At 44.5% G+C, this 72,089-nt stretch overlaps 2 protein-coding genes across 2 annotated transcripts; both read right to left on the bottom strand.

The window, feature by feature from the left end:
• Positions 1–21,451: 21,451 nt before the first annotated feature.
• On the bottom strand, positions 21,452–47,632 carry LOC139832730 (uncharacterized). Its single transcript, XM_071822553.1, has 2 exons — positions 47,247–47,632; positions 21,452–22,370 (listed from the first exon to the last, which is right to left on the bottom strand). Exons 1-2 carry the CDS (start codon positions 47,630–47,632, stop codon positions 21,452–21,454), a joined length of 1,305 nt encoding a protein of 434 aa, XP_071678654.1.
• A 2,378-nt stretch (positions 47,633–50,010) lies between these two features.
• LOC139832729 (F-box only protein 7-like) lies at positions 50,011–52,838 on the bottom strand. The gene is made up of 3 exons (XM_071822552.1): positions 51,843–52,838; positions 50,813–50,941; positions 50,011–50,103 (listed from the first exon to the last, which is right to left on the bottom strand). Exons 1-3 carry the CDS (start codon positions 52,836–52,838, stop codon positions 50,011–50,013), a joined length of 1,218 nt encoding a protein of 405 aa, XP_071678653.1.
• Positions 52,839–72,089: the final 19,251 nt, after the last annotated feature.

The following is a 72,089-nucleotide window of genomic DNA, read 5'->3' as shown; positions in this document are numbered from 1 at the left end:
GAAAGGTAAAAGGTACTCACACTCCGGATCTCAGCTACTAAGCTATTTTCCGCCGTTGTAAGTACTCGAAGCTATTTCCTTTAGATCCTGCAATTGCATCTTTTTGTTTCTTGTTTTACACTAGTTTGGCATAATGGAAAGCAACAATGAGCTTTTAAAATTATTTCCTGAGTTAAGACATGGATGGTTTGATGCGAAAATTAAAAAACCCATGGAACATATTAGTATGAACACTTTGAACACCATTGTTGCTAATGATATGGAAAAATCTAAGCTTGGGGAAGCTGGTTTTGATGAGCATGATCTTTTTAGTCCCCCAAGCATTGAGGAGGAAATTTACTTTGATGATACTTTGCCTCCTATTTATGATGATTATAATGATAGTAGTCTTTTGTTGCCGCCTATTATGGAGGATAAATTTGATTATGATTACAATATACCTCCTATATTTGATGATGAGAATAATAATGATAGCTACTTTGTTGAATTTTCTCCCACTACAAGTAATAAAATTGATGATGCTTATGTGGAGAGTAATAATTTTATGCATGAGACTCATGATAAGAATGCTTTATGTGATAGTTATATTGTTGAGTTTGCTCATGATGCTACTGAAAATCTTTATGAGAGAGGAAAATATGGTTGTAGAAATTTTTATGTTACTAAAACACCTCTCTATATGCTAAAAATCTTGAAGTTGAGCTTGTCTAGTTTTCCTATGCTTATTGCATTATGCCTACATAACTTGTTCATTTACAAGATTCCTTTTCATAGGAAGCATGTTAGGCTTAAATTTGTTTTGAATTTGCCTCTTGATGCTCTCTTTTGCTTCAAATACTATTTCTTGCGAGTGCATCATTAAAATTGCTGAGCCCATCTTAATGGCTATAAAGAAAGAACTTTTTGGGAGATAACCCATGTGTTTATTTTACTACAGTACTTTTGTTTTACATTTGTGTCTTGGAAGTTGTTACTACTGTAGCAACCTCTCCTTATCTTTATTTTATTGCATTGTTGTGCCAAGTAAAGTCTTTGATAGCAAGGTTGATACTAGATTTGGATTACTGCACAGAAACAGATTTCTTGCTGTCACGAATTTGGGCACGGTTCTCTGTAGGTAACTCAGAAAAATCTGCTAATTTATGTGAGTGATCCTCAGATATGTACGCAACTTTCATTCAATTTTAGCATTTTCATTTGAAGAAGTCTGGTGCCTCTTTAAAATTTGTCTTTATGGACTGTTTTGTTTTGACAGATTCTGCCTTTTATTTCGTATTGCCTCTTTTGCTATGTGGGATGGATTTCTTTGTTCCATTAACTTCCAGTAGCTTTATGCAATTTCCAGAAGTGTTAAGAATGATTGTGTCACCTCTGAACATGTGAATTTTTGATTATGCACTAACCCTCTAATGAGTTTGTTTTGAGTTTGGTGTGGAGGAAGTTTTCAAGGGTCAAGAGAGGAGGATGATACAATATGATCAAGAAGAGTGAAAGCTCTAAGCTTGGGGATGCCCCGGTGGTTCATCCCTGCATATTTCAAGAAGACTCAAGCGTCTAAGGTTGGGGATGCCCAAGGCATCCCCTTCTTCATCGACAAAATTATCAGGTCACTTCTCTTGAAACTATATTTTTATTCGGTCACATCTTATGTACTTTACTTGGAGCGTCTGTATGTTTTTATTTTTGTTTTTGTTTGAATAAATGCTTGTGCGGGAGAGAGACACGCTCCGCTGGTTCATATGAACACATGTGTTCTTAGCTTTTAATTTTCATGGCGAAGGTTGAAACTGCTTCGTTAATTGTTATATGTGTTGACGTCAGAAACCCACCGGCGGGCAGCGATGGGTCAACACCGTAGAGCCGGGAAGAGCCTAGAGCTGCGGCTGGCTGAGACCCCTCCGAGCGACGGCCCACAAAGCACTTCTGGTCACACGTCCGATGCTGGGTGCAAGGGCGTGCCACCTGACCTATACCTGGCCAGGAAGGTGATGGAGATGCCTCGCTTAGTTTCCTGCATGGCATACACGTAAACATTAAATACGAGCCTCGATCGGCTCTCAGGTTATCCTGTGAATCAGCTCAAGGAGCCGATCCACCCATGATTCGTACGGGGTGCACGAATATATGGTGGTCCTGCTTGATCAAGATAAAGCTAATGAGATCTACGACGATTTAGGGTTTTCACCGCATAATCGGATCATCCTACTCCAGGTTGGGCCTCGCGGCCACGCACGGTGCTCGTAAGCCGATCCTAAACAAGGCCTAAAAACCAACACGAAGTTGATCCCCGGAACATCCTGTTTAGGACTTGCGAACGCCACCCTACGTGCCGCTGGATCCTCCCCCCCTTTGTAAGGCCTAACTATTGCAGATATTAAACTAATCCTTGTAGAACAAGGAGCAATCGTAACGGATCAGATCTACTAAATAATGATCAAGCGGGGTGCCGCCCCCACACCTGAGATAGGTGTGAGGGCGGCTAGACATGCAAGGGTTGCACTACGTAAGCATGTTATACGAAGCACTATGCTAACCCTAACACATCTATGATAACTACGTTGCTCGCCATCAACAAGGCTTCGATGACGAGCAACGCATGAACAACGTGGAGCTTGTGCTGCCTAGATCGCAAGATGCGATCTAGGCAGCATGTCGCTTACCGGATAGAAACCCTCGAGACGAAGGAGTTGGCGATGCGCCGAGATTGGTTTGTTTGGTTGAACGTGAGTTGTTGTTTATTCCATAAACCCTAGATACATATTTATAGTCCAAGGGACTTTCTAATTCAGGTGTGCACCTAACCGTGCACGGGTAAAACTCTATTTTCTAATCTAAGATGCGATCTACTATAATTACAGATACAAGGGCAAACTAGCCCAAACTCAGCATAACAGGCCGATTCACGTAATTCTACCATGTATATTCTGCAAATCGATCTTGATCGCGGCCCACCTCGACTCGGTCAAATACTGGTGATAACACATGCCCCCCTGGTTTTGGAATTGGTAATTCCAAAATCACTCTGCTTTCTTTCGTCGGGTCATGTCGTGGCAGAACCGTCGCAGTATCCTTCATCATGATGCCTTGCCTTCTCAACTTCCCCGCGTGACTTGGCAGTTTTTTTTTCTTAGGCACCACTTCCTCGGAAACTGCTGTGGCATTGAATTTCCACTATATCCCCTTTTATTTAACCGCTACGAACAGTTCTCCCCTGCATCTCCTTCGCATTAGCACTCCAAAAGCCCTCCTGCGCCACCATGTCTTCTTCCTCCTCTGCCCCATCGGATCTTGCCAGCCAGTCCTCCACGTCCCGTGAGCCGACGCCGGAGTACAACCCGGCGGAGGTCCACGCGGCCAACACCCGCCGCGCCATTGCGGCCGGGGAGGAGTCTAGCCACGACTTCTCCATCTGGTCAGAGGACGACAAGTTCCTGACCGACGGGGAGAGCGACCTCCGCTTCCTCGCCGTTGGGGAAACGGAGGAGGAGAGCGACGACGACAGCTTCTCCTGCGACTTCACCTCTTCTGAGGAGGAGGAGGAGCAGGAAGAGGAGGAGGATGACACCTCCTCCGACAAGCCGCCGGCCAAGCGGTTCTGCCCCTGGCAGGGCAACCTCAGCGATTTCGACAGCGACGATGACGCTGACGAAGAAGATGAGGACAATGAGGGCCCGGTCGGTGGCCACTGGAGCGACGACGAACCCACCGGAAGCAGCGCCGACAGCGGCGATGACGGCGACGACGAGGGCAGTGATGGCCCATAGATAGGACCTCTAGAATAGGGCCAGTAGTAGTAGATGGGGCAATGTATCCCCTAGTATTTCCTTTTGAGAGCAATTAGCTCTTCATGTAAGAAATCTCGCCTACCAATGAAGAACTTTTCCCCAATTTGATTTTGCCGATTTCTTCTGAGTTTAATTGAGCCGATTCCCTCTTCTACTGACCTTGCCGATTCGTCCCCTTTGCCAATGCGTAATGAGCCGATAGCAACGCATCGGTCCTTCGAAATTCACCCTTCCCTTCTTCAACTGATGATTTTCTAAATCTGGTGGAAAATGCAGAATCTTCAGGAAAACCTTTGAACTTTTCCAACCAAACCCAATGATCCTCTTCAGTACTCATCATTTGTGAAGAAGGTTGCAATGAAGAATCAGCCAATGGTATCCCAATCGGCTCCCTAAACAGAGCAAAACAGAGTATCCACCAGGCCTGCTGCCCCCCGAGCCTTACTCGAGGCGAGAATGTCAGAGAGAATGCGCCAAAGCCGATCCCCTTTCTTCCTTAGACAGCCGATATACCCCTTCTGTCAACACGGCTGAACTAACATCAGCAAGAAGTTTCAAGAACCCGAATCGGTTCGAAGCAACTTCCATTCTTCAGAAGGCACCACAATTGGCCGGGATTTGGTGGAGATTCAGTAAACCTCGCATAATTCCACTAGAGTCGATGGCTGCGCATCGGCTGCTTCTCAATTCTAAAGTCGATGCCCTTGCATCGGCTATCCAATTTTTTTTTTATTGGCCGATTTTCTCCTATCGGCCCCCAATATTTCATTGCACACATGTCCTCCTGCATCTGTTCCCAAGTTCATCGTGTTTAGGTGCCCCCCGAGCCGAATCTGTCAGGGCATGGCAGATATCGGCTCTGTAATTCATATGTCGGCTCCGGTAGGAACAAGGACGGACACAAGCAGAACATGTGGTGAGGATAATTTTGGCCGATTGCTGGGATCGGCCTCCATGATGATTGAAGCATTGACTGAAGGTTCCGTAATGTCCCTTCAAAGATTTTTTGGGGCCGATCACAGGGATCAGCCTCGCCATGTTTGATCATTGCTTCGCTTCAGCTACATGGTCAGGCCAGTGGATAAAACCAGCTTAACCCTCCCCTTCGACACGTCGATGCGCTCGCAGTCATCCAAATTGATACCTGAGAGGGGTTCTTGGCCTGCTGCTTCCCATGCGTTCATGCCAGCCGTTGAAATTTCGGCTGAGTCATTGGCCTGGACGACCTCTACCTCATCTCCATCCCACTGTATTATGCATTGGTGCATCGTGGAGGGAATGCAGCAGTTTGCGTGGATCCAATCTCTTCCTAGCAGAACAGCATAAGTGCTCGTGCTATCGACGATGAAGAACGTTGTAGGGATAGTTTTCCTTCCTACGGTCAGATCCACGTTCAGAACTCCTTGTGCCTCAGACGCTTGGCCGTTGAAATCGCTCAATGTCACGTTGGTCTTGATTAGATCCGAGCTAGAGCGTCCCAGCCGACGTAGCATAGAGTACGGCATGATGTTGACTGCCGCTCCGGTGTCCACCAGCATCTTATTTACAGGCCTCCCATCGATATATCCTCGCAAGTACAGGGCCTTCAGATGTCTGTAGCTCTTTTCTCGTGGCTTCTCAAAGATAACCAGCCGTGGGCCGCAGTCAAGTTGGGCCACGGGTATCTCATCTAACCCTGGAGCACTGAACTCCGAAGGGAGGATGAACACCATGTTTGTACCAGCCGATGTTTCATCATCGGCTTTCCTTTGCTTGGGACGCCACTCCATTTTCCATGGACGACCCTCTTCATCCAGGGTTCGCTGAACTTTTGCAGCCAGATCAGGCCGTGCCTTCCTTAGCGTATGCAGGTATAACCTTTCAGCTTCCTCCAGGCCGCGCAATCGCTGAACCCTGCGCTTTTGTGAACGGCTGAGTCCGTCAGGGCACCACCTTGGACGGTGGTACCTGTCTTCTTCTTCTTCTTGTCCCTCGTCTTCGGAATCCTCGAGATCTGTCCACCGAAGGGACTCAGCATGTTTGCTCTGTGGCGGGAGAGGCCCTAAGCGCTTGAATACAGACACGTTGGCTGCCTCCTTCTTCTTCTGGTTGCATTCTGGGCAATTGCCGATTGTGGGCAATCGGCTCATTCCTGAATCCCAGCAGTGTCTGAAGAAGGGGCAGTCCCAGTGTCTCGCGTTGTCATCTTGCTCCCTTGATTGGTCCGTGGCACAGCGCTCGTGCTCCTCCTCATCGCGATCATGCCGACGATGTCTTCTGGCTTCTCTAGCCAGACGATCTCCTTCATCATCATAGCTGGACCGTCGGCGTTGGTCATACTGACTCACATATTTGTTGAGGAGGTGATCAGAGAGGGGTCGCTGATATCTTATGTTCTTCACCTCTCCCTCTGTGACGTAGCGTTTGCCATCATGACGGAGCCGATCGCGTGGAGCGGCCTCCTCTGTGTCCTTGCTACGAGAGCAGCTGCCCTCGTCTCCATCTTTGCCAGAGTGGTTCCCAGGTCCTACCATGTTGATGCTGAACGAGGATCCTGGCTGGCAACCTTCAGGGTAGGTGAACTCTACCATGTTAACGGCGGGGAAGGGCTGGGTGTCGACCTTCATGGCGTACTGGTTGAAAATTAGACGCCCCTTCTCTATCGCCGCTTGGATGTGCTGACGCCATACCCTGCAGTCGTTGGTGGCATGGGAGAGCGAGTTGTGCCATTTGCAGTATGGCTTTCCGTTCAGCTCTTGCACCGTGGGGAATTTGAGACCTTCAGGAATCGTCAACTGTTTCTCCTTGAGCAGGAGGTCGAAGATTTGTTCAGTCTTGGTCACGTCAAAATCAAATCCCCTGGGTGGGCCTGGTGGCTTTACCCATTTGCAGGGCACTGGGGTTCCTCCCCGAGTCCATTCAGCCACTGCTACCTCTTGGTCTCCCGCAGGAACTTCGTCTTCCTCTGCATCGACCAGGACTACTGCACGCTTGAACTTGTCTTGGTACAGGTCCGGGTGGCGCTGTTCATATGCCGATAGTTTCTGAACCATGTGCGCCAATGAGGGATAATCTGCTTGGGAGGCCATGTCCTTGAGCTGTGTTGCAAGGCCTGCTACTGCCAACTTGACTGCTTCTTTTTCAGTTATACGAACCGAATAACATCGGTTCCTAAGATTCCTGAAGCGCTAGATGTATTCTGTCACAGTTTCTCCGCGCTTCTGACGTAGTTGTGCCAGATCGACAATGCCAGACTCGGAAGCCTCACAGATAGTACTGCATATGGAACTGTTCTTCCAACTGCTTCCAAGTCTGGATGGAGTTTGATGGCAAAGAGGTATACCATCCAAAAGCCGATCCCGTGAGGGACTGTGAGAAGAGCCTCACGCGTAGCTGATCCGACACTGAAGCCGGTCCTAGTTGTGCCAAATATCGGCCGACGTGCTCGATGGAGCTGGAGCCATCTGATCCACTGAATTTGGAGAAATCAGGGAGCCGATACTTAGGTGGCAGCGGGATCATCTCGTACTCGTCGGGGTACGACTTGGAATAGCCGATTGCCCTCCTTTTCGGCACCATGCCGAACTGGTCTCTCAGTATAGTACCGATTCGATCCGATCATTGTCTTGGCTGTAGGAGTTGAACTCGAAGATTCGCCGGGGTGGCGTACTTAGCCAGCCATGTTTGCTTTTCCAGCTCTGAGCCAAGCTGCAGGAGCTGAGCTCGGAGGTTCGTCGGGGTGGCGTACTTAGCTAGCCACGTGCGCTTCTCAAGCTCTGTTGCGACGTTCCTCCTGTCTTCCCGAGAGGTCCCTGATGTTGTGGCCTGGTTTGTGAGTGCCCAGTTGCCACAATCCGGCACATACGTGCACGCGTATCCGTGAGGGACCTCCTTAGGTGCCTCGGTCAAGAACTGGTAGTCACTAGGGTCACCACCGATCTTGTAGACAATGAATGCCGGTGTAGCCGGCACTTAGTGCTGCCAACGCATATGGCAGCGGTGGACGGGACTGGAGTGGCAACTCTCCTTGATGTGTCCCGAGAGCTGGTCTGACGGCGAGTCTTGGTGCCTCATGATCTCCTGGATCACGCGAAGAGCGACACGCTCCAACGTGTTGACCAGGTTCTCGGAGTGGCGGTGTAGCGAATGAGCCACCAAGTAGTTGATCTCTGCCGCAGGCCCTAGTGCGTTCCTCCGACGGGGCAGAGGTCTATCCCATCGAGTGCACCTTCGGTGAGAATCCCTTCCATCGATGCCATGGGAACGGGTTCTGCGAAAGAGCCGATGAGGTCGGCTTCGAGGGTGGCCTTGATCTCGTCATATCTCTTCTTGAGTTCGTCGGGCAGCTCCTCGTAGGTGGCGGCGTGCCGTCCCGCCATCTCGGATGTAGATGGCGATGTGGTTGATGTAGACGATTGTCCCACCGGCGTGCCGAGAATGTGTTGACGTCGAAACCCACCGGCGGGCAGCGACGGGTCAACACCGTAGAGCCGGGAAGAGCCTAGAGCTGCGGCTGGTGAGACCCCTCCGAGCGACGGCCCGCAAAGCACTTCGGTCACACGTCCGATCTGGGTGCAAGGGCGTGCCACCTGACCTATACCTGGCCGGGAAGGTGATGGAGATGCCTCGCTTAGTTTCTGCATGGCATACACGTAAACATTAAATACGAGCCTCGATCGGCTCTCGGGTTATCTGTGAATCGGCTCAAGGAGCCGATCCACCCATGATTCGTACGGGGTGCACGAATATATGGTGGTCCTGCTTGATCAAGATAAAGCTAATGAGATCTACGACGATTTAGGGTTTTCACCGCATAATCGGATCATCCTACTCCAGGTTGGGCCTCGCGGCCACGCACGGTGCTCGTAAGCCGATCCTAAACAAGGCCTAAAAACCAACACGAAGTTGATCCCCGGAACATCCTGTTTAGGACTTGCGAACGCCACCCTACGTGCCGCTGGATCCTCCCCCCCTTTGTAAGGCCTAACTATTGCAGATATTAAACTAATCCTTGTAGAACAAGGAGCAATCGTAACGGATCAGATCTACTAAATAATGATCAAGCGGGGTGCCGCCCCCACACCAGAGATAGGTGTGAGGGCGGCTAGACATGCAAGGGTTGCACTACGTAAGCATGTTATACGAAGCACTATGCTAACCCTAACACATCTATGATAACTACGTTGCTCGCCATCAACAAGGCTTCAGTACGAGCAACGCATGAACAACGTGGAGCTTGTGCTGCCTAGATCGCAAGATGCGATCTAGGCAGCATGTCGCTTACCGGATAGAAACCCTCGAGACGAAGGAGTTGGCGATGCGCCGAGATTGGTTTGTTTGGTTGAACGTGAGTTGTTGTTTATTCCATAAACCCTAGATACATATTTATAGTCCAAGGGACTTTCTAATTCAGGTGTGCACCTAACCGTGCACGGGTAAAACTCTATTTTCTAATCTAAGATGCGATCTACTATAATTACAGATACAAGGGCAAACTAGCCCAAACTCAGCATAACAGGCCGATTCACGTAATTCTACCATGTATATTCTTCAAATCCATCTTGATCGCGGCCCACCTCTGACTCGGTCAAATACTGGTGATAACAATATGGTTGGAAACAGAAAATGCTACATGTAGTAATTGGTATGATGTCTTGAATAATGTGATACTTGGCAATTGTTGTGCTCATGTTTAAGCTCTTGCATCATATACTTTGCACCTATTAGTGAAGAAATACATAGAGCTTGCTAAAATTTGGTTTGCATGATTGGTCTCTCTAAGGTCTAGATATTTTCTAGTAAAGGTGTTTGAACAACAAGGAAGACAATGTATAGTCTTATAATGCTTGCAATATGTTCTTATTTGAGTTTTGCTGTACCGGTTCATACTTGTGTTTGCTTCAAACAACCTTGCTAGCCTAAGCCTTTTATTGAGAGGGATTACTTCTCGTGCATCCAAAATCCTTGAGCCAAAAACTATGCCATTTGTGTCCACCATACCTACCTACTACATGGTATTTCTCTGCCATTCCAAAGTAAATTTCTTGAGTGCTATCTTTAAACAATTCAAAAGTTATTACCTCTTATTTGTGTCAATGTTTTATAGCTCATGAGGAAGTATGTGGTGTTTATCTTTCAATCTTGTTGGGCAACTTTCACCAATGGACTAGTGGCTTCATCCGCTTATCCAATAATTTTGCAAAAATAGCTGGCAATGGGGTTCCCATCCCCAATTAATTAACTTTCATGATTTTACAAAAAAATAGACACTCCTCCATGGTATGTGATTGTTGGATGGAACCCGAGGATTCAGTTAGCCATGGCTGAGAAAGCAAAGGTTGGGAGGAGTGTCATCTAAATAAAACTAAAATAAAAAGGCACTCCTTCATGGTATGAGATTGTTGGCAGGCACCCGAGGATTCGGTTAGCCATGGTTTGTGAAAGTAAAGGTTGGAAGGAGTGCCACCCAAAAATAAAAATGTTTCATGGGAGCCACTCTTTGAAGGTTTGTCTGGCAAGGGAGTTAGAGTGCCCATTACCATTCGTTGACAACAACAAATACCTCTCAAAATTTTACTTTTATGCTCTCTTTATGTTTTCAAAATAAAAGCTCTAGCACAAATATAGCAATCAATGCTTCCCTCTGCGAAGGGCCATTCTTTTACTTTTATGTTGAGTCAGTTTACCTACTTCCTTCCACCTTAGAAGCAAACACTTGTGTTAACTGTGCATTGATTCTTACATGCTTACTTATTGCACTTGTTATATTACTTTGCATTGACAACTATCCATGAGATATACATGTTACAAGTTGAAAGCAACCGCTGAAACTTAATCTTCCTTTGTGTTGCTTCAATACCTTTACTTTGAATCTATTGCTTTATGAGTTAACTCTTATGCAAGACATATTTATGCTTGTCTTAAAAGTACTATTCATGAAAAGTCTTTGCTATATGATTCAATTGTTTACTCATTGCATTTATATTGCTTTGAATCGCTGCATTCATCTCATATGCTTTACAATAGTATGATTAAGATCATGTTGGTAGCATGTCACTTTAGAAATTATCTTTGTTATCGTTTACCTACTCGAGGACGAGTAGGAACTAAGCTTGGGGATGCTGATACATCTTCGACGTATCGATAATTTCTTATGTTCCATGCTTGTTTTATGACAATACCTACATGTTTTGTTCACACTTTATGATGATTTTATGCGTTTTCCGGAACTAACCTATTGACGAGATGCCGAAGTGCCAGTTCCTATTTTTGCTGTTTTTGGTTTCAGAAATCCTAGTAAGGAAATATTCTCGGAATTGGACGAAATCAACGCCCAGCATCTTAGAATTGCATGAAGCTTCCAGAACACCCGAGAGCCGCCAGAGGGGAGCCCTGGGGGCCCCACACACCAGGCTGGCGCGGCCAGGGGTGGGCCGCGCCCCCCTACTGTGTCATCGCCTCGTCGACCTTCCGACTCCGCCTCTTCGCCTATTTAAAGGCCCCTGACCTAAATCTTCGATAGGAAAAAGCCACGGTACGAGAAACCTTCCAGAGCCGCCGCCATCGCGAAGCCAAGATCTGGGGGACAGGATTCTCTGTTCCGGCACGCCGCTGGGACGGGGAAGTGCCCCCGGAAGGCTCCTCCATCGACACCACCGCCATCTTCATCACCGTTGCTGTCTCCCATGAGGAGGGAGTAGTTTTCCCTCGAGGCTAAGGGCTGTACCGGTAGCTATGTGGTTAATCTCTCTCCTATGTACTTCAATACAATGATCTCATGAGATGCCTTACATGATTGAGATTCATATGAGTTTTGTATCACTATTCATCTATGTTACTCTAGTGATGTTATTAAAGTACTCTATTCCTCCTCCACGGTGTAATGGTGACAGTGTGTGCATCGTGTAGTACTTGGCGTAGGTTATGATTGTGATCTCTTGTAGATTATGAAGTTAACTATTTCTATGATAGTATTGATGTGATCTATTCCTCCTTCATAGTGTGATGGTGACAGTGTGCATGCTATGTTAGTACTTGGTTTAGTTGTGTTGATCTATCGTGCACTCTAAGGTTATTTAAACATGAATATCGAATATTGTGGAGCTTGTTAACTCCAGCATTGAGGGTTCGTGTAATCCTACACAATTAGTGGTGTTCATCATCCAACAAGAGAGTGTAGAGTATAGCATTTATCTATTTATTCTGTTATGTGATCAATGTTGGGAGAGTCCACTAGTGAAAGTATGATCCCTAGGCCTTGTTCCCAAATACTGCTATCACTGTTTGTTTACTGTTTCACTGCATCTGTACTGCCTGCAATATTACCACCATCAACCACACGCCAGTTGTAGTATCAACTATTTTCTGGCGCCATTACTACTGCTCATATTTATTCATACCACCTGTATTTCACTATCTCTTCGCCGAACTAGTGCACCTATTAGGTGTGTTGGGGACACAAGAGACTTCTTGCTTTGTGATTGCAGGGTTGCATGAGAGGGATATCTTTGACCTCTTCCTCCCTGAGTTCGATAAACCTTGGGTGATCCACTTAAGGGAAAATTTGCTGCTATTCTACAAACCTCTGCTCTTGGAGGCCCAACACTGTCTACAGGAAAAGGAGTGTGCGTAGACATCACATTGCAAGGGTTATACTCATCTAGGACTAATCACCAATGCCGTCTAGTGATTCTAGCGGGCCGTACATTTCGCGTTAACCATAAGATCTATAATGGCTCTGGGAAAGTCAGCTGTATCTTTTCCCTCTGCATATCAACGGACTAGTGATAAGGGTTGCCTATATCGGTCTATCTATTTGGTAAAGGTGAGGACATTGGCCCAGAACGGTCTACCAATAGATACATGAGAGGGCAGACTTACGGTCTATGATGGATTGTACGGGTTGCCCGGGTTGGTCTATCTATGGTGTATAGGGCAGGGCATAAGAATTGTTCGGAAGGGTCTACCTTAATGGTATAGGTGAGAACAAATTCCTGGGCCGGTCTACCTATACATAAAGAACATGACAGACTTACAAAAGGGTGGGTATGCGGGGTCGCGGAGAAGGCAGTGATTGGCTTGGTTCTTATGCCTGGCCTCACACCAAGGAAGTGTGGACGGGAAAGTTAATGCCTGGTTGGCAACAAGGATAAGTTCTCTTATGGGAAAAGTAACACACCTCTGCAGAGTGTATCAAATTGTGGCTGTCACTCCTTGTTCCGGGAAGGGAATTACGAACGCAGCAGGAAAGGAACTCCGTTCTGGTCAACCTGTGAAGACTGTCGGACATAGTTTTCAGAATAAAATAAACCTTTTGAAGAAATGTTTACGAAAACTTGCATTCGCCTATCACTTTCTGGTCTGTGGCTGTAGCTAGTGCATGATACACCTATTTCCTATAATGAACTTGCTGAGTACGCTCGTACTCATTCCCCCCTTTTGAACCCCCTTTTTAGATCAAAGTCACCAAAGGAGAAACTACCGTGGAACTCGAAGACAAAGGAGTCAACTGCAACAAGATGGAGAACTCAACCAATAGAGTCAACTTCTGCATCAGCTAGAGTGGGAACCTAGTCTAGTAATAGAAGGGAACCTTTTCCCTAATCCTAGCACCTAAGTAGCTAGAGTTCTATAGTAAGGCAAGTAGCTCTAGAGCTAGAGTTAGAAATAAGTTAGACTACGAGTTGTTCTTTTGGAGATTTATTTGAAGTTTTACCTCACTGTAAAGTAGGAGGCTATGTTGATCTTCTGTAAATAGTTTGTGTATCCTTCTACAGACATGTCTTGGACTCGCATATGTTTCTATCGTACCACTGTGAGGGATGTAATATGAGTGGAACGGTGTTTCACTTAAGTTATGTCAACGATTTGCGTACTACACTATGCAGTGGTATGCTGGATCACCGCACTAGGCATCTCTCTAGCCATTTATACTCACTCCTCAAACTTACCAAGTTTCCACAATTATTTCACTCAATGTTAGGCATCCATAGACAAAAGTACATGATATCAACTAAATATAATTAAGAGAAATGTTGAAAGATTGCCATATGACAACACATATAAGCTAACTCACAACCAACATTCTTGTCAGGCACACAACTTCATAATCTTAATCACAATGGTTCAATTTTATTAAGTGCGAATAAAAGTAAAGCATGCATCAAGTTCGTGAGAGCTTTTTTAACCAACTATTCCCATAACAAATAATAACATAAGCATCTTAATTCGGAAGCATAGATAATACAATATAACATGATAAACATACTTGGATTATCATAAATCTAATAGGTAGATATGGTGGACTCACTGGAAAAAACTTTGGTTGAAGGTGTTGGAAAACAAGTTTTTTACTTGTTGGAATTTTCGGGCTAGCAAGAGGGAGAGAGTTGACCGTCTAAATGCATGCTTAAGTGTCCATAGAACTAATAAATCTAGGTTAAACAACTTAAAGTAACATTTAGCATCAAAACATGAATAAGAAATAGCTATTGATAAAACACTTGCAAATTGATATTCATTAAAAGGCACATGAATCATGCAGCTATATGTATCTTTTTGAATCAACTCAAACATCCTCTTCCCAATTTTTTTATAGCATTCAAATTAATTCAACCCAAACTTCCAGTAGCTCTTCCATAACATAAATGAAAAGTGGTGGTCTCAAAAAATAAAAACCAAACCGAAATAAAAAGAACAAAAAGACGCTCCAAGTTTATGCGATAAAGTGCATTGATCGAAAAACAGAAATTAGACGCGTGCAAACCGAGAGTGTGTTGGTCCAGTGGGGTTGTCTTCACATCCCCAATATTATGGTCTTCACCATCTTTGGATAGCTCTTGGTACATCTCCTTTAATTCCTATAAAAAAACTTCAAAACACTGTTTCTCCCATTTCTTTTCTGTGGGGTGACATTAGTCGGCACAAAACAATTGAATTACTTGTTGTATGAAATCCTTAAACAAAAGCAAGAAATATGTAGAGAAAGTGTATAATGTTGTATTCCTTCTTATAAACTCAGTTGGATCAAAAAGATTCAACTTAAAAGTTCAAGGAATGCATAAAACAAAATGGGACATACTCTGTCTAGAAAAACAACAGCAGAAAAAACGATATTTTGTACCCCACTTATATGTCCTAAAATCAAGAAACAATTCATGCATACAGAGGATGAAAATTTGCAACTACTATTCTAATTTCAGCTCATTCGGAATTACATGATAGGAACTAAAAATCATACCGTGCACAGATTCGTGCTGGAATAAAATCTCCGAATGCAAATAGCAACTTTTTCAAACCAAAATGGGTAAAACTTTGTACTTTATTAAAAAAAAATTAGAACTAAGATTAAAACTAAGTCTCTTGTTACAGCAAGAGGACACAGAAAAACAAAAAAAAAAACAACCGGGTTGCCTCCCGTAAAGCGCTTTCTTTATAGCCATGTAGCTAGGCTTACTTACTTGATGTTTATGATGGACGGAGCTCATGAGGGAGATTGAACTTTGGTGTGTCTCTCTTCCTTGGGAAGTGTTCCATGCATTTATTTTGTGGAAACTAAAAATTCACATTTCCTTCTTTTGAATCAATGATAGCACCTGTGGTACGAAGAAAAGGTCTTCCAAAAATAATTGGACTAGAGGTTTTATTCCCCATATCCATGATTAGAAAATCAATAGGTACAAAGGTCATATGTAACTCTACCATAACATCACTTACTTTTCCTAAATCATGTTTAATATATTCATCATCAAGTGCAAGTTCAATACAGCATTTTTCAAGATTCTTCAATTCAAGTACTTCATATAATTCTTTAGACAAAACAGAGACACTAGATCCTAGATCTAATATAGCATGGTGTGTCTCTTTTCCAATTGTTACGAGTACTTTGGGAATCCATATATCCCCAAGCTTAGGTGGTATCATAGCTTCTTGGTTGTACCTAGTAATCTTTTCTTTTAAAACATGATTATCAATATAAGAACCAAAACCTGCTTGGTTGGTGTTGATGGAAGGATCACTTGCAAAATTTTGTAAGATAGATATTAATTCATGCAAGCTACAATTCTCTAAGTCAAGTAGTGGTTCCTTGACTTCACTAAGCTTCTTAACTTCCTCAACTTGTTTCTCATTCATTATCATAATAGTTTCCTTAGAAATTCTTTCTTGCTCATGAATGTGTTCCCAAGATTTATTTATTACTTCTTGACAATATTTTATTGTTTCCTCATGTTTTTGGGCTACCATGGTGTTATTTAATGAGGAAACTTCCTTAGTGAGCTAATCTAATCTTTCAAACAAAGCATCTTATTTTTCAAACTTAGAGATAAATTCCGTATTAAGCTCCTTTTGAGTAGATATAAATGATCGAATGGTGTTCTCCAAATCACTAGAAACATTACTACTAGCTGTATATTTGTTGGGAACATAAGGTGGATTATAATAATAATTATAATTGTTATAACCAAAGCCATTATTACCATAGTTTCAAACAAAGTTAACATCAATATTCTCAGGATTATTACCAACTAGTTCTTGCAATGGGACATTTTCAATGTTTTGTTTATTAATGTAAGCAAGAATAGTGTCCATTTTAGTTGACCAATCACTATGTTCTTCTATGGAGTTTACTTTCTTAGAGGGATTAGGTGCTCTTTCAGTATACCATTGACTATAGTTTTGTAAAATACTTTCCAATATATCCTTAGCTTCTACTATAGTTTTTCCCATGAAAGCCCCTCCAGCAGCGAAATCAAGAATATTTCTAGACATGTAATTTAGACCATTGTAAAAAGAGTTTAATATGGTCCATTTGTTAACCCCATGTGATGGACAAGTTTTGCCTAAAAGAAAGAATATTGTTTCTATTTTGCAAAATTTTAAAAGGGGGATAATATTTCTTAATGAAAGCTTCTTTTAAATCATCCCACGAATTAATGCCACCAGTAGGTAATGAATGCAACCACTCTTAGCTTTCCCCTTAAGTGAGAATGGAAATAACTTCAGTTTTAGAATATCACTTTCCACATTCTTAAATTTTTGCATGTCACATATTTCAACAAAATCATGAAGATGCATAGAGGCATCCTCCATAGCACTACCGCCAAATTGTTCCCTTGTTATCAAGTTCAACAAACTAGGACTTACTTCATAACTATCAGCTTTTATCTCAGGTGTGGCAATGGGCCTAGCAATAAATTGATCATTTGGAGTGTTTGTGTAATCACACAACTTAGTTCTTTCTCCCATTTTTGCAAGTTTTTATGTGTTTTTTAATTTTTTTAAGCAAACTGAAAATAAAATGATACTAAAACAATGCAAACCGAAATAACAAATGCAACACAAAATGAAAAACTGATAAATAAAATAACAAACCGAAATATGCAAGACAAGAACAAAACAAAATAAAATGCTTTGAGGGTAAAGATGGATAGGATGATGCTCACGTATGTGCAACCTCCCAAAGCTTAGGTGTTTACACAAGTTGGTGATGGAGTTGACTTTCTTGTGAGATAACCTTCAACTAGTTCCCCGGCAATGGCGCCAGAAAACAATCTTCATGGGCGTAGAGTGTATACGCTTAGGTTGAGCTCCAAGTGCTGAGTTTGTAGATGTGGAAGACGTGTTTTCCCCATGAGGGTGACTCGAGGGTAATATCGAACACTCGGGGAACTGTGTGTTAAGGGTTTATCTTCTTATCCTTATCTTATGAGACATGCAAAACAAAGCAAAATGTTTTGTGCCCTCGACCTCACCAAGTGATTGTCAAGCACAAGGTGTGAGGAAAGATGTGAAAAGATAATAAATGCAAACAAGAACAATATGCAATGATATTGATGGTAATGCAACGGTGCTAGAAAACAGTGTGGTGTGTGGAACTAGTGGGATAGACACTACAAACAATTGGGGCTTCAATGACGGCATGGGAATGACGTTTGAGAAATCCGCCAGCGAATGTCTTTTTATGTGACAGTGGCGCGTTTTCGCGTCACAGGTGGCGTTTTGGGCCGCTCGGCTTAAAATAATGACGGGCGAGCTATAAATGTCAACGATTGTGCAAAAATGAGCGTTACGGGAGGTGGGCGGCCCGAACTGCGGAGTCGGCAGGGGGGTCATCACAGGAACTGGGCTTCGGGCCGGTGGACACACCCGAGCCACACTCTGCACGCTTTTATTCACGTACTTTGCTATTTGCCCGCACAACAGTCCAATGCCTGCAACACTGGGACCCATATTTGTAAGGGGAGACAACCACTGTGTGCACACATGTACCTAACCTGCAGCACTCGGGCCCACATGTCAGGTACCGACACGACCCAACTCCTGCGTTGGGCCGCCAGCCTCCAAGCATTCGAAGTGGACCAGACATGTCAGTAAGACCAACATGGGCTCCACATGTCAGTTCCCATGACAATTTTTTTGCGCACGTTCGATCATAACTGTCTACCTGCCGTCAATTTTGGACGCATGGCCACGCAGGTCAGAGCCTGGTGGGACCCTCGTGTGAGAATTTTGGTGGGTCCTACATGCCAGAGATATGTGGGGTCCGCATATCAGAGCCTAGTGGGTCCCGCATACTAGAGTATGGACCCAATATGTCAAAACTCGTAGGGAGCGCATGTCAGAGCTTGGTGGGTCCCGAGTCTCATTCACGTCGGGCCCACATGTAGCCGTGGGACCTACTGGATTCACTATGTGTCCCAACTGTTAGCTACACGTCGAGGTGTCCTTGGGCGAGATTGGCTAACTAAAGGTCCAAGGCCAATTTTTTTGCACACGTGCGATCATAAGTGGTAAGGAACGTGATTCTAGTCAAAATATCCTCAATTGAAAAAATCCTCGTCACTGGAATTTAAGTATTCTTCAATTGAATTAGGCCCTATTTGACCACCTTCAAACTATATCTTCAATGCTATAATTATGCTAGGAACCATGATTCCCAACTTTCTTTTCACTTCTTTGGGGACGATTGAACTAACCTTTTTGTTCACAATTTTGTTAATATCCTTATCGGAAATATCCTCGGTGAGTTTTCTCCTTTTCTTTCGCCGCTCACTGTTATCATTGTAATAGTAATTCCATTGATCGCCGAGCCCATGTGCCGACTTCTTATACACCGGCTTTCCGAGGGTCAATTTTATCATCTGGGTTAAAGGTTGATCCGCAGGGGGGATCCATCGGAGAAGGTTTCAAATTCTAGCTGATTTTTCTTACGCTACAAAAAATATATGAAACATTTCGAAATGTAACTATTAGAATGTAATCGACTTGATTAAAAACTACTGGTAGATAAATTACCAGTTCAACAATTAATTGCTATGTCTTCTTGTTTTGCATCGAGCTCTAATACACTCACATTGCCACCGGTCCTCAAATTCTTCCCATGGCTTGATTTGGGCAACATTTAAAGGATCAGCATCATCCTTTTCCCACCTCGACCTCTTGCGGTTGTAACCACGGTTCCGAGAGTGAAGGAACCTGTGTTCATGCGACACATGTCCAAACCCCACTTGCACAAATCCTTTCTCTCCTTTCTAGCACAATTATTTTTGAATGTTTCCCACTCCTCCTCCGTGATCATGGGATATGCCTTGTGTCCCTTGAGTAATCATCACCCTTATCCACCATTTTTCGTACCCTCCTTTTCTAACTGCTCAAGTCCCTACTGAACTTGCTGAGGGCGTGGGTGTTTACCATATTTTTGCTGAGATTTAGGTTGTTGTGAGGGTATGGGAATGTGTACCGTTGGTGAAACTTAGAGATAAGGATGACACATAATTCTGCATTCTCCGTGATGTTCTTCTCGTTGATCGAAATAGTATCTCGAAGAATAAATCTGCATTGGCCGCCATAACTTGCTGCAACTAAGGACGGCCGAGTAGGCTCACCATTGGCAAGGCTTACTTTCAAGAAAGTATCAGTTATATTGTTGAGCTTATTTCGGCGCCTCTCTCTGCGTTGTTTCTTCAGTTTTGTGCCCTCGGTACCAGTAGTGGTCATGTTGCCATCAGTGGCACTAGTGGCACCGTCGTTGCCATCGGTGCCACTAGTTTCTTGGAAAAACTCCAACACTACTTCCTCTTGTACTACATTTTCTTTTTCTTGCGCCGCAGAGTTAGAACACGTCGCCTTGTCATTGTGGTCTCCCGACATCTTCGACTTAAAATTAAAATTTATTTAGTTAGTACTAATAAAATTAACGTAAAATTTTGGCATGACTTTTGCTAAAAATGGGATATACGGAGTTGCTAGAAATTTTCTACGGAGTTGCCACAAATTTTCCAAAATGAAAATTTATCAATATTTCGGCAAAACATCAGCAACTCATATCGATACACACCACGTAATCATTAACACCAATATCTACAGTCACAACTTTACCACACAAGTATTTCATCGAGCAGGTTAAGGGAGAAAGTTCATATTGGGAGGTGGAGGGGCACAACGTGGGCGTTCGGCGTCGAGCGCGGGCGTGGTAGGCGGCGAGGTCGAGCGCGGCGTGTGGGCGGCGGCTCAACCGATGGGCGCGGTCGGCAGCGAGGTCAAGCGCGGCATGGGCGACGGCTCATCGGTTGGGCGCGGTTGGCGGCGAGGTCGAGCGCGCGACGTCGGCAGAGAGATTGGGGAAACAACTGTGTGCGCGTGGAAGAACTGCCTCGGGTGACGATTGAAATTTCCTTAAGTTAACACCTGGGTCCACATAATAGTCGCCTGTACTCCGCCGCGGCACGTAGCTAGTAAGGCTGTACTAACCGTGTGCACGATCAGACACGCGACCACTAATAGCAACCTCGGCTGCCAATAAGCTAGCCCCGGTAATCATTTCCCTACTAATGAATAAACTTGGCTGGGCGCACGAGCTCACGGTATCACATCCTGAAAAAATGAGCAGGGCTACACTACACGAATTCATAGTTTGGTAGGTGCAGCTCTTTTATTTATTTTTTCGTTTAAAATTTTCAAATTTAAAATTCGTTTGAGTAAACTTGGGTGGTAAAATCCCGAGAGTTCCGGTATTTACTAGAAACCGAGTATTCTGGTCCACTCTGGTAATTAAAAGCTACCCAAAAAAAGAAGTTTGGGTATAGGTCAATCACCAAGTCACATTTGCCCACTTTGAGTATGTCTGTTTTAAAAATTCAGATATAAAACATTTGTCGAGCACTGTCAACATACCGAATCAAAGGATGTTTGATTATAAAACAGAGATACCATGAATAACTATAACCTACTGTATTAAGTAGTATTTGTTAAGCTTCATGCACTAGCCACTTGAACCAAAAATCCGAACTGATGGAAAGGGTTAGGCAATCCACATATACACTTCACAACACCCCCACTCGCGTGTGACGGGAGAAGAGAAAGTCAACAGGTGAAAGAAGAAGAGCACACCGAAACAGCGGTGGCTAAAGAGGGGGGCAACAACAATTTTTAGTCTTAATTGCGAAAACCATGTGAAAGCAAGGATTTGAACTTGAGACCTGGGGCTCTGATACCATGTTAAGCTTCATGCACTAGCCACTTGAACCAAAAGTCTGAACTGATGGAAAGGGCTAGGCAATCCACATATACACTTTACAACAGTATTAACCATGTGATCTAACTTCACGAATAACAAGGTCTCTACGATACTCAAAATTTATGAAACAAAGAAATTTCACAAGTTCCTTGTCTTAGATACATAAATTTCTCTAAACTCGAGAAAGTGATGGCTGGATCCAAACTGGTGGGGGACAATTCAATCTTGAAGAATCAGGAGGCAATATATTGGTGAAACTATTATCTTCCATATTGAAGATAGAAACATGCCGAAGGCCCTGATCATTCAAAACACGCCGTTCTGAAAATCTCTTGCAGAAAGTATTAAGATTCAAGTCATCCGCATGATAGGTGCTGTTGGGTATTAATGTGGAGCAGTCCTTTGCCGAAAATAAAAATGAAGTGTTAAAACCCGTGAACAACGTGTGGTCTCTGAGGTCACGTACTTTACCAAAATCTATTTTGTAGACATCAAAGTGTGATGTCATGCGCTCATTCTCCTTTTCTTCCTTCTCCTCTTCATTCTCTTCCACGGGCACATCTAAATTGTTCACCCGGTCCTTCTCTTCCATTGACACATCTACATTTTCCACCCCTTTCTCCTTCTCTGTCACGAACACATCTACATTCTTCACCTCCTCCTCCTCTGTTGCCGTCTTTGTCTCCCTATCCTCATTCACCACCTCAATTTCTTCATGCCCCTTCACTTCCGATTTTATTCCATCTTCTCCCGTCTCTACCACTATCTCTTCCATTGTCTCGTCGACATCGTTGTCATCGTCGTCCTCCTCCTGCACCACCTCCTCATCCTCAAGATATCTATCCCACCTCCATATCTGGAAACAATCGCCCCATGGAGCTTGTGCTATATACTTACTATCAGTACGGTAATTCCCCTGGTGTATGTAGACGATATTGACCCGTGCGGATGGTCCGTGAAGATCAATGGTATGAACATCACCACAACCTTGAAGAGCATAGAATAAACCATCACGGCTGTTGTAACAAACATCAACGTAGTCCTTGCATTCTTCATGTGCATCAACCCAAGTCCAGTTGATGTCCCCAACCCTAGCATATGAGAGTAGGTCATTAGGTATGTGTATACGTACCACGATGCAATTCCCAGTGTTAGAGGGATCGCATTTTTTTCGAAAATGGGCACTTTATTACTTGCGCAATAGACCCGGCCTCTGCATAACTAAGATGCACACAGCCGCACACAAATACGTTACAAAACCAGAAAGGTGTTCAAATGGATAATTTTTTTTCAAAAAACAGAAACAAATTCTAGGTAGGAGGATCTAGCCGAAGGTCACGCTGCCACCCATGTTGGGAAAAAATATCCCTCGCCGTATCCTCCAACCGTGAAGACACCTCCGTAAAGAGGTCCCGGTGCTCGACACGTTGCAACGGTATCCATGAGCGGAGCAAAGCCGTGCATCGGTAGATGACCTGCAAAAAAGAAGAAGAAACATTATTGAAAATCTTGTCATTTCTACATAGCCATAGCGACCAGATAATTGCAATCGCTCCCATCCTAATAAGACGTTTAAACCTAACATCCACACCATTGAGCCAGTTGCCAAATAAATTGACAACACTACGTGATGGGTATAAGGTAGACCCTATTTGGACAGCTGACCATATAGACCTAGCTAACTTACATTGGAAGAATAAGTGGTTAATTGTCTCGTCTTGATGACAGAAGACACACTTTTTACTTCCATGCCAGTTGCGTTTGGCAAGATTATCTTTAGTAAGGATTACCCCCCCCCCCCCCCGACGAAGATACCATGCAAAGATTTTTGTTCTCAGCGGTATTTTCATCTTCCAAATCTTTGAATTATTATCGACCGGGAGTTCTGGCTGAATTAAAGCATTGTACATGGAAGCCACTGAGAATGTACCATTCCCGGTAAGGTTCCACCGAAATTCATCCGGTTCCTGCGTCAGTTGAACTAACTCAAGACGCTGTAACAATTCCTGCCACGAGGTTTGTCTGAGACCGATGAGACTTCTTCTGAAATCCACATTTGGTGGGAAGTCTTCCAACACCTTAGCGATAGTATCGCTTTTGTGGCGCACTATATTGTACAATGCCGGATACTGTTCTCGGAGCGTGGTGTTACCCAACCATATATCCTCCCAGAAACGAATTTCCGATCCATCCTGAATAGAGAAAGAGCCATATGGAAAGAAAAACTTCTTTGTTTCCATAAGACCAGCCCAAAAATGTGAATCTCCTGGTTTCCAAATAACCTGAGATAAAGCTTTTGAGCCAATATACTTCCTCTTGAGGAGTGTTTGCCATATGCCCTCTTCGGTAAGTAGTTTATACAACCATTTACCGAGAAGTGCCCTATTTTTGATCTGGAGGTCTTGAATACCAAGTCCTCCATGATCTTTGTGCCGACACAGCACACTCCATTTAGCCAGCCGATATTTACGCTTCTCGCAGTCCCCTTGCCAGAAGAATCTTGATCGGAAATAATCCATCCGTTTTAAGACTCCTCTGGGAAGTTGGAAGAAAGAAATCATATATAGTACCATATTACTCAGTACCGCATTTATGAGAACTAATCTTCCTCCCAAGGACAGCAATTTGCCTTTCCAACTAGTTAATCTAATCTGAAGTCTTTCCTCAACCAATTTCCACTCAGCATTGGTAAGTCTCCGATAGTGAATCGGAATTCCCAAGTACCTAATTGGAAATTGACCTTGGCCGCAGCCGAAAAGCTCAGAATACTCTGTAACATGTTCTTGGGCCTCACCAAAACAAAACAATTCACTCTTATGGAAATTTATTTTCAGACCAGACAAAAGCTCGAACGCAGAAAGAATTAACTTCAGGTTCCGAGCCTTGTCTATGTCATGATCCATAAAAAGAATTGTATCATCGGCATATTGAAGAATGGATAAACCTCCATCAACCAGGTGAGGAATAACCCCTTCAATCTGGCCCTCAGACTTTGCACGTTCAATCAAGACAGCAAGCATATCAGCCACTATATTAAATAGCACTGGCGATAATGGATCTCCCTGTCTTAGTCCTTTCTTAGTCTGGAAGTATTTGCCCACGTCATCATTGACTTTAATGGCAACACTTTCTCCTGAGATAAAACTATTGATTAACACACACCACTCACCAGAGAAACCTTTCATTCTGAGAGTTTGTTGCAAAAAGGGCCACTTGACCTTATCATATGCTTTTTCGAAGTCGATCTTTAAAATGACGCCATTCAACTTCTTTCTATGCAATTCATGAACAGTTTCATGGAGGACTACAACCCCATCCAGAATATTCCGTCCTTGCATAAAAGCTGTTTGAGAGGGCCTAATCACATGATCTGCCACCGAATTTAATCGGATCGTGGCAACTTTAGTGAATATTTTAAAGCTCACATTAAGAAGACAAATAGGACGGTATTGTTGAATCCTTTCTGCCTCATTAACCTTGGGCAATAAGATAATTTCACCAAAGTTGAGCCTAAAAAGCTCTAGCTGCCCAGCATGCAGATCCGTAAAAAGAGCTAGCAAATCAGCCTTGATGACATCCCAGAAAGATTGATAAAATTCAGCTGGGAAACCATCAGGGCCAGGGGCTTTATTATGCTCCATTTGGAAGACAACTTTTCTTACTTCCTCCTCAGAGTAAGGCGAAGTGAGAAAATTATTCTCCGCTTGAGAGACTTGGAGGATATCCTCCGTTCTTGTCTCATCCAATGAGAAATTGCTTTCCTCTGGAGCACCAAAATGTAGGATAACGTTGCATAGAAAACAAAAAGTTTCCTACGGCGAACACGCAATCCAAGCCAAGATGCAATCTAGAAGACGGTAGCAACGAGGGGGTATCGAGTCTCACCCTTGAAGAGATTCCAAAGCCTACAAGATGAGGCTCTTGTTGCTGCGGTAGACGATCACTTGCCGCTTGCAAAAGCGCGTAGAAGATCTTGATCACGATCGGTTCCGGCGCCACGAACGGGCAGCACCTCCGTACTCGGTCACACGTTCGGTTGTTGATGAAGACGACGTCCACCTCCCGTTCCAGCGGGCAGCGGAAGTAGTAGCTCCTCTTGAATCCGACAGCACGACGGCGTGGTGTCGGTGGCGGTGAAGAAGTCCGGCGGAGCTTCGCTAAGCTACGCGGGAGATATGGAGGAGAGGGGGGCGGCTAGGGTTTGGGAGGGGGTGGCCGGCCACTTCAATGGGGCGGCCAGCTTGTGGTCTTAGGGGGTGGCCGGCCCCCTCCCTTGGCCCCTCATTATATAGGTGGATCCCCAAGTGTTGGTGTCCAAGTCTTCGAATAAGACCCGAACCAAAAACCTTCCATAAGAGGGGGAAACCTAGCCCAACTAGGACTCCCACCAAAAGGTGGGATTTCCACCTCCCATGTGGGGGGTGGCCGGCCCCCTAAGGGGGAGTCCACTTGGGACTCCTCCCCACCTAGGGCTGGCCGGCCATGGAGGTGGAGTCCCATGTGGACTCCACCTTCCTTGGTGGTTTCTTCCGGACTTTTCTAGAACCTTCTAGAACCTTCCATAGAACCTTCCGCGACATTTTAATTCACATAAAATGACATCCTATATATGAATCTTATTCTCCGGACCATTCCGGAACTCCTCGTGATGTCCGGGATCTCATCCGGAACTCCGAACAAATATTCGAACTCCATTCCATATTTAAGTACTACCATTTCAACATCCAACTGTAAGTGTGTCACCCTACGGTTCGTGAATTATGTGGACATGGTTGAGTACTCACTCCGACCAATAACCAATAGCGGGATCTGGAGATCCATAATGGTTCCCACATATTCAACGATGACTTTAGTGATCGAATGAACCATTCACATACAATACCAATTCCCTTTGTCTCGCGATATTTTACTTGTCCGAGGTTTGATCTTCGGTATCACTCTATACCTTGTTCAACCTCGTCTCCTGACAAGTACTCTTTACTCGTACCGTGGTATGTGGTCTCTTATGAACTCATTCATATGCTTGCAAGACATTAGACGACATTCCACCGAGAGGGCCCAGAGTATATCTATCCGTCATCGGGGTGGACAAATCCCACTGTTGATCCATATGCCTCAACTCATACTTTCCGGATACTTAATCCCACCTTTATAACCACCCATTTACGCAGTGGTGTTTGGTGTAATCAAAGTACCTTTCCGGTATAAGTGATTTACATGATCTCATGGTCATAAGGACTAGGTAACTATGTATCGAAAGCTTATAGCAAATAACTTAATGACGAGATCTTATGCTACGCTTAATTGGGTGTGTCCATTACATCATTCATATAATGACATAACCTTGTTATTAATAACATCCAATGTTCATGATCACGAAACCATGATCATCTATTAATCAACAAGCTAGTTATACAAGAGGCTTACTAGGGACTCTTTGTTGTTCACATAACACACATGTATCAATGTTTCGGTTAATACAATTATAGCATGGTATGTAAACATTATCATAAACACGAAGATATATTATAATAACCATTTTATTATTGCCTCTTGGGCATATCTCCAACAGTCTCCCACTTGCACTAGAGTCAATAATCTAGTTTACATTTGTAAAGATATAACACCTTGGTCTTCTGGTGTTTTATCATGTATTGCTCACGAGAGAGGTTTTTAGTCAACGGATCTGACATGCTCAGAACCGTATGTATTTTGTAATTCATTTGCGTCTTAACGCATCACTCATTTCCAAATGAGTCGGCATTAAATATGTTTGGTCTTCTGGTGGAACCTTAATTCCGCGGTCTGAAATATGTCACTAATATTGTCACACACAATATAGCTTCAAAGTTCTGACTCTGTCGGAAATACACCAGGTTCTCAAAGAACCTCTTGACTTAACATCCTTTGTCATTGTCAAAACAATGACATACTCTGCCTTCTTTTGTAGATTCCGTAACAATATTTAGAACTCTTCTAAATCTAGCATAGACAACTTCTAGCTCATTATGCTACCTTTTAAACAACACTTAGTCTAATTTGAGATTGAAATTATATTTTATATGTGACAAAACCAATATCGGTGTAACACCTTACAGCGATTTGTTTGTCATTTCTTCATACAAAAAAAAAAATATATATCCTTAGTTCTTCTAAAGTACTCAAGGATATTCTTACTGTTGTCCAATGATCATCATATGAATCATTCTGGTATATGCTCATAACACTTTATAGCACATGATATCTGATTGTGTACATATTATTCGTGATCTAAAATCACTCATGTGTTTTTACTCATCGAGTGTCATATACACTCAAGTCTTGATAAAACTTCACATGACAAGAACATTTTCTTAATATTTCTATATTGAACTACTTCAATATCCATCATATGTACTTTGACTTAAACTTATTTATGTGTTTCAATCTATCTTCATAGATCTTGACACTAAATTTGTTTTAGTCCATATCCTTTCATTGAAGTTAATTCTCAATGAAACCTTTTAATCAAGTATATAATTACATCATTTATAACCAACTATATGTCACCTACATAAAGTATTATAAATGTGTCTTAGCACTCCCACTTAATTTCTTGCAAATGCAAGCCTCTTCATTGTTTCTGATGAAATCAAAAACTCTTTGACTATTTCATCTAGTGAAGATTCAAACTCCGCTATACTTACTTCATCAAATTGAAGTTTGTATACCTATCTAGTATTCCACGGACCAGCAAAACTCTTGGTTGTATCTTGTATACACCTTTAATACACACTTCTGATAAGTAATGTATTTTGCCATCCTACTAACATATCTCATAAAGGAAATATGTAGTGATTACTAGAATAATCCATATAGACTTTAAGCATTGCTACGGAAGATCTAATCTTGTCGTAGTCAACTCTTTGAACTTTGTCGTAAACAACTTTTCGACAAGTTAAGCTTCTTCAAGGATATTTCATCCAAGTCCATCAATTTTATAGATCTATTTACTTTCAAAAAGTACTCATCTATCTTGGATTTCATGGCGTATAGCCATTTTAACGGAGTCAGGGCCCATCATAACTTCTTTGTTTGTAGTTAGTTTATCATTGTTCATAATCAATCCTTTGTCCACAAATCATTTATTTGATCACAAAGTAAACCATACCTACAAGGTTCAATATGTACTTCGATCTCCATGGCTAAAACACTTTGTAGTCATGGGAGCCATGATCGTCGTGGCCGCTTTCGAAACCAATTCGATCTTTGCGCTACTACGATCATTATGCTCAGGTTCATAAACCTTATCAAATTATATTGTCCTCCCACTCAAATACTTCATTAGAAACAATTTCTCGGAAATAAGAAACATTGACAAACACTTTTGTCTTTGTCTTGTGAGAAGAATTCCCAATCAATTCTCTGGGATAACCAACAAAGACATTCATCCGATTTTGGTTGTAAACTCTTAGACCAAAATTTAAAGAAAGGACTATTAAGGTTTATACCCATGCCATAACTCGTATGGTGTCATTTCAACGGATCATGATGATGCTCTATTTAGTGTAAAAGCGGTAGTCACTAAAGCATAATCCACAAAAATATAATGGCATCAATATTTTATCTCATCATTGATCCAACAAAGTTTGGATATATCTCTTGGATACTTCATCATCACTATGATACTCCAAGAAACATAAGTTGTAGAACAATTTCATAACTCTCTTAGATGTTTGCTAAAACTCGTAATTCAAATATTTTCACCATGATCCAATCATAGATATTTGACTTTTCTATTACGATGATTTCCACTTCATGCTGAAATTTATTTGAATCCTATTCAAATGTTTCAAACTTTTCCTTATTGAATATATCCACATATATACTCAATTCATTGTTTGAAGGTTTTCATGAAATAGAAGAATCTCCCGCACACAACTATGCCTAGTGAACCACATACATCATCATGTATATTTTCACAAAGTTAGTTGCCCGTTCAACTCTTGGCCTATGAACGGTATTTTAATCATTCTCTTTAGAAAAGATTTGCAAGTTACAAATGATTCAAAAATCAAATGACTCCAAAAATCCATTTGCATGGAGTTCCTTCATGCGTTCCTTTCTAACATGACCTAAATGGCGGTTCCACAAATAAGTGGAATTCAAATCATTTGCCTTATGGCATTTTAGCGTCAGTTTTATGTATGTGTGTTTCACCATTAAGATTTATAATAACTTATCCATCGTACATGGAGTAATGTCATAATTTGAACAACTCATTGTTTTCATTTGACCAGAGCAAAATAACAATTATTAAGTTCTTTATTATAAATTCTAAGGGCTAGATAGAATGTCAACGACAAACATAATAACACTTTATTTTGTTCCAGACGTGCAATTCTATTATATTCCTTGTCAGTCACTTAGGCCATTGTATTCTTGTATTGCATTGTTTTGTATGACACTTCATACCAACCAATATGGTACTAATACCCAAGAATTTCATTGTGTGACTTAACTAGGAATACAACCATAACATGTATATCATTTATATACACCTGAGCTAGACTTTCTAGTCTTTTCTTTTCTTTTTGCCAAAATATCTTTTGCAGTTTCTCTTTTAGCTTTCCTTATTATTCAGAAAAACACTTCAACATCATTAACTTCTAGGTTTGTTGGTCAAATACCAATAACCTTGAGGTTCTTACTTTGAAGTTGATCATCATATGACAAGTGTTCCAGATTTCACTATTAGTAACTTTGTAATATGATGAACAATTTCACTCATAATTTTATCCATCATATCATGACGACTTTCCGAGACCATGTCTGTACATGCTAGGCTCGTAAAGTTTTAACCTTGGTATTTGCATGTGCAAATCTAGCTTGCACCCGTTTTATGCACACGTAGAATCTATCACACCCGATCATCACGTGATGCTTCGAAACGACGAGTCTTAGTAACGGTGCATATTTAAGGATGGTCACTTCATGGATATGCGAATATCGTTAGTGCCCCAATAGTTGGAGGATTGTGACGCCTTGCGTCTTCAACCTTCGTACATTCCCATAAAACTTATGAGTTTATGTAGTCTCACCAAACTTTATTCTATCATCTTGCAATAGGGTCTTAGATATCACATATATCTCATACCTTGATTATTTCTGAAAACTAAATTTTCAGCTCCTTACTTTTCAAACAGATTTGAATTTCAAGTTTCACGGAGACAAGATAACTTTAGGTACTAATTGAAACCATAGCTCTTTGAATCAACAATGTGAGGTTTACTAAAAGTTTGCAATAGGACTTAATCAATTCTTGATTCTTTAACAATACGGTACCAATCCGTAAAGTTTCTTGTCAGATTTTAACAGTATTTCTATCTCAATTATAAGACTAGCGCATAGAAGTAAACGGATGCCAATACTACAAAATTAATTCAAAATACTACTCAGACTATGTTTATGATAATTAGTTCATGTTTTAATCTAATTACTAATGAACTCCCACTTAATACAACATCCCTCATAGTTGTTAAGTGGTACATGATCCAAATTCACTACACCAAACACCGATCATCACGTGAGATGATGTAGCTTCAATGGTGAACATCAACATGTTGATCATATCATCCATATGACTCGTGTTCAACCTTTCGGTTTCCGTTGTCCCGAGGCCATGTCTGTACATGCTAGGCTCGTCAAGCAAACCCAAGTATTCTGTGTGTGCAACATGGCTTACACCCGTTGTATGTGAATCGTTGAATCTATCACATCCGATCATCACGAGATGCTTCGAAACGACGAACTGTTACAACGGTGCATACGAGGGAAGAACACTTTATTATCTTGATATTAATGTGAGGGATCATCTTATAATGCTACCGTCGCGATCTAAGCAAAATAAGATGCATAAAAGGATTAACATCACATGCAGTTCATATGTGATATGATATGGCCCTTTTGTCTTTGCGCCTTCGATCTTTATCTCCAAAGCACGGACATGATCTCCATCATCAACGAGCATGATCTCCATCATCGTCGGCGTAGCGTCAAGGTTCATGGCGCCGTCTTCATGGTTGTTCACCTCATGTAGCAACTACTACAACTACTTTGAAATACTACTCAACATGAAAATTAAAGACAACCATAAGGCTCCTGCCGGTTGCCACAATACAATAATGATCATCTCATACATATTCATCATCATATCATGGCCATATCACATCACCAAACCCTGCAAAAACAAGTTAGACGTCTCTAATTTGGTTTGCATATTTTACGTGGTTTAGGGTTTTCGAGTAAGATCTAATCTACCTACGAACATGAACCACAACGGTGATACTAGTGTTGTCAATAGAAGAGTAAATTGAATCTTCACTATAGTAGGAGAGACAGACACCCGCAAAGCCTCTTATGCAATACAAGTTGCATGTCGAACGAGGAACAAGTCTCATGAACGCGGTCATGTAAAGTTAGTCCGAGCCGCTTCATCCCACTATGCCACAAAGATGCAAAGTACTCAAACTAAAGATAACAACAGCATCAACGTCCACAAAACCATTGTGTTCTACTCGTGCAACCATCTATGCATAGACACGGCTCTGATACCACTGTAGGATAACGTTGCATAGAAAACAAAAATTTTCCTACGGCGAACACGCAATCCAAGCCAAGATGCAATCTAGAAGACGGTAGCAACGAGGGGGTATCGAGTCTCACCCTTGAAGAGATTCCAAAGCCTACAAGATGAGGCTCTTGTTGCTGCGGTAGACGATCACTTGCCGCTTGCAAAAGCGCGTAGAAGATCTTGATCACGATCGGTTCCGGCGCCACGAACGGGCAGCACCTCCGTACTCGGTCACACGTTCGGTTGTTGATGAAGACGACGTCCACCTCCCGTTCCAGCGGGCAGCGGAAGTAGTAGCTCCTCTTGAATCCGACAGCACGACGGCGTGGTGTCGGTGGCGGTGAAGAAGTCCGGCGGAGCTTCGCTAAGCTACGCGGGAGATATGGAGGAGAGGGGGGCGGCTAGGGTTTGGGAGGGGGTGGCTGGCCACTTCAATGGGGCGGCCAGCTTGTGGTCTTAGGGGGTGGCCGGCCCCCTCCCTTGGCCCCTCATTATATAGGTGGATCCCCAAGTGTTGGTGTCCAAGTCTTCGAATAAGACCCGAACCAAAAACCTTCCATAAGAGGGGGAAACCTAACCCAACTAGGACTCCCACCAAAAGGTGGGATTTCCACCTCCCATGTGGGGGGTGGCCAGCCCCCTAAGGGGGAGTCCACTTGGGACTCCTTGACATAGGCATCCCAAATGGGCCTGCCGAATATAGTACCCGGGGTTTATTGAAGGCCCACTACCCGAAGAATAAGAAGATTCGAGAGCCCAAGATGTATTTAAGGAAAAGATAGAGTTGTAATAGGAAGTGTTATTTGTAATCTGGCGGGATGAGTTAGAAACCGTCCCGGACTCTGTAAACTTGTATAGCACGAATCCCTCGGCTCCACCTCCTATATAAGGGGGGAGTCGAGGGACGAAGAATCAATCGAATCATTGTCTGCAAACCCTAATTTTCATATTCGTCGAGTACTTTCCGGCTGAAACCTTCGAGATCTACTTACCCTCTACTTCCAACTAAACCCTAGCCTACAATCTATAGGCATTGACAAGTTGATACCTTGTCAATTGGCGCCGTCTGTGGGAACTAGAGGCGTAAGGAGCTGATCTCGATGGCACGCTCAAGATCTTCGACATCGTCAACCGCAAGCAACACAATGGATCGAGGTAAACAGATCGCTGCTGGTCTTGTCGATTTTGTTCCTCACCCACCCTCCCGTTTGGATGCATATGCGTATCTGGCGGAGCCCATGGAGATGACGTTCGGAAGGTTTCACTTTCGCGTCGAGAAGGAAGGATCGTATCGTGTCGAGATTCCGATTTCGTCGGGATCGTCGGTGACCGATTCAGATTTTTCAAGCTATGCATCGTCAACCGAGTCAGGAGAAGAAACCTCGGTGACACGTTACGTCGATATCGAACAAGAGAGAAACTCGCCAAGATCTTCAACGACATGTCGTTTGAGTCACCTGCGGACTCATATATAAGCGATGGCTCAAGCGATGCCGACAGTTATGACTTTATCGACAAATCTATCACAGTGGGCAAGGTCTTCATCAATCTCAACGATAATGTCACCAAACCCAACGTAGATCTGAGTACAAAGTATCATCAGATTTACGCCATTGAAGATCAAGAGGAGACATCTGAGGCTTTCGACAGTCTGGGAAATCCATACGTCGATCCCTCCAATCTGCGACAAGGCCTGGGCAACAAATACGTCGGGCCAGAGCCGCGAGATAGAGTTCAACTTTCACAAGCAGCGTGGGACAGAGCCGCGAGAGCCATGAACGGCACAGAACCAATGGCTACCACGGCCACACCAGAAGAACTGCAAGCATATCAATATAGGCTCGCACGAGCTGCCAGGGAATTGGAAAAACAGACAGCTGAGTTGAACAGGAGAAAGGAGGCAGCTTCTGCATCCAGCAGGAGAAGGGCAGATTTAAGTCGACAATCTAGAACTACGGGTGATAGCCATCGGGAGGCGCGGAACAGAGCAAGATCAAGGCTGCAACACATACCCGAAGCAGAAAGAGAGCACTTGGTCCAGAACCTCGACATGTCCTTCATGTCGATAGATACAAGAGGAAACATCATCCCTAAGACACCAGAGGCTGGGTATATGGCGACACATGCTTTTATCCTCGCGTCTAAACCACCTCCAGGTGATCCAAGGGAAACATTGTACAATATGGCGGTAGCAGGAGTTGGAGCTATGGGGACAGCGTTTGTATCAACGCCTCCCGAAGGAGCGGCAAGGCAAAATAGTCCACGACCCGCAGCAGCAACAGCGGCAGCACCTGAAGGGCCAAGTGGAGCAAGAGACACAGCAGCACAAGCAAGAGTCGACAGAGCGCGGCAAAGCAGAAGAGATCATCGGCAATCTCCGGAATTGACCGACGAAGATATGTGTGGCTTGCCGTGCTTTACGAGGAGAGTCCGGAAAACTCGAGTCCCCTCAGGATTCAAGTTACCCGATAATTTCAAAAAGTTCGACGGCTTTCAAGATCCAGAGGATTGGCTAGTCGACTATCTGGAGACGGTAAAGCTCACAGGAGGAACTAGGGCAACAGCCATGCAAAGCATCCAGGTGCATTTGAGTGGAGCCGCACGATCTTGGATAAAGAAACTCGCTCCAGGATCCATCGACAGCTGGGAAAGTTTCGAGGATGTGTTCGTCAAGAACTTTAGATCCACGTGCAAAAAACCCGCGTCGTTAGAAGAGTTGAGAGCGTGTCGACAAAAGCCAGATGAGCCAATGAGGAAGTACATCCAGAGGTGGAATATCATTAAAAACTCGGCAGAAAATATATCTGACGAGAGAGCAATAGATGCGTTTGTCGCAGGAGTCAGGCGTGGAGATTTCGTCGAAGACTTGGGAAGGACCAATCCAAAGACAGTATCCGCGTTAATGGAGATAGCAAATAAATGGGCAGATGGAGAAGACGCTGTCCACAACAAACGACACAGGTCACCAGAGGAGGACCGCGGTCGAAACTATCAACCGAGGCGAAGATTTCCTCGGACGTACCAGAACTACGACGCTCCAGGACAAATTTCGGCAGGTTTTCGGACAAATACAGGAGGAAGCAACAGAGATGATTACCAGAGAAGCAGTGAACAGCGAGGTGATAACAGGGATGATTCACGCAACAGGCAAAATAGCGGGCCTAGGTTCCCAAGACCTTTCGTGTCCCCTGAAGAGATGATGAACGGACCGTGCCAGATGCATTTTCCTCGACAAAGAACGGAAAGAGACAGTCAGGGCACTTGCAGAAGGATTGTCGAAATTTTCAAGCAATGTTGCGGTATGCAGAGAACGCTAATGCGCGGGCAGCACAGAGGAATCCTCGAGAACCCAGAAGCGAGATTCACTTGCCGCCGCCTCCCGCGATTACAGACGACAATCGGCATCAGCTCAGAATAGCGGCAGCACCTGCACCACCACCTTATGTTGATCCTAATTCCAATGGAGCAGTGTCGATGATTCAGAAGGGAAGGCCGTCCAATAGAGCTCAGAAAGTAATCTCACGACAGGTGTTTATGGCAGAGAAAATGCCTCCACCAACAGTTGAGTACCTTAATTGGTCAGGACAAGATATCGGCTTCACAATAGCAGATCATCCGCAGCAAGTTCCTCGACCAGGGCAGTCAGCACTTATTCTGCCAGCAGTTATCGCGGGATTTGATGTCTCTCGAGTGTTCATAGACGGCGGCAGCAGCTTAAACCTTATGTATGCAGATACATTGAGGAAGATGAACATATCCTTAGCAAACTTGAAACCAACAGACACAAGGTTCCACGGCATCACACCGTTGAAACCAAGTTATCCATTGGGAAAGATCAATCTCGACGTTCAGTTTGGGACCCGAGAAAATTATAGAATCAAGAGGCTCGAGTTTGAAGTCGTGGATTTTCCGTCGCAATATCACGCTCTGTTGGGACGACCAGCATATGCTAGATTTATGGCAGTGCCACACTATACATACTTGTTGTGGAGGTTGCCTGGACCAAAGGGACCAATCACAGTTAAAGGAAGCTTTGCCTTAGCCGATAAATGCGACACGGATTTCCACCGGTTGTCAGAAACTTTCGGGATGCAAGCTGAGTACTTGGCGTCAAAAAGCATGACTGATTACGACGTACTGCCAGACGTTGGAAGGCCAAACAAAGAATCAACTTTCAGTACCGAGAAAAATTCAAAAGAGGTGCAGATTCATCCGACAGATCCAAAAAAGACGACATCTATCGCAAACGACATGGATATCGCATAGGAAAGCGCGCTCGTCGAGTTCCTCCGTGAGCACTGGAAAATCTTCGCATGGTGTCCAGCCGACATGCCAGGAGTACCCAGGGAACTTGCCGAGCACCACCTAAACTTGGATCCACTAGCGAGACCAATCAAACAACCTTAGCGGCGTTTTTCGGAACCAAACCGCAAAGCCATGCTGTCAGAAATCAATCGATTACAAGAAGCTGGTTTTATCAAAGAGATATTCACAGAAGCCACATGGGTAGCAAATCCTGTGCTGGTGCCGAAGAAAAACACTAAGGTCCTTCGCATGTGCGTCGACTTTACGTGTGTCAATAAACATTGTCCAAAGGATCACTTTCCCCTCCCGAGGATCGATCAAATTATCGACTCCACGGCTGGATGTGAACGTCTTTCCTTCCTGGATGCATATTCTGGTTATAACCAGATCAGATTGAAAGAAGAAGATGAAGTAAAGACCGCGTTTATTACACCTTACGGCGTGTTTTGTTACAAAACAATGCCCTTTGGTCTAAAAAATGCGGGAGCAACATATCAAAGGATGATGCAGAAGTGTTTGGCGACACAGATTGGGAAGAACGTGCAAGTATACATTGATGATGTCGTCATAACATCAAAAAAGGGGGCAACGCTGATCGAGGATCTCAAGGAAACTTTCGATAACCTTGATAAGTTCTGCCTCAAACTGAACCCGACGAAGTGTTCCTTTGGCGTCCCAGCAGGAGAACTTTTGGGGTTTCTAGTCTCAGCAAGAGGGATTGAAGCAAATCCCGACAAAATACAGGCTATCGTAACAATGAGGAAGCCAACAAAGTTGAAGGAGATACAACAGCTAACGGGGCGAGTCGCAGCTCTGAGCAGATTCGTCGCTAGGCTGGGAGAAAAAGCACTGCCGTTCTACGCTTTGATAAAACAAGGAGATAAATTCCAGTGGAACGAAGAAGCCGACAGAGCTTTCGAGGATTTGAAGCGCACAATTTCGACACCGCCAATTCTGGTGGCACCAAAAGAAAGGGAACCTCTCCTGCTATATATCGCAGCTACGCCCCAAGTGGTGAGCACGGTGCTAGTTGTCGAAAGGGAAGAAGAAGGAAAACTCCACGGCGTGCAGAGGCCAGTATACTTCGTCAGCGAAGTTTTATCACCATCAAAACAAAGGTATCCGCAGTACCAAAAGATAGCGTATGGAGTGTTCACGACAGCACGAAAATTGCGCCACTATTTTTCGGCACATCCGATCATAGTGGTCAATGAAGCTCCCTTGTCAAATATACTGAATAACCCAGAAGCTACGGGTCGTGTCTCCCTTTGGGGAATAGAACTTTCCCCTCGGGACATCACGTATGAAAAAAGAAAAGCAATAAAATCGCAAATACTGCCGGACTTCATCGCAGAGTGGATGGAGTTGCAAAATACAGGACCTCCAGACTTATCGAGAACCTGGACCATGAACTTTGATGGGTCCAAGAGACTAGAAGGGGCTGGCGCAGGAGTAGTACTCATATCACCTGAAGGCGACAAGTTGAAGTACATCCTTCGGATGACGTTCCCTAACGCATCTAACAATGAAGCAGAATATGAGGCTCTCATACACGGGATGAAGATGGCGAAAGCCTGCGGTGCAACTCGACTAAAAATCTTTGGCGACTCATAGCTGGTGGCACAGCAAGTTATGAACCAATGTGACGCAGTCAATGATAGCATGATGGCATACAAAGAGGTATACAACGAACTCGAGAAGTTGTTCGATGGATGCGAAGTAAACCATATTAGCAGATTGAGCAACGACGAAGCCGATGTTCTTGCAAACATCGGGTCGCAATGCCTTGCAGTCCCGCCAGGTGTATTTTGGGAAGAAATAACAGAGAGATCCACTAAGTCGACAAAATCAAAAAAGAAGGAGAAGAAACCCTCGGGGGCTACCAAGGAAAAGCAAGAGGACGAAGAAGAAGATCAGGACCTGGTCATGATGATACAGATACCGTGGATGCAGCCGTACATATCATACATCCTGAGGAAAGAAATACCCGATGATCCAGTTGAGGCAAGGCGAGTAATTCGACGCTCAAAAGCTTTCACGGTGGTCAAGGGAGAATTGTATAAGCGAAGTATTTCAGGCGTCTTGCAAAGGTGCGTCACACCAGAAGAAGGAAGAATAATTCTGAAGGATGTACACGAGGGAATATGTGGCCACCACGCAAGTAGTCGAGCTATCGCAGCCAAAGTTTTTCGGGCAGGATTCTACTGGTTGACAGCAATCGAGGACGCCAAGGACATAGTAAGAACTTGCGACGCGTGTCAAAGGTTTGCCGCAAAACCTCACTCTCCAGCAGCAGAGCTAGCACCAATACCATTGTCATGGCCCTTTGCTCAATGGGGACTTGATATGGTGGGTAAGTTACACAAATCCTGGCCAGGAGGAAAGGAGTACATGCTAGTAGCTGTCGATAAGTTTACAAAGTGGATAGAAGCGAAGCCGATAAATTCACCAGATGGAGCATCCGCAGTAAAATTCGTAAAAGGCCTCGTCTTCAGATTTGGAGTGCCCCATAGCATCGTCACAGACAACGGCAGTAACTTCACATCCCATGAATTCAAAGATTATTGCGAAGAGGTGGGTATCAAGCTGAACTTTGCGTCAGTAGCACATCCTCAAACCAATGGGCAAGTCGAGAAAGCCAATGGTATCATCTGCAATGGCATCAAGAAGCGCTTGTTAGGACCACTGGAAAAAGCTCGACATACCTGGCCAGAAGAACTACCAAGCGTGTTGTGGAGCATCCGAACAACACCAAACACAGCAACGCAGGAAACTCCGTTTTTTCTGGTTCATGGAGCAGAAGCAGTACTACCCATCGAGATAGAGCACAACTCTCCACGTGTCGCTGAATATGATGAAGAAACATCGAGAAGAGCGCTAGAGGACGACGTCGACGCACTTGATGAAGCTCGAGATGAAGTATTATCTCGGGTAACCAAATATCAACAGGACTTGAAGAATTACCACAGTCGACGTTTACGGCCAAGATCTTTTCAGGTGGGCGACCTAGTTCTTCGGCTCACGCAAAAAAGTCATGAAAAACTCGAGTCACCGTGGCTTGGCCCTTACATCGTCACGGAAGTAATCGGAGGAGGAGCATACAGGATAAAGGACAAGAAGACTGGGGTGGAGGAGCCAAACCCCTGGAACGTGGCGCAACTTAGGCGGTTCTACGCCTAGAGTCGAAATATAGTCCTTGAAAAACTTCAATGTACTGAAACGCCCGCGAGTTTTCAGACGCACTCTTTTCCTTTTTCGGGGCACCGAGTGGGGCCGGAGAAGGTTTTTAATGAGGCGGGCTCGCGGTGCTGCAATATAATAAAGATAGTGACAATATAACTTTTCTTCTTTATCGACATGACCAACGTCTTTGCTCCGACGAATTTCAATATAGTTCATCGACAAAAGAAAAACCTTGCCTTGGTATTCAAATACCTCGTGAGTCAATAAAAATACAAAATAGTACTCAATAAAAAGCTCGGGGGCTCATATTCGCCTTAAATATATAAATGCCTTGGTTCAAAACCTCGCAAATATACAAATATAGTAAAGAGTCACCGAAACACTCGGGGGCTAGACAAACAGAGAAATATAATGATTGCTTTACAATATAGTCATGGATTACAAAGAAGAAAAATATACAAGAAGAAAATAACTAGTCTTGATTCAGTATGTCATCAAGAGTAACTCTGTTTTCCTCAGGAGCAGCACCAAGAAAATCGGCATAATGGCCATCGGCAAAAAAGTCGGCATCCATCCGAAGCAGGTCCTCAATCATTTCTTCGGCTATGGGCGTAACCTTCGTGTTAATCCTGTCAACACCAACTCTCCGACGTTTTACCTTTTGGTGAACCTTCTAGACAACCTGGGTAAGGTCAAGCTTCAAGTGGCAGATCTGGAGCATGATAAGAGCAAATCTGGCGCCAGCTACTAGTTGAGCTTTGACAAAATCATGGATACTGCGAGCATCCTGGAACCTTTCCATCAATTCAGGAAGAGTTTTTGGTTGGACGTTCCGAGGAAACATGGAGTTGTAAACCATGGACAAGGTCTTGGTACAGAAGTCAAGGAAATCGCGAGTTTGAGAGGCGCGATCTTGAAATCTGACAATTTGGCGGGTCCTCTCTGGGGTAGCCCAAAACAAAGAACCATGGTCCAGGGAAAGATTAACAAGGAGGCTTGTCCTGGCATTTACCCTCTCTTCCTCGGCAGCAGCATCAGTAAAGGCGCCTATCAAAACAAAGAAGTGGAAACCTTTAAGAGACAATAGCATGAAGATGAAAGATATCAGAGGATGAAACAGGCATACCCGACATATCTGCACTGGCTTCATTCATTAATTCGAGCATGAAATTTTCTCGGGTAGTCGCCTTTTCAGCCTCGGAAGCAGCAATTTCTTTAGCAGCCACGGCCTCGCGAGCTTGCTGGAGAGCAACTTTTTCGGCTTCAGATGACTTGCGAGATTGTTCCATCATCATAAGTGTTTGCTTCTTCGCATACTGAAGCTGCTCTCGAAGTTCATCCAGTTCTTGCGACAAGGTATCGTTGACAGGTGCAGTATCAGCAAAAGCTCTCCTCGCGCGAGAAGAAGAAGGCGACACATTGGAAGGAGCGGAAGTTGGAGTATAGTTATCAAATATCAACTGAAATATAAACAGGATAAAATCAAACGACAAGCAAAGATAGAGTTTTTCATTAATCTCTTGGAATAATTACAAGGGCATTACAGTGGAGCTAAGGAAATACGTGTCGCCAAACGACTACTTTGGTGACAAAAGCAAAAGAAACAAAGAAAAACAGAGGCATGCAACTAGACCTCCGGCCTTGACGAGCTAGGAGTCGATGCTGGCTTAATCCCGAGATAGGCCAAGATCTTCTTTGTATTAGGCTTGGCCGCCTTAATCAGTGACTTCCATCTCGATTGTTCTATTTGATCGGTGTCGCCAACTTTCATCCAGTCAAGAGTACATTGTTGGCATCGGCAACCAGAGCAACAGTATTTTCGACAGCCACCTTCATATTCTCATGACGTATCTTCAGTCCAAGGTCTTCCGATGAATTGAAAAGCTTGGCAAGGGCAAGGAAAGTCGAAGGTTCCTCTTTCTTCGGGAAGAAGTAGGGGAACAATGCCGACAAACCTGCACTGGCATTGGCCACGCCTTCACGAATTTCGCGCCCATGAAACTCCAGAAGAGAAAGTGCGTCAAGGAGAGGGTCATCGACGGGATTCTCCAAATCAAAATCTTGGTTTGTTTGGGCTGCCACACGAGACAAAACATTAGCCGAAAACCAAGAAACAGGAAGTACAATAAAATAGAAGGGAGTGATGATATTACTCAGCGTACGTCGACTTTGCGACTTCAAACGCTTGATGACCCCTTGCTCACGTGCAGCTTGCGCAGCTTTCTGCTCGTCTAAGGCAGATTCAGCATCTTTGAGCCTTTTCTGCAGTTCCTCGACACTAGCGGCCTTTGCTTTGGCATTATCAGCCTCAGCTCTAGCTTCGCTAGCGGCAAGTTCGGCTTTCTCGCGAGCCGCCTCACTTTGCTCTAGTTTGTGAGCAAGTGAGTCGGCATGTTTGTTGGCCTCTGCAAGTTTCTCTATCAAGAAAAAAAAGGGGGGGAAAGAAAGATCAAAAAATTGCGACAAACAAAAAGGAGCAAAATTCAGGATGGAGAGTAAACATAGAAGTTAATACCTTCGGCCCTGCTGGCATACTCGCGGTACCCAATAAATTGGGACCCGATGCGGATAAGATCCTTGATCATAGGCTGTCAAAGAAGAAGAACGAAGGAGAAAACATCGGCATTCCAAAAGTGAGGGACTACAAAAGCAATATAGAAAAAATATAGACATCGACAAACTTACATCATCTAAGAGCTGTGACGAAGAGCTGCTCAACTGAGGAGGAGGTTCAATGATCATTTCAACCCTTGCCCTTTTTGGCGAAGGGACAAGGGGGCTCGAAGGAAGAGTAGATGTATCAACATTTTGTTGAGGAGGCGACGATTCCTCTCCCTCAGCGGGCTTCTCCGAAATAACTAAAGTGTGTGACGTGCTCGTCCGAGGAGCTACGTCACGAGTTGGTACTTCTTCCTCGTCATCACTGCGAGTAAGGATCAATAGCATAAAAAGCAAGAAATGAAAAGACTTCGATTACAGGGGTAAAGAGAAAGCCAAGGAACTTACGAGCTGACGAGGGATGCAACATAAGGATCATAAGTCGCCTTCGGATGAGAAGGAACAACTTCTTCGGCTTTGGAAGTGCCGGAATCTTCGACATCGTTCCTCTTCCTTTTCCTTTGTGGGGAAACAGCGGGAGGAGGAGATTGGACTGACGTAGTGTCCTCGGAAGATCCTGCAGATTTTTGAGAATCCACGGGGTCATTCACAAAGGATGGAACTTCTTGATTGTCGTCAGTAATAATGCCCATTTCTTCAACTTCTCCATCCTCAGGAAGAGGAGGAAGGGAAGACATAGTAGGATGATTCTGCAGAAAAATAGCGGCAAAGGAAAAATAGAGAAATATCAATACAATGAGATGCAGAGAAAAATTCAGAACAAAAAATTCGAGAAGGCAAAATACCTCGGGGAGTGGATTGGTGGAGCTGTATGGCTCCACGCGACAAGAGGAAGGAATAGGATCCTTCTTGCTTAGTGAGGTGATTCTTCGAATAAGCTTCTCCAAGTCCTTCACAGAAAGATCACTGGAGAGTCTGTTGGCGTCATTGGCACCAGAATACGTCCAAAGGGGATTTTTGCGAGCCTGAAGAGGCTGCACTCTAATCCTAAGGAAATAGGCAGTGATTTGGACACCAGATAATTCTTTGCCTCGAGTATTTTGGAGCTGATGAATACGAGACATAAGAGCTTCTGTCGCTTTCTTCTCTTCTTCGGAAGCTTCAGCGTCCCAGGAATAGCGGCGTTGAATTTTTGCGTTTCCGTCAAAAGGAACTATGTTGTGTTCCACGGAATTGGCACTTTCTTCGTGTATATAGAGCCACCTTTTGCGCCATCCTTGGACAGAGTCAGGAAATTTGACGTCGAAATAATCGACATCGGTTCGGACACAGATAACAACACCACCTATGTTGTAGGTGGCGTTGTGAGCGCCATTGCGGCGAAGGCAGAAAATGCGCTTCCAAAGAGCCCAATTAGGAGCGACTCCAAGGAAGCATTCGCAAAGAGTGATAAAAATAGAAATATGAAGGATCGAATTGGGAGTCAGCTGGTGCAACTGAATCCCATAAACAAAGAGAAGACCGCGGAGGAAATCATGGATTGGGGTCGAGAGGCCGCGGATGAGATGATCAACAAAACTAACCCGATACTCCATTGGAGGCTTGGGGTAGCTTTCTTCGCTGGGAAAGCGGATGGCGTCTTCCTTCTTCATAAGGCCAAGCCTTTTCATCAGGTTGATGTCCTGGTTGGAGATTTTAGATCTCTCCCACTCAAGATCTTCAGCAGCCATCGCGGATTCTGGAGTGCTATGGCGAGTAAGGCGCGTGCGTGGTCGCATCAAAGGCACTGGAGAGCAATGTATGCGAGTGCGGAAAATCAGAGACAGATTGGGCGCAGGAGAAATTTTTGCGAAGAGGAACAGGTGAGCGGCGCAAGCGAGGGGATGAACGGAGGTTGAAGAAAGGTTTATATAAGAATTGGGTGAAGCAGTGTGCCGTTGGATGGAGAAATCGTGTGGTGAGAATAGATCTTCTAGATACAAGGGTAAAAAGGTATTTTTACTAAGATAGGCGTTACCGTACGTGCGCCAGAAGAAGCGGAGGACGTGTGTCCCCCACTTGCACGACGTATCAACGTGGTGGGAACGATGGACCCACAAGGCAGAAAAATCTCGACCATTAATAGAGCTGAAGAGAATTTGACAAGGGAAGATATGTCGACAAGAAAAATAAAAGGAGAATGGCGACAGGATAAATTATTTGAGTACTTCGGGAGCCTTTGGTCAGAAACAAGTTTTTGCCCAAATGCTCGGGGGCTACTTCGATAAAAGTAAAATTTCGGCTATGGCAAATATAGAAATTGCTGAGCCTACAACCAAGCACAAGTTCTTGGCTGTAGCCTCGGGGACTACTCCCATCGGGAGCGCTGTTCGCGCACCCGATAGATAAAAAAAAAGAAGAGAAAGAATATCGGGAGATAATGGCAATATAGCGACAAGGTGGACTAAAATGTTGAGCCTACAACCAAGCACAAGTTCTTGGCTGTAGCCTCGGGGGCTACTCCCATCGGGAACGCTGTTCGCGTGCCCGATGAAATATAAAAAGGAAAAAAAAAAGATAGAAAAGCAAGAGAGTATATTTCGAGTTATAATTAACTCTTCATATACTCCCATCGGGAAATTAATATAAGTCATATTTGACTCGATAAAATGTGCCATTCCAACAGCCGGAAAAGCACTCGACAATATATTCTCAGAACGCCGAAGTTGCGATCAATTTCTGAATGCCGCAAATTTGCGAAGGTAAGACCCCAGATCCGTTCTGCTGGGCGTGGCATCGCCAAAGACTGCGCTCTGCTACCTTTATCCGTATCAACAGATACGAAGAAAAATCCTAACGGACGCGTTAGGTACCCGATAAATTTGACTGGGACTCGACAGAATGGTAAGACCTTAAGCGGCACCTGTCGAAGTTTACACCAGTATCCCGAGATCATGTCCAGGGACGTGATTTTGAAGTAGGTTTTTGCGGATTGCCACTAGAGCAGTTAACTAGTACCTGATCCGTCAGATGAACTAGCCCCAACTACCAGTATCCCTGTACAATATAGAATTTTATGTGAAGAAATATAAAAAAGTTACAGCTTTCGAGTAAACATAAACAGTGGAGATTTTCCTTGACTCTACGATTTAAGCAAAATCTCGGGGGCTACTGACATAGGCATCCCAAATGGGCCTGCCGAATATAGTACCCGGGGTTTATTGAAGGCCCACTACCCGAAGAATAAGAAGATTCGAGAGCCCAAGATGTATTTAAGGAAAAGATAGAGTTGTAATAGGAAGTGTTATTTGTAATCTGGCGGGATGAGTTAGAAACCGTCCCGGACTCTGTAAACTTGTATAGCACGAATCCCTCGGCTCCACCTCCTATATAAGGGGGGAGTCGAGGGACGAAGAATCAATCGAATCATTGTCTGCAAACCCTAATTTTCATATTCGTCGAGTACTTTCCGGCTGAAACCTTCGAGATCTACTTACCCTCTACTTCCAACTAAACCCTAGCCTACAATCTATAGGCATTGACAAGTTGATACCTTGTCACTCCTCCCCACCTAGGGCTGGCCGGCCATGGAGGTGGAGTCCCATGTGGACTCCACCTTCCTTGGTGGTTTCTTCCGGACTTTTCTAGAACCTTCTAGAACCTTCCATAGAACCTTCCGCGACATTTTAATTCACATAAAATGACATCCTATATATGAATCTTATTCTCCGGACCATTCCGGAACTCCTCGTGATGTCCGGGATCTCATCCGGAACTCCGAACAAATATTCGAACTCCATTCCATATTTAAGTACTACCATTTCAACATCCAACTTTAAGTGTGTCACCCTACGGTTCGTGAATTATGCGGACATGGTTGAGTACTCACTCCGACCAATAACCAATAGCGGGATCTGGAGATCCATAATGGTTCCCACATATTCAACGATGACTTTAGTGATCGAATGAACCATTCACATACAATACCAATTCCCTTTGTCTCGCGATATTTTACTTGTCCGATGTTTGATCTTCGGTATCACTCTATACCTTGTTCAACCTCGTCTCCTGACAAGTACTCTTTACTCGTACCGTGGTATGTGGTCTCTTATGAACTCATTCATATGCTTGCAAGACATTAGACGACATTCCACCGAGAGGGCCCAGAGTATATCTATCCGTCATCGGGATGGACAAATCCCACTGTTGATCCATATGCCTCAACTCATACTTTCCGGATACTTAATCCCACCTTTATAACCACCCATTTACGCAGTGGTGTTTGGTGTAATCAAAGTACCTTTCCGGTATAAGTGATTTACATGATCTCATGGTCATAAGGACTAGGTAACTATGTATCGAAAGCTTATAGCAAATAACTTAATGACGAGATCTTATGCTACGCTTAATTGGGTGTGTCCATTACATCATTCATATAATGACATAACCTTGTTATTAATAACATCCAATGTTCATGATCACGAAACCATGATCATCTATTAATCAACAAGCTAGTTATACAAGAGGCTTACTAGGGACTCTTTGTTGTTCACATAACACACATGTATCAATGTTTCGGTTAATACAATTATAGCATGGTATGTAAATATTATCATAAACACGAAGATATATTATAATAACCATTTTATTATTGCCTCTTGGGCATATCTCCAACACAAAAAGCCCTTTGTAATAACTTGTAATAAACGACTTTAGCTGCTCATGACCCTCAATCGTCCCCTCATCCTGAACGAGAGTACGAATAAGCTTCTTCCTGTGTCTACCATTAGCCACACAATGAAAGTACCTTGTATTCGAATCTCCTTCGAGAATAAATTGGGCCTTAGAGGGATCGCATGACATGGCTACTGTCATGTAGAAGCAGAAACGGCCTTGTTAAAGAGAAACTCCTTAGAGCATCTCTAGTGGTTCCTCTAAATGAGGACCTCTATATCTCCATATAGATGATCATCTATAAAGATTTCCTTTTAGATGTTCTAAGTTTTTGAGTGGAACGTCTATATCTAGACCATCTATATTTTTGATATAGTCACTGTCAAGTGGACCTCTTGATCTCAGAGGTGTATGGGGACGTGTGCGCGGGGAAGGATTTTGCTTTGGATGTTCCTCGCTCCGTCCTCCAAATTTGGAGGATGAGTAGAGGAAATGGATGGTCCTCTATATTTAGATGACCATTTAGATGATCCACTGGAAGCGTTTTTTCAGCTCATGGTCATCTATACACATTTAGAGGATCATATAGAGAAACCACTAGAGATGCTCTTAGCGGTTTGATTCGGGAACGTCATGTGGCACCGTGTCCACATACAGAATCTCGTAGCCGTTGAGATTGCCGTCTTCATCGTAGCGGAGCTCGACATTGGACATGGTTTCCGGTGGCGGCATGACGACCTGAGCGCCGGTCACGGGGTTGACGAGGATGAGATTAGACCGCTCGTCGGCAGTGATGAGCCAGCCGTGGGCGGAGCCCATGACGTATCGTGAGCGGAAGGCGGGGTCCGGGAGGGCGACGTGGTAGAGCCTGTCCGTGGACAGGTGATGCAGTGTGGCCGTGACGTTGTCACGGTCGCCCGCAGAGTAGATCAGGCAGGGGCTCTGGTGCGGCGAGCACAACCGGAACCGGCGGGCCTCCAGGTGGCCGCGGCGCCATGAGCGGCAGACTCCGCCGCAGCTGAAGAGATCCGGAATCTGCATCGTGCCGAAGATACGAACAAGCAGGTCTGCAGGAAGCTCGGTCCAGTCGCAGTACTGCGATCACGACAGCAGTTTTCTCCATGGATGGATTCTCCGCCGAGTACTTGTCGATTCTGCGATTACCACTTGTCAGGTGCTTACGCCGGGACACGCTAAGCTGCCAAGGAAAACAGAGGAGGAATTTGCAGGAAACGCGCGGTTCGCACGAGGATCTATTAAAGCTCGTGCTGTTCAGAAACTCTGTTTTGCTGTTCGTGCGAGAGGATTTTTACGGTACCGTGTACTCCATAGCTACGAGGTGGAGTACTAAATCCATCTGACCGTCCGTGATAGAGGACTAATGTTAATATACTAAATTTTTTTTTTTTGAGAACACAGTACAACGCAGACGCTCACAAACACGCACGTACAAACACCCCTATGAACGCACGCACACCCTACCCCTATGAGCACCTCCGAGGGACTGAGCCGGCATATCTTGAGGTTGACGAAGTCACCACTAGCGCCTCGCTGTTGACGGGCACGTCACCTACCACTGAAAGCATAGCGCCGGTTAAATCCTGGAATAAATCCAGGTAAATGCAAACACCCATGTCAAGTCTAGGACTTGAACCTGGGTGGACTGGTTCCACCACAAGGGACCTAACCACCAGAGCCAAGCTCTGTTTGCTTAATATACTAATTTTTAAGAGTGCCAAAAGTGTAATTTACATCAATTTGTACTTTAAGCCTCCTTCCTGATTCCTCAATCGATTCCGCGTAGCTGCATCCTGTGGTCAACCCAATCCTAACCCCCAAATTTTCGTCGACGCCGGAGCCGTTTTGCCGGTGTTCGCCGCCCCTAAAAAACTCACAGAATCTCCCGCGTTCTCCGTCGTCGCCCTTATTCCCTTGGTGACCACCTGGCACCGCCTTCGACATCGTGGTCGAAGGTCTCATCTTCCCTTACGCGCGCGGCCACCCCGATCAACCGTATCCGCTGATTGCCGGCTCAGAGGCGCCGGCCGCTTCTATGTTGGCAGCGTAGTGTAGCCGCCTCCAGCATCCTGGTCGAAGTCCTTCTCGATCCGTTTGGCTGTGAGCTAGTTAGTCGCGTTCTTTACTAGCAGTAGAGGCAATCAGATTTAAATTGATGATCCTGCTTCCAGTTAATTGCTGATAGCAAATTCTAGTTATTATTGTTTGTAATTGATCGTGTAGTTCTCTGATGGTTGTCATCTAGAGATTTGCTGAAATTTGACCTTGCATAATCGTTAGTGATACCAACAGTATAATTGTAACATGCTTCGTATTGAACGGTGGTCACTGAATAATCTGTATTATATTTGGCTGCTACCTTTTGCAAGTACATGCTAGTTCCAAGTTCTGAATCTTTATATCTACATGCTGAAAAAGGCAAACTGATGTTCGAAAAAGTGTGAGTTTTCTGATTCTATTTGGAGCCAATAGGAACAGTTGATGTTTCATGCTGTTTTAATTTATGAGTTCAGTTATAATTTGGACAGATATGACATACAGATGTACCTAAGCATGGTGGTTTGATAATGGCTGGTTTGGATGATGGATGGTGCCGACGATGAAACAGATGCATAGAGAAGAATATTTCTTGATGGTTAGTCAGATATTTGATATCGAAGAACAATGTTACAAGCACTACAACAGATATGCGAGAGAGAAAAGGGTTCTGCGTGAGATTCGATGTATGTTGCTGGAAGGCTGGGACCAAAGAACTGATGCTAGTTCGATCTGGTGCTTCCTTCTTTTCATGTACAAGTACCGCTGACAAAATTGAATTTGATACTAGAGTATATATACACAAGCAACCCTGGAGTGAATGAATCAAGTGGAGCCTGCGCTATTGCTTCCTGGCGGAAAAGTTGGTGTTTGATGGTCTGATCATCACCTTCATGATCAGATCTGACCATGACGGAGAAAACAATGCAAGCAACATATTCAACGATGGAAACATGAAGCTGGAAGTCTGCTTAGCTTCCAACATCCAAAAGCCACCACAAATTAGACATGTACCAGACCATGTTTCTCTAAGTATGTGTGCTGCCAACAAGAGAGAAGACCACTGGCGATGCTGAATTTACATCTAGACTGAAATACTGGATTACACTCTAAATAATCCATAGACGATGGTTACTCTACACTGTGGGATCATTACTCTAGCTACATACAATATAAGCATGAACCAGAAAAGTGTACAGTATTTCCTAGATTTGTATTTCTCGTCTGTTGTCATGTGCTCTGTTATGAGCTATGTGCTACTCCTTGTAATCAACAGTTGTGAATATACAAAGTCAAGTTTGTTCTCCATTTGCAAAATTTGTTGTTCCTTCTCGTTCATAAGGTACACCGATAAATCCAATCCATCATGCAGGGTTCTGCGAAGCTGCAGTGCAGTAGTTAAGCGTATGTTCAGCATAGTTGTTGAGAAGGTCCTCCCGGATTGACAAACTACAGCCCTGTGATTAGTCACATCAGACCAGATAAAAGTGAATGCAATGCAATTCAAGAAGATATTTCAATGAAATTCAAGAAGATATTGCGCAATAATTTATTGAATACACAAGATTGTAACCTCTAGCACATTACATTGCATGTTGGAAAGCACAGACGTTGGCACTGCCAGTTCTTTGCAAGCACACTAAAGCTCTGGCAGGTCACAAGGTGATGCAGGATGACTGAAACTTGGGATGGATCCCGTCTTTGACATATTCAAGAAAATCCTTTGAGCATAAAGTCAACAATATTAGATTGCATAAGAAATTGCAAACAAATTTGATCATATAACTGTTTATGGACGTACAAAATGCAGAAAGTAATTGCATGGGTGAACAACACAAGAGATTGTACCCATGACAAAATAATTAAACCGCAGATTAATTCTAACAATTATGCATGGTCAAAAGTGCCAACTATTGTGAAACAGAGTAAGTATATACAGATACGTCACATCATTTACTATATGATTCAATGATCAAAATCCGACAGTCAATGCATCATTACAGGTGGATATCATAATTAAGAAATCTAAAATCTAAAATGAACACCGTGAATTTTGAAGCAGAACTCATAAGGTTTGGAAATAGCAGTCTTAACATTGTCAGTTTGTTTCGTTCCCATTAAAACTGAAGTTTTTTCGAACCAAATAGTCACATAAAGAGAACTTACAGCATCACTTTGGTCTGGATCATTCTTGAAAACATAGTAGAGAGGTGCCAAAACTTCATTCATTCCTTGAACATATCGTATACCCAGATTTAACTTTGCAAAGATGGTAAGTATAAGCTTCAGTGACTCCTAGAAAAAAAAACCACATTTAGACTAAACACAAGTACCAGAAACAAGCAAGAACTGGCATCATCTGAACAAAACACAAGTCCTAGAAACAAACAAAAACTGCATCTCAGGATGAGTACGCTTAACATCTCTATCAATCTGCTCTACTGTTTCAGATTCCTGAATATTGGATAACAGTAATGACCTGCGCTCCGCGGAGAGCCGGAAGAACCTGTGTCTTCCAAAACAGATGGTTGTCTCGGGTCAGTTTTTCTGTGGGAGGGGCACCAAGGGCTGACCCCAAACTTGCCATAGCAGAAGCCGAAGACGATGAAGCCATTGATGGGTTGTTTTGATCCTTCAGCGCGAATCGCGGCTGGGTGAATTTGGTCCTACATCAGTAATCAACAGATCACGGCCGGGTGGTTTCCTGTTTCTACAGCAGCGATCCTGGGCAAGGATCGTGGCCGGGGCTTTTTCTGGACGTTAGTTTCCTTTCCTGCAGCAGCAATCAGGCAAAGATTGCGCCCGGGCGATTGTCTGGTTCGTTGGTTTCCTTGTATGGCAGCAGCGATCAAGCAGAGATCGCGGCCGGTTCTCAGGTCCTGCCGCGGCGACCAAAGCAGAGGGTCACGACGGGGAGGTTTTCTTCGAGGTCCTACAGCAGCGACGAGATCACGCCGGGAAGGTTTTTCGTGGAAACGGATCTAGGCAAGACGTCGTGGAAGAAGGAGCTCTGATACCATATTGGTTTTTTGGTGGAACGATGGCCTAATCGGGCCTCGGTTACGTGTTTATATTAGGTGAGAAAAGCCCTCACCGTGGCATACAGTAACACGGACAACTAATACGTATAGGAAACATATTACAACTCTAACAGCCCCTTCACTTCCGATTTTATTCCATCTTCTCCCGCCTCTACCACTATCTCTTCCATTGTCTCGTCGACATCGTTGTCTTCGTCGTCCTCCTCCTGCACCACCTCCTCATCCTCAAGATACCTATCCCACCTCCATATCTGGAAACAATCGCCCCATGGAGCTTGTGCTATATACTTACTATCAGTACGGTAATTCCCCTCGTGTATGTAGACGATATTGACCCGTGCAGATGGTCCGTGAAGATCAATGGTATGGACATCACCACAACCTTGAAGAGCATAGAATAAACCATCACGGCTGTTGTAACAAACATCAACGTAGTCCTTGCATTCTTCATGTGCATCAACCCAAGTCCAGTTGATGTCCCCAACCCTAGCATATGAGAGTAGGTCATTAGGTATGTGTATACGTACCACGATGCAATTCCCAGTGTTAGAGGGATCAAATGACATGGCTACTGTTATGTAGAAGCAGAAACGGCCTTGTTCGAGAGAAACTCCGTAGCGGTTTGATTCGGGAACGTCATGTGGCACCGTGTCCACATACAGAATCTCGTAGCCGTTGAGATTGCCGTCTTCATCGTAGCGGAGCTCGACATTGGACATGGTTTCCGGTGGCGGCATGACGACCTGAGCGCCGGTCACGGGGTTGACGAGGATGAGATTGGACCGCTCGTCGGCGGTGATGAGCCAGCCATGGGCGGAGCCCATGACGTACCGTGAGCGGAAGGCAGGCTCCGGGAGGGCGACGTGGTAGAGCCTGTCCGTGGATAGGTGGTGCAGCGTCGCCATGCCGTCGTCACGGTCGGCCGCGGAGTAGACCAGGCAGGGGCTCTCCTGCGGCGAGCACAGCCAGAACCGGCGGGCCTCCAGGTGGCCGCGGCGCCATGAGCGGCAGACTCCGCCGCAGCTGAAGAGATCCGGAATCTTCATCGTGCCGAAGATACGAACGAGCAGGTCTGCAGGAAGCTCGGTCCAGTCGCAGTCCGTGCTTGACGCGCGAGCTTCCACGGCGATCACGTCAGCAATTTTCTCCATGGATTCTCGCCGAGTACTTGTCGATTCTGCGATTACCACAGGTCAGGTGCTTACGCCGGCACCGGGACACGCTAAGCTGCGAACGGAAACAGAGGGATTTCCAGGGAACGCGCGGCTCGCACGAGGATCTATTAAAGCTCGTGCTGTTCAGAAACTCTGTTTTGCCGTTCGTGCGATGCCTGGTCTGTGTAATAATGCTATGTCTACGGGCAAGTTTCTACGGAAACTTTCTTACGGACATACGTGGCTGGTTTTGCTGGTCTGTGGTCTTCCCTTCTATGTAGAAACTCTGTTTTGCCGTTTGTTAATTAGACCACGATCTAAGAAGTCACCCCTAGTTGCGCCGCGAGGCTCGAAGTAGAGCGGCACCCAAATTTTGATGTTTCTTCTTTTTTTCTCAACGATCACTTGCCATCATGGCTAGGCAACATTGCCTAAGAGCATCTTCAACAGCCGCGCTAAATCTTGGCGCTGTAAAAGCGGTTTGCTGCGCGTTCTATTCATGTTTTACGCGCGAGGACATATTCACCTCAGCAGAAGCTCTAAATCTTGGAGCTGTAAAAATCCGTAGTTGTTTCTGCGCGCGACTTATACTGCGCGCTCTTTCCGACGCGGTAGATATAGTGCACGACATAGCGCGTTTGCCCCAATCTGTATTTTACAGCGCCGGTTGCAGCACCTGTTGGAGCATTATTTTGCGACCGCGCGCTAAATCAGTCACTTTTTGGGATACAGCGCGGGATAGAGCGACTGTTGGAGATGCTCTAAGAGCATCTCTAGCAGATCTTCCACATTGGTCCGCACATGACAAGTTGAATCAATATAGGGTTTTCGGCCGTTTTTTGGCCAGGCCAGACACCGCATCGGTTGTCTGGCACGGATATTTTTTCCAGGCTGCAACCGAAACCCATAGCCGGCCACTATATATCACGTTCGGTGGCCGCGGATGGGGGTCAAACCGCATCCATCTCTCTGCCGCTTCCGCTCCCGACGACGAGCAATCCGCTCCCACCGACGAGCAAATTCTTAGCCACTTCCGTCCCCCGCGCCCGTAAGCGTCATGGTGTCCGGCGGAGATCGAGGAGGCCGCGGCGGAGGGAGGGTTGGCGGAGCTGGATCCGCCCCCGCGTGCAAGCTCACCGCCGGACCTCCGACTCTGCCCGAATACGCCGGTCGTACCGCTTCCTCCACCGCGGGCTGAAGCCGCGCATTCGTGCGACGCGAGTCGCAGTACTACCGCGACCTGGAGGCGTCGAGGTCGTGAGATCCGCTGCCGCGCTGCTCGTGCTGCAGCGACCTGGAGGCGTCGAGTTCCACCACGTCGCCTCACCTTACCGAGGGGTCCAGCTCAAGCGCCTCCGCCTTGTTTCCGTGGTTCGACCCCGGCAACTACGCGGAGGATGACGACATCCCCGCTCTCACCGCGAAGCTCGAGCTGGCCGCCCTGTAGGGATACGTTGCATAGAAAACAAAAAATTTCCTACCGCGAGAACGCAATCCAAGCCAAGATGCAATCTAGAAGATGAGAGCAACGAGGGGATGAACGAGACTAACCCTTGAAGATTTCCAAAGCCTATAAGAGTAGGCTCTTATTGCTGCGGTAGACGATCACTTGCCGCTTGCAAAAGCGCGTAGAAGATCTTGATCATGGTGCCACGATCGGGCAGCACCTCCGTACTCGGTCACACGTTCGGTGTTGATGACGACGTCCTTCTCCCCGTTCCAGCGGGCAGCGGAAGTAGTAGATCCTCCTCGGAATCCCGGCAGCACGACGGCGTGGTGGCGGTGTCGATGGAGATCTCCGGCGGAGCTTCGCTAAGCATATGCGGGAGAAGTAGTGGAGGAGGGGTGCTAGGGTTTGGGGAGAGGGGGTGCCATGGGCGCCGGCCTCAAGGGGGCAGGGGTGGTGCGGCCAAGCCATAGGCTGCCCCTCTCTCTCCTCCTCATTATATAGGTGGAACCCCAAGGGTTTGCCCAAAGTCTTCGAATAAGACCCCAACAGAAAAACTGCCTTATGGACGAAACCTAGAGGGACAGGGACTCTCCCCTTCCCCTTTTTCTTGGCCGGCCAAGGAGGTGGAGTCCACCATGGACTCCACCCTCCCACTTGGTTGGCTGGTTAGGGTTTGTGGAGTCCCTCCGGGACTCCTCCTTCCATAGTAATTTATTTCCGGATAATTCTAGAAACCACCTTCCATAAATTCACCGGATCATTTCCAAACTTGGAAAGTGACTTCCTATATATGAATCTTATTCTCCGGACCATTCCGGAACTCCTCGTGATGTCCTGGATCCCATCTGAGACTCCGAACAAAACTTCGAACTCCATTCCATATTCCATATCTACTTAAACGACATCAAACCTTAAGTGTGTCACCCTACGGTTCGCGAACTATGTAGACATGGTTGAGACTTCTCTCCGACCAATAACCAATAGCGGGATCTGGAGATCCATAATGGCTCCCACATATTCAACGATAACTTTAGTGATCGAATGAACCATTCACATACGATACCAATTCCCTTTGTCACGCGATATTTTACTTGTCCGAGGTTTGATCATCGGTATCACTCTATACCTTGTTCAACCTCGTCTCCTGACAAGTACTCTTTACTCGTACCGTGGTATGTGGTCTCTTATGAACTTATTCATATACTTGCAAGACATTAGATGACATTCCACCGAGAGGGCCCAGAGTATATCTATCCGTCATCGGGATGGACAAATCCTTTGTTGATCCATATGCCTCAACTCATACTTTCCGGATACTTAATCCCACCTTTATAACCACCCATTTACGCAGTGGCGTTTGATGTAATCAAAGTACCTTTCCGGTATAAGTGATTTATATGATCTCATGGTCATAAGGATTAGGTAACTATGTATCAAAAGCTTATAGCAAATAACTTAATGACGTGATCTTATGCTACGCTTAATTGGGTGTGTCCATTATATCATTCACATAATGACATAACCTTGTTATTAATAACATCCAATGTTCATGATCATGAAACGATGATCATCTATTAATCAACAAGCTAGTTATACAAGAGGCTTACTAGGGACTCCTTGTTGTTCACATAACACACATGTATCAATGTTTTGGTTAATACAATTATAGCATGGTATGTAAACATTATCATAAACTCAAAGATATTATAATAACCATTTTATTATTGCCTCTTGGGCATATCTCCAACAGTCTCCCACTTGCACTAGAGTCAATAATCTAGTTTACATTTGTAAAGATATAACACCTTGGCCTTCCGGTGCTTTATCATGTTTTGCTCACGGGAGAGGTTTTAGTCAACGGATCTGACATGCTCAGAACCGTATGTATTTTGTAATTCGTTTGCGTCTCAACGCATCACTCATTTCCAAATGAGTCGGCATTAAATATGTTTGGTCTTCTGGTGGAACCTTAATTCCGCGGTCTGAAATATGTCACTAATATTGTCACACACAATATAGCTTCAAAGTTCGACTCTGTCGAACTACACCAAGTTCTAAAAGAACCTCTTGACTTAACATCCTTTGTCATTGTCAAAACAATGACATACTCTGCCTTCTTTTGTAGAATCCGTCACAATATTTAGAACTCTTCTAAATCTAGCATAGACAACTTCTAGCTCATTGTGCTACCTTTTAAACAACACTTAGTCTAATTTGAAATTGAAATTTTATTTTCATATGTGACAAAACAAATATCGGTGCAACACTTTACAGCGATTTGTTTGTCATTTCTTCATACAAAAACTATATATTTATATTCTTGGTTCTTCTTAAGTACTCAAGAATATTCTTACTGTTTTTCAATGATCATCACATGAATCATTCTGGTATATGCTCCTAACTTTTTAGAGCACAAGATATCTGATTATGTACATATTATTCATGATCTAAAATCATTCATGTGTTTTTACTCATCGAGTGTCAGATACACTCAAGTCTTGTTAAACCTTCACATGACAAGAACATTTTCTTAATATTTCTATATTGAACTACTTCAATATCCATTCTATGTACTTTGACTTAAACTTGTTATGTGTTTCAATCTATCTTCATAGATCTTGACACTAAATTTGTTTCAGTCCATATCCTTTCATTGAAGTTAATTTCTCAATGAAACCTTCTTTTAATCAAGTATATAATTACATCATTTATAACCAACTATATGTCATCTACATAAAGTATTATAAATATGTCTCAGCGCTCCCGCTTAATTTCTTGCAAATGCAAGCCTCTTCATCGTTTCTGATGAAATCAAAAACTCTTTGACTATTTCATCTGGTGAAGATTCCAACTCCGTGATACTCACTTCATCCAATTGAAGTTTGTATACCTATCTAGTATTCCACGGACTAGCAAAACAATTGGTTGTATCTTGTATACACCTTTAATACACACGTCTGATAAGTAATGTATTTTGCCATCCTACTAGCATATCTCATAAAAGAAATATGTAGTAATTACTATAATAATCCACATAGACTATAAGCATTGCTACGGAAGATCTAATCTTATCGTAGTCAACTCTTTGAACTTTGTCGTAAACAACTTTTCGACAAGTCGAGCTTCTTCAAGGATATTTCATCCAAGTCCATCTATTTTTATAGATCTATTTACTTTCAAAAAGTATTTATTATCTTGGATTTCATGGCGTATAGCCATTTTAACGGAGTCAGGGCCTATCATAACTTCTTTGTTTGTAGTTGGTTTATCATTGTTCAAAATCAATCCTTTGTCCACAAATCATTTATTTGATCACAAAGTAAACCATACCTACAAGGTTCAATATGTACTTCGATCTCCATGGCTAAAACACTTTGTAGTCATGGGAGCCATGATCGTCGTGGCCGCTTCCGGAACTAATTCCGATGCTGCGCTACTCTGATCATTATGCTCAGGTTCATAAACCTTATGAAATTATATTGTCCTCCCACTCAAATACTTCGCTAGAAACGATTTCTTGGAAATAAGAAACATTGACAAACACTTTTGTCTTTGTCTCCATAGTGGAAAGAATTCCCAATCAATTCTCTGGGATAACCAACAAAGTCATTCATCCGATTTTGGTTGTAAACTTATTTACTTATGCTATGAATACCAAAATTTAAGAAAGGACTATTAAGGTTTATACCCATACCATAACTTGTATGGTGTCATTTCAACGGATCATGATGATGCTCTATTCAGTGTAAAAGCGGTAGTCACTAAAGCATAATCCACAAAAATTTAATGGCGTCATTAATATTTTATCTCATCATTAATCCAACAAGATTTGGATACATCTCTCGGATACTATATCATCATTATGATACTCCAAGAAATGTGAGTTGTAGAACAATTTCATGACTCTCTTTGATGTTCGCTAAAACTCGTAATTCAAATATTTCCACCATGATCCAATCATAGATATTTGACTTTTCTATTACGATGATTTCTCCTTCATGCTGAAATTTATTTGAATCTATTCAAATGTTTCAAACTTCTTCCTTATTGAATATATCCACATATATACTCAATTCATTGTTGAAAGTTTTCATGAAGTAGAAGAATCTCCCGCACACAACTATGCCCAGTGAACCACATATATCATTATGTATGTTTTCACTAAGTTAGTTGCCCGTTCAACTCTTGGCCTATGAACGGTATTTCAGTCATTACTTTTTAGAAAAGATTTTGCAAGCGCCAAACGATTCAAAAATCAAATGACTCCAAAAATCCATTTGCATGGAGTTCCTTCATGCGTTCCTTTCTAACATGACCTAAATGGCGGTTCCACAAATAAGTGGAATTCAAATCATTTGCCTTATGGCATTTTAGCGTCAGTATTATGTGTGTGTGTTTCACCATTAAGATTTATAATAACTTATCCATCGTTCATGGAGTAATGTCATAATTTGAACAACTCATTGTTTTCATTTGACCAGAGCAAAATAACAATTATTAAGTTATTTATTATAAATTCTAAGGGCTAGATAGAATGCCAACGACGAACATAATAACACTTTATTTTGTTCCAGACGTGCATTCCTATCATATTCTTTGTCAGTCACTTAGGCCATTGTATTCTTGTATTGCGTTGTTTTGTATGACACTTCATACCAACCAATATGGTACTAATACCCAAGAATTTCATTGTGTGATCTAACTAGGAATATAACCATAACATGTATATCATTTATATACACCTGAGCTAGACTTTCTAGTCTTTTCTTTTATTTCTGCCAAAATATCTTTTGTAGCTTCTCTTTTAGCTTTCCTCATTCTCAGAAAAACACTTCACTTTCAATAACTTCTATGTTTGTTGGTCAAATACCAATAACCTTGAGGTTCTTACTTTGAAGTTGATCATCATATGACAAGTGTTTCAGATTTCACTATTAGTAACTTTGTAATATGATGAACAATTTCACTCATAATTTTATCCATCATATCATGACGACTTTCCGAGACCATGTCTGTACATGCTAGGCTCGTAAAGTTTTAACCTTAGTATTCGCATGTGCAAATCTGGCTTGCATCCGTTGTATGCACACGTAGAATCTATCACACCCGATCATCACGTGATGCTTCGAAACGACGAGTCTTAGCAACGGTGCATACTAAGGACGATCACTTCATGGATATGCGAATATTGTTAGTGCCCCAATAGTTGGAGGATTGTGACGCCTGACGTCTTCAACCTTCATACATTCCCATAAAACTTATGAGTTTATGTAGTCTCACCAAATTATATTCTATCATCTTGCAATAAGGTCTTAGATATCACATATATCTCATACCTTGATTATTTCTGAAAACTAAATTTTCAGCTCCTTACTTTTTAAACATATTTGAACTTTCAAGTTTCACGGAGACAAGATAACTTTAGGTACTAATTGAAACCATAGTTCTTTGAATCAACAATGTGAGGTTTACTAAAAGTTTGCAATAGAACTTATTCAATTCTTGATTCTTTAACAATACGGTACCAATCCGTAAAGTTTCTTGTCAGATTTTAACAGTATTTCTATCTCAATAACAAGACTAGCACATGGTAGAAAGCGGATGCCAATACTACAAAAATTAATTCAAAATACTACTCAGACTATGTTTATGATAATTAGTTCATGTTTTAATCTAATTACTAATGAACTCCCACTTAATACAATATCCCTCATAGTTGTTAAGTGGTACACGATCCAAATCCACTACACCAAAACCGATCATCACGTGAGATGATGTAGCTTCAATGGTGAACATCAACATGTTGATCATATCATCCATATGACTCGTGTTCAACCTTTCGGTTTCCGTTGTCCCGAGGCCATGTCTGTACATGCTAGGCTCGTCAAGCAAACCCAAGTATTCCGCGTGTGCAACATGGCTTACACCCGTTGTATATGAACGTTGAATCTTTCACATCCGATCATCACGAGATGCTTTGAAACGACGAACTTTGGCAACGGTGCATACGAGGGGAGAACACTTTATTATCTTGATATTAATGTGAGGGATCATCTTATAATGCTACCGCCGCGTTCTAAGTAAAATAAGATGCATAAAGGATTAACATCACATGCAATTCATATGTGATATGATATGGCCCTTTTGTCTTTGCGCCTTCGATCTTCATCTCCAAAGCACGGACATGATCTCCATCATCAAAGGGCATGATCTCCATCATCGTCGGCGTAGCGTCAAGGTCCATGGCGCCGTCTTCATGGTTGTTCACCTCATGTAGCAACTATTACAACTACTTTGAAATACTACTCAACATGAAAATTAAAGACAACCATAAGGCTCCTGCCAGTTGCCACAATACAATAATGATCATCTCATACATATTCATCATCACAATATTGCCATATCACATCACCAAACCCTGCAAAAACAAGTTAGACGTCTCTAATTTGGTTTGCATATTTTACGTGGTTTAGGGTTTTCGAGAGAGATCTAATCTACCTACGAACATGAACCACAACGGTGATACTAATGTTGTCAATAGAAGAGTAAATTGAATCTTCACTATAGTAGGAGAGACAGACACCCGCAAAGCCTCTTATGCAATACAAGTTGCATGTCGAACGAGGAACAAGTCTCATGAACGCGGTCATGTAAAGTTAGTCCGGGCCGCTTCATCCCACTATGCCACAAAGATGCAAAGTACTCAAACTAAAGACAACAAGAGCATCAACGCCCACAAAACCATTGTGTTCTACTCGTGCAACCATCTATGCATAAACACGGCTCTGATACCACTGTAGGGATACGTTGCATAAAAAACAAAAAATTTCCTACCGCGAGAACGCAATCCAAGCCAAGATGCAATCTAGAAGATGAGAGCAACGAGGGGATGAACGAGACTAACCCTTGAAGATTTCCAAAGCCTATAAGAGTAGGCTCTTATTGCTGCGGTAGACGATCACTTGCCGCTTGCAAAAGCGCGTAGAAGATTGATACGTCTCCGACGTATCTATAATTTCTTATGTTCCATGCCACATTATTGATGATATCTACATGTTTTATGCACACTTTATGTCATTGTTGCGGTCATAACCCACCGGCGGGCAGCGACGGGCAACACAGTAGAGCCGGGAACAACTTAGGGCTGCGGCTGGCCCTGGTCCCTCCGAGCGACGGCCCGCAAAGCCTTCTGGTCACACGTCCGATGCTGATTGCAAGGGCGTGCCACCTGACCTATACCTGGTCAGGAAGGTGATGGAGATGCCTCGCTTAGTTTCCTGCATGGCATACACGTAAACATTAAATACGAGCCTCGATCGGCTCTCAGGTTATCCTGTGAATCGGCTCAAGGAGCCGATCCACCCATGATTCGTACGAGGTGCACGAATATATGGTGGTCCTGCTTGATTAAGATAAAGCTAATGAGATCTACGACGATTTAGGGTTTTCACCGCATAATCGGATCATCCTACTCACGATTGGGCCTCGCGGCCACGCACGGTGATCATAAGCCGATCCTAGATAGGGCCTAAAAACCAACACGAGGTTGATCCCCGGAACATCCTGTCTAGGACTAACGAACGCCACCCTACGTGCCGCTGGATCCTCCAACCCTTTGTAAGGCCTAACTATTGCAGATATTAAACTAATCCTTGATGAACAAGGAGCAACCGTAACGGATCAGATCTACTAAATAATAATCAAGCGGGGTGCCGCCCCTACACCTAAGATAGGTGTAAGGGCGGCTAGATATGCAAGGGTTGCACTACGACAGCATATGATACGAAGAACAATGCTAACACTAACATATCTATGATAACTACGTTGCTCGCCATCAAAAAGGCTTCAGTACGAGCAACGCATGAACAACATGAAGCTTGTGCTGCCTAGATCGCAAGATGCGATCTAGGCAGCATGTTGCTTACCGGTAGAAACCCTCGAGACGAAGGAGTTGGCGATGCGCCGAGATTGATTTGTTGGTTGAACGTTGGTTGTTGTTTATTCCATAAACCCTAGATACATATTTATAGTCCAGGGGACTTTCTAACGAGGGAATAATCCCACCGTGCACGAGACAAACTCTAACTTTTAATCTACGATGCAATCTACTATAATTAAAGATACACGGGCAATCTAGCCCAAACTCTTTGTGCAAGGCCGCTTCAGAGATCCTTCACGTGTAATTTTTCAAGCCCATCTCCCTTACGGCCCACCTCCTGATTTGGCCAAAATCTGGTGATAACACATGCCCCCCTGGTTTTGGCAATGATAATTCCAAAACCACTCTGTTTTTCCTTCGAAGGGTCATGTCGTGGCAGAGCAGAGCCGTTGCAGTATCCGTCATCATTATGCCCTGTCTTCTCAGCTTCTCTGCAAAATTCGATAGCTCTGGCATCACCTCCTCGGAAACTGTAATGGCATTAAATCTCCACCAGGCTCCTTATTATTTAACCGTGCCGATCGATTAGCCCTCTTCATCACCTTCCTCTGTTCCAGCTATCGGCAACAAAAAACCCTCTTCCCCTGTAGCAATGTCTTCCTCCTCCTCAACCTCCTCCGGCCCTTCCCTCCAGTCCCCATCCTTGAGCGGGCCGGAGCGAAACTCCGATCATGCGCCAGACGGCAACCTGCCTCTGACCGACGGGAAAGAGGACCATAAGTACCTCGCCGAAAGGAAGCCGATAAGCGAAGGCGAAGACGACCTCCATCCCCGGGTGAAACCCACCTCCTCCGACGGGAAGGAGGAAGAAGAAGAAGTAGAGGAAGAAGAAGAGAAGGAGGAGGGAGACCCCTCTCCCCCCGCTAAGCTTCTGCCGGCAAAGCGCATCCGCGTTTGGGCGGACAGCGAAGACGATGATGATGACGAAGAGGAAGAGGAGGAAGATGAATCCTCCTCCTCCATCGGGTACCCGCCGACGAAGCGCTTCCGCTCTTGGGCGGACAGCGAGGATGATGATGATGACGAGGAAGACGAAGCTCCGGCCAAAGGCTGGGGCAGCAACGACGAGGAGCTTCCTGGGAGCAGCGCCGATGACATCGACGACGGCGATGATGAGGACAGCGACGACTAGTAGAGTAGGACTAGTAGTAGCAGTGCACTAGGCACCAGATCCATCTTTTGAGAGCCATCGGCTCTTTCTTGTAAAGCCGCTCCTTTGAATTAATGAAAATTATTCTTTCAATTAATCCAATTTCACTTCTTCCGCCTGTCATACCAAGACCGATAGCAACGTATCGGATTTCTTCTCCTTTGGACGCCCGTGAAGCTGGACTCAAATGTCGATTAGATCGTCAGTCAAGCACTTCTCAGATTCAGACTGCGATTTGATATCTGACCATAATTTTCGCAATCCCTTAGCCGACGATCACTCATCGGCTATTTTGGGAATCCAGTCCCTTTCTTATTGCAGCAACAGGACAGTCCAAACCCCGAAAAGCCGACGGCCTCCTTTTCCGGCTCCTCTCCGTAGCTTTAGCAGTTTTCTTTTGCAAGCAGCTTAGCACTTTCGGAGAAGGTTACGATGCAGGGTCAGCCGATGCAACTCCAACCGGCTCCCGAAAATAGAGCATCTACCAAATTAGCTGCCCCCCGAGCCTTAATCAAGGCGAGAACATCAGCGAGGATGCACCGATACAACAGAAAAGGGTTTGACCTCAGGTAATCTGGTAATCGCTGAACTGTCGCAAAGGGTCGTCGGCTCGTTGCCACCGAGGTTGCTCTCATTGCACATTCCCTCCAAGGAAACAGAAGCTCATGAAGCTAAACCATCTTAGCGCAAATCTGAGCCTTGAGCGCACATCTGGTGGGTCCCGTGTAATTGTTCTAGAGTCGATGGCTGTGCATCGGCTTTGCTTCTTAGTTCTAAAGTCGATGCCCTCGCATCGGCTGTAAATTTTTTTTTTACTGGCCGATTTTCCCTAATCGGCCCCCAATGTGTCACTGCACACACGTTTACACATGTTTATCTGCACATGTTCATCTGACTATATGCCCCCCGAGCCAAATCTGCCAAGTGACTGCAGATATCGGCTTTGTGGTTAGCCAGGGTACTGTACTTGCACGTCGGCTCCGCGAGGATTCGTGTTGACTTTCATCCGCCGATGTGGCCGCTGCCCAGTAGATCGATGTTGAACATAAGCAGAGCATGTGGTGAAGATAATTTTGGCCGATTGCTGGAATCGGCCGCCATGTTGATTGCAGCACTGACTGAAGGTTCTGTAATGTCCCTTCATAGATTTTTGGGGCCGATCACAAGGATCAGCCTCGCCACGTTTGCTCGTCGGTTTGTCCTTGCTACTCGGTCAGGCTGGTGGATAAAACCAGCCCAACCTCTGACTTTATGCACTTGCTGTCGTCCATTTTGAGTGCATCGTGTAATCGTGGAGCACCAAGCTCCGTCGGAAGGACGAGCACCATGTTTGTGCCAGCCGATGTTTCATCATCGGCTTTCCTTTGTTTGGGGCGCCACTCCATTTTCCGTGGACGACCCTCTTCGTCCAGGGTTCGCTGAACTTTCGCAGCCAGATCAGGTCGTGCCTTCCTTAGCGTATGCAAGTACAACCTTTCAGCTTCCTCCAGGCCGCGCAATCGCTGAACCCTGCGCTTTTGGGAACGGCTGAGTCCGTCAGGGCACCACCTTGGCCGGTGGCACCTGTCTTCTTCTTCTTCTCCCTCGTCTTCTGAATCCTCGAGATCTGCCCAACGAGTTGACTCAGCGCATTTGCTTTGTGGCGGGAGAGGCCCTAGGCGCTTGAACACAGACACGTTGGCTGCCTCCTTCTTCTTCCGGTTGCATTCTGGGCAATTGCCGATTGTGGGCAATCGGCTCATTCCTGAATCCCAGCAGTGTCTGAAGAAGGGGCAGTCCCAGTGCCTATCGTTGTCGTCTTGCTCCCTTGATTTTTCTTCGGCACGGCGCTCGTGCTCCTCCTCATCGCGATCATGCCGACGATGTCTTCTGGCTTCTCTAGCCAGACGATCTCTTTCATCATCATCGCTGGATCGTCGGCGTTGGTCATACTGACTCACATACTTGTTGAGGAGGTGATCAGAGAGGGGTCGCTGATATCTTATGTTCTTTACTTCTCCCTCTGTGACGTAGCGCTTGCCATCATGATGGAGCCGATCGCGTGGAGCGGCTTCCTCTGTGTCCTTGCTATGAGAGCAGCTGCCCTCGTCTCCATCCTTGCCAGCGTGGTGTCCAAGTCCTACCATGTTGATGCTGAACGAGGATCCTGGCTGGCAACCTTCAGGGTAGGTGCATCCCACCATGTTATCGGCGGGGAAGGGTTGGGTGTCGACCTTCATGGCGTACTGGTTGAAAATCAGACGTCCTTGTTCTATCGCCATTTGGATCTGCTGACGCCAAACCCTGCAGTCGTTGGTGGCATGGGAGAGCGAGTTATGCCATTTGCAGTACGGCTTTCCGTTCAGCTCCTGTACCGTGGGGAATTTGAGACCTTCGGGTATCTTCAACTGCTTTTCCTTGAGTAGGAGGTCAAAGATTTGTTCAGTCTTGGTCACGTCAAAATCAAACACCCTGGGCGGGCCTGGTGGCTTTACCCATTTGCAGGACACGGGGGTTGCCCCCCGAGTCCATTCAGCCACTGCTACCTCTTGATCTCCCGCAGAGACTTCGTCTTCCTCCGCCTCGACCAGGACTACTGCACGCTTGAATTTGTCCTGGTACAAGTCCGGGTGGCGCTGTTCATATGCCGACAGTTTTTGAACCATATGCGCCAGTGAGGGTAGTCTGCTTGGGAGGCCATGTCCTTGAGCGGTGCTGCAAGGCCCGCTACTGCCAACTCGACTGCTTCCTTTTCAGTTATACGAACCGAATAACATCGGTTCCTAAGATTCCTGAAGCGCTGGATGTATTCTGTCACAGTTTCTCCACGCTTCTGACGTAGTTGTGCTAGATCGGTAATGCCGGACTCGGAAGCTTATGAATGGTACTGTATATGGAACTGTTCTTCCAACTGCTTCCAAGTCCGGATGGAGTCTGGTGGCAACGAGGTGTACCACCCGAAAGCCGATCCCGTGAGGGACTGTGAGAAGAACCTCACGCGTAGTTGATCCGACACTGAAGCCGGTCCTAGCTGTGCCAAATATCGGCCTATGTGCTCGATGGAGCTGGAACCATCTGATCCACTGAATTTGGAGAAATCAGGGAGCCGATATTTAGGTGGTAGCGGGATCAATTCGTACTCGTCGGGGTACGGCTTGGAATAGCCGATTGCCCTCCTTTTCGGCACCATGCCGAACTGGTCTCTTAGTATGGTACTGATCTGATCCGCTGTGCTGGCTGCAGGAGTTGAACTCTGAAGATTCGCCGGGGTGGCGTACTTAGCCAGCCATGTTTGCTTTTCCAGCTCTGAGCCAACTGCAGGAGCTGAGCTCTGGAGGTTCGTCGGGGTGGCGTACTTAGTTAGCCACGTCTGCTTCTCAAGATCTGTCGCTGACGTCCCTCCTGTTTTCCCAGGAGTCCCTGATGTTGTGGCCTGGTTCGTGAGCGCCCAGCTACCGCCATCCGGCACATATGTGCACGTGTACCCGTGAGGGATCTCCTTAGGCGCCTCAAGCAAGAACTGGTAGTCACTAGGGTCACCACCGATCTTGTAGACGATGAATGCCGGTGAATTTGGCACTTCTGGCGCTGCCCATGCAAATGGCAGCGGTGGACGGGACTGGAGTGGCAACTCTCCTTGATGCGTCCCGAGAGCTGGTCCTGACGGCGAGTACTGGTGCCTCATGATCTCCTGGATCACGCGAAGAGCGACACGCTCCAACGTGTTTACCAGGTTCTCAGAGTGGCGGTGTAGCGAGTGAGCCACCAAGAAGTTGATCTCCTGCCGCAGGGACCTGGTGCGTTCTTCTGACGGGGCAGAGAGGTCTATCCCATCGAGTGCACCTTCAGGTGAGAACCCTTTCCATCTGACGCCATGGGAACGGGTTCTGTGAAAAGAGCCGATGAGGTCGGCTTCGAGGATGACTTTGATCTCGTCATACTTCTTCTTGAGCTCGTCGGTCAGATCCTCGTACGTGACTGGCGTGCCGTCCGCCATCTCAGATGTAGATGGCGATGTGGTTGATGTAGACGATTGTCCCACCGGGCGTGCCAGAATGTGTTGCGGTCAAAACCCACCGGCGGGCAGCGACGGGCAACACAGTAGAGCCGGGAACAACTTAGGGCTGCGGCTGGCCCTGGTCCCTCCGAGCGACGGCCCGCAAAGCCTTCTGGTCACACGTCCGATGCTGATTGCAAGGGCGTGCCACCTGACCTATACCTGGTCAGGAAGGTGATGGAGATGCCTCGCTTAGTTTCCTGCATGGCATACACGTAAACATTAAATACGAGCCTCGATCGGCTCTCAGGTTATCCTGTGAATCGGCTCAAGGAGCCGATCCACCCATGATTCATACGAGGTGCACGAATATATGGTGGTCCTGCTTGATCAAGATAAAGCTAATGAGATCTACGACGATTTAGGGTTTTCACCGCATAATCGGATCATCCTACTCACGATTGGGCCTCGCGGCCACGCACGGTGATCATAAGCCGATCCTAGATAGGGCCTAAAAACCAACACGAGGTTGATCCCCGGAACATCCTGTCTAGGACTAACGAACGCCACCCTACGTGCCGCTGGATCCTCCAACCCTTTGTAAGGCCTAACTATTGCAGATATTAAACTAATCCTTGATGAACAAGGAGCAACCGTAACGGATCAGATCTACTAAATAATGATCAAGCGGGGTGCCGCCCCTACACCTAAGATAGGTGTAAGGGCGGCTAGATATGCAAGGGTTGCACTACGACAGCATATGATACGAAGAACAATGCTAACCCTAACATATCTATGATAACTACGTTGCTCGCCATCAAAAAGGCTTCAGTACGAGCAACGCATGAACAACATGAAGCTTGTGCTGCCTAGATCGCAAGATGCGATCTAGGCAGCATGTTGCTTACCGGTAGAAACCCTCGAGACGAAGGAGTTGGCGATGCGCCGAGATTGATTTGTTGGTTGAACGTTGGTTGTTGTTTATTCCATAAACCCTAGATACATATTTATAGTCCAGGGGACTTTCTAATGAGGGAATAATCCCACCGTGCACGAGACAAACTCTAACTTTTAATCTACGATGCAATCTACTATAATTAAAGATACACGGGTAATCTAGCCCAAACTCTTCGTGCAAGGCCGCTTCAGAGATCCTTCACGTGTAATTTTTCAAGCCCATCTCCCTTACGGCCCACCTCCTGATTTGGCCAAAATCTGGTGATAACAGTCATATTCGTGCATTTTCTAGAACTAACCTATTAACAAGATGCCGAAGTGCCAGTTCCTGTTTTCTGCTGTTTTTGGTTTCAGAAATCCTAGTAAAGAAATATTCTCGGAATTGGACGAAATCAACGCCCAGGTTCCTATTTTGCCCGGAAGCATCCAGAACACCCGAGAACCGCCAGAGGGGGCACGGGGCCACCAAACCCTAGGCCGGCGCGGCCAGGGGGCCGCGCCCCCTATAGTGTGGGCCCCCAGGAAGTCCACCGACCTTGCCCTTCCGCCTATTTAAAGCCTCCGTCGCGAAAACCACGATACGTTCGACGAAACCCACGAGAAACCTTCCGAGCCACCGCCATCGCGAAGCCAAGATGCGGGGACAGGAGTCTCTGTTCCGGCACGCCGCCGGGACGGGGAAGTGCCCCCGGAAGGCTTCTCCATCGACACCGCTGCCATCTCCACCGCCATCTTCATCACCGCTGCTGCTCCCATGAGGAGGGAGTAGTTCTCCATCGAGGCTCGGGGCTGTACCGGTAGCTATGTGGTTCATCTCTCTCCTATGTGCTTCAATACAATAATCTCATGAGCTGCTTTACATGATTGAGATTCATATGATGATGCTTGTAATCTAGATGTCATTATGCTAGTCAAGTGAATTTTACTTATGTGATCTCCGGAGACTCCTTGTCCCACGTGTGTAAAGGTGACAGTGTGTGCACCGTGTGGGTCTCTTAGGCTATATTTCACAGAATACTTATTCACTGTTATGAATGGCATAGTGAAGTGCTTATTTATATCCCTTTATGATTACAATGTATTTTGTATCACAATTTATCTATGTGCTACTCTAGCAATGTTATTAAAGTAGTTTTATTCCTCCTGCACGGTGTAATGGTGACAGTGTGTGCATCCGTGTTAGTACTTGGTTTATGCTATGATTATGATCTCTTGTAGATTATGAAGTTAACTATTGCTATGATAGTATTGATGTGTATTATTCCTCCTACATAGCATGAAGGTAACAGTGTGCATGCTATGCTAGTACTTGGTTTAGTCGAATTGATCTTTCATGCACTCTAAGGTTATTTAAATATGAACATTGAATTGTGGAGCTTGTTAACTCCGGCATTGAGGGTTCGTGTAATCCTACGCAATGTGTTCATCATCCAACAAGAGTGTAGAGTATGCATTTATCTATTCTGTTATGTGATCAATGTTGAGAGTGTCCACTAGTGAAAGTGTAATCCCTAGGCCTTGTTCCTAAATATCGCTATCGCTGCTTGTTTCTTGTTTCTCGCGTTACTACTGCTGCAATACTACCACCATCAACTACACGCCAGCAAGCTATTTTCTGGCACCGTTGCTACTGCTCATACTTATTCATACCACCTGTATTTCACTATCTCTTCGCCGAACTAGTACACCTATTAGGTGTGTTGGGGACACAAGAGACTTCTTGCTTTGTGGTTGCAGGGTTGCATGAGAGGGATATCTTTGACCTCTTCCTCCCTGAGTTCGATAAACCTTGGGTGATCCACTTAAGGGAAAACTTGCTGCTGTTCTACAAACCTCTGCTCTTGGAGGCCCAACACTGTCTACAGGAAAAGGAGGGGGCGTAGACATCAAGCTATTTTCTGGCGCCGTTGCCGGGGAGGAAAGGTAAAAGGTACTCACACTCCGGATCTCGGCTACTAAGCTATTTTCCGGCGCCGTAAGTACTCGAAGCTATTTCCTTTAGATCCTGCAATTGCATCTTTTTGTTTCTTGTTTACACTAGTAAGGCATAATGGAAAACAACAAAAATATGAGAGATCTTTATGAACTTTATCTTGAATTAGGACATGATGTGTTTGAAGAGAAAATTAAAAAACCCATGGAACTTTATATGCATGCTAATGGGAATGTTATTGATATAAATGCTTTGAACACTATTGTTGCTAATGCTATGGAAAATTCTAAGCTTGGGGAAGCTGGTTTTGATGAGCATGATCTTTTTAGTCCCCCAAGAATTGAGGAGGAAATTTACTTTGATGATTCTTTACCTCCTATTTATGATGATTATAATGATAGTAGTCTTTTGTTGCCACCTGTTATGGAGGATAAATTTGATTATGATTACAATATGCCTCCTATATTTAATGATAGCTACTTTGTTAAATTTGCTCCCACTACAACTAATAAAATTGATTATGCTTATGTGGAGAGTAATAATTTTATGCATGAGACTCATGATTTATGTGATAGTTATATTGTTGAGTTTGCCCATGATGCTACTGAAAGTTATTATGAGAGAGGAAAATATGGTTGTAGAAATTTTCATGTTACTAAAACACCTCTCTATGTGCTGAAATTTTTGAAGCTACACTTGTTCTATCTTCCTATGCTTGTTACTTTGCTCTTCATGAACTTGTTTATTTACAAGATTCCTATGCATAGGAAGCATGTTAGACTTAAATGTGTTTTGAATTTGCCTCTTGATGCTCTCTTTTGCTTCAAATATTATTTCTTGCGAGTGCATCATTAAAACTGCTGAGCCCATCTTAATGGCTATAAAGAAAGAACTTCTTGGGAGATAACCCATGTGTTATTTTGCTACAGTACCTTGTTTTTATTTTGTGTCTTGGAAGTTGTTTACTACTGTAGCAACCTCTCCTTATCTTAGTTTTGTGTTTTGTTGTGCCAAGTAAAGTCGTTGATCATAAGGTTCATACTAGATTTGGATTACTGCGTAGAAACAGATTTCTTTGCTGTCACGAATCTGGGCAAAATTCTCTGTAGGTAACTCAGAAAACTATGCCAATTTACGTGAGTGATCCTCAGATATGTACGCAACTTTCATTCAATTTGAGCATTTTCATTTGAGCAAGTGTGGTGCCCTTTTAAAATTCGTCTTTACGGACTGTTCTGTTTTGACAGATTCTGCCTTTTATTTCGCATTGCTTCTTTCGCTGTGTTGGGTGGATTTCTTTGTTCCATTACCTTCCAGTAGCTTTGAGCAATGTCCAGAAGTGTTAATAATGATTGTGTCACCTCTGAACATGTGAATTTTTGATTATGCACTAACCCTCTAATGAGTTTGTTTCGAGTTTGGTGTGGAGGAAGTTTTCAAGGGTCAAGAGAGGAGGATGATATACTATGATCAAGAAGAGTGAAAAGTCTAAGCTTGGGGATGCCCCGGTGGTTCATCCCTGCATATTTCAAGAAGACTCAAGCATCTAAGCTTGGGGATGCCCAAGGCATCCCCTTCTTCATCGACAAATTATCAGGTTCCTCCCCTGAAACTATATTTTTATTCCATCACATCTTATGTGCTCTGCTTGGAGCGTCGGTTTGTTTTTGTTTTTTTGTTTTGTTTGAATAAAATGGATCCTAGCATTCATTGTATTGGAGAGAGACACGCTCCGCTGTAGCATATGGACAAGTATGTCCTTAGGCTCTACTCATAGTATTCATGGCGAAGTTTCTTCTTCGTTAAATTGTTATATGGTTGGAATTGGAAAATGATACATGTA

This window comes from Lolium perenne, chromosome 6 (assembly GCF_019359855.2).
Source record: "Lolium perenne isolate Kyuss_39 chromosome 6, Kyuss_2.0, whole genome shotgun sequence".
Taxonomy (NCBI): domain Eukaryota; kingdom Viridiplantae; phylum Streptophyta; class Magnoliopsida; order Poales; family Poaceae; genus Lolium; species Lolium perenne.
Note: the sequence above shows the minus strand (reverse complement) of the source record. Positions and strands in the feature narration are given on the sequence as shown.

What these genes read in the sequence shown, in the direction of transcription:
- LOC139832730 (XM_071822553.1), bottom strand. Translation starts at nt 47,632, where the DNA reads ATGCAGATTCCGGATCTCTTCAGCTGCGGCGGAGTCTGCCGCTCATGG. An exon ending in CTCAACGGCTACGAGATTCT is followed by an intron (nt 22,371 to 47,246) that starts GTATGTGGACAC and finishes CTCATATGCTAG; the next exon opens with GGTTGGGGACATCAACTGGA.
- LOC139832729 (XM_071822552.1), bottom strand. Translation starts at nt 52,838, where the DNA reads ATGGAGAAAATTGCTGACGTGATCGCCGTGGAAGCTCGCGCGTCAAGC. An exon ending in AGACAATGGAAGAGATAGTG is followed by an intron (nt 50,942 to 51,842) that starts GTAGAGGCGGGA and finishes TTTTTTTTCTAG; the next exon opens with GAGTCACTGAAGCTTATACT. An exon ending in ATCCAGACCAAAGTGATGCT is followed by an intron (nt 50,104 to 50,812) that starts GTAAGTTCTCTT and finishes GACTAATCACAG; the next exon opens with GGCTGTAGTTTGTCAATCCG.